At 42.1% G+C, this 71,100-nt stretch overlaps 2 long non-coding RNA genes and 2 pseudogenes across 10 annotated transcripts; 2 read left to right on the plus strand and 2 right to left on the minus strand.

The window, feature by feature from the left end:
• The first annotated feature begins 22,131 nt into the window (after positions 1-22,131).
• On the plus strand, positions 22,132-32,183 carry LOC149911602 (uncharacterized). Of its 4 annotated transcripts, XR_016463113.1 has the most exons (4): positions 22,132-23,496; positions 30,188-30,745; positions 31,066-31,590; positions 32,139-32,183. It is a non-coding gene; the product is annotated as an uncharacterized LOC149911602 (long non-coding RNA). The 4 variants fall into 4 exon arrangements; XR_016463111.1 differs by lacking the exon at positions 32,139-32,183 and having other exon boundaries at positions 22,134-23,496; positions 31,066-31,903; XR_016463114.1 differs by lacking the exon at positions 31,066-31,590 and having other exon boundaries at positions 22,138-23,496; positions 30,188-30,323; positions 32,139-32,182.
• Positions 23,503-26,853, minus strand: LOC149911603 (olfactory receptor 4N2-like; annotated as a pseudogene).
• A 585-nt stretch (positions 32,184-32,768) lies between the features above and the next one.
• Positions 32,769-50,884, minus strand: LOC149911604 (uncharacterized). Of its 6 annotated transcripts, none has more exons than XR_016463108.1 (9): positions 49,629-50,884; positions 47,250-47,546; positions 45,343-45,400; positions 41,531-43,587; positions 34,706-34,841; positions 33,868-33,963; positions 33,313-33,360; positions 33,109-33,198; positions 32,769-32,855 (listed from the first exon to the last, which is right to left on the minus strand). It is a non-coding gene; the product is annotated as an uncharacterized LOC149911604 (long non-coding RNA). The 6 variants fall into 6 exon arrangements; XR_016463107.1 differs by having other exon boundaries at positions 34,284-34,841; XR_016463110.1 differs by having other exon boundaries at positions 33,868-34,841; positions 42,300-43,587.
• LOC116241582 (olfactory receptor 4N2-like) lies at positions 38,184-41,524 on the plus strand (annotated as a pseudogene).
• Positions 50,885-71,100: the final 20,216 nt, after the last annotated feature.

Below are 71,100 nucleotides of genomic sequence, written 5' to 3' on the forward strand. Positions count from 1 at the left end.
CAGCGGCTTCTTCTGCTCACATCGCAAAGGAGCGGTTCTGTCTTCTCCTTGTGTCCATGCATTCTGCACTACGCTTCTCTCTCATTCTTATGCCTTTCCTTTTATTCCTAGCGACATTTCGTTTTCGTGTGTTTATCCGATGCTACACTTCAGCATTCTGTGACGAACAGAGTAGAAGGGAAAAGCCCCTCTAATAAGGCAGCTAGAAGTTCCAGGAGCGACACACGTTGTGCTTTCAGGGAGGACGTTACAGAAAGTCGAGAGATGTGGATTCTTTCCTGCGGAGAAAAAAACCCCTGTTTTCAGGCAATGCATACTGCGGAATTCACACGTTCTCGGCATCACAGTTCCGTTATTTCGCTCACGCACGTCTAAAGCGGCACTCGCGGTGAACCGCTTCCTAGAGTTTGCAGTTGCCGGCCGAGAAATCGCGGTTCTTCCCGAATGCCGCTTGCAGCCTTCAGCAGCGGTCTCGTCTCTCTCGCATGCCGAGAAAGAGCGACTTCAGCCGGATGCTTTTCTCGGACGAGCGGCTTCTTCTGCGCACATCGGAAAGGAGCGGTTCTGTCTTCTCCTTGTGTCCATGCATTCTGCAATACGCTTCTCTCTCATTCTTATGCCTTTCCTTTTATTCCTAGCGACATTTCGTTTTCGTGTGTTTATCCGATGCTACACTTCAGCATTCTGTGACGAACAAAGTAGAAGGGAAAAGCCCCTCTGACAAGGCAGCTAGAAGTTCCAGGAGAGATACATGTTGTGCTTTCAGAGAGGACGTTACAGAAAGTCGAGAGATGTGGATTCTTTCCTGCGGAGAAAAAAACCCCTGTTTTCAGGCAATGCATACTGCGGAATTCACACGTTCTCGGCATCACAGTTCCGTTATTTCGCTCACGCACGTCCAAAGCGGCACTCGCGGTGAACCGCTTCCAAGAGTTTGCAGTTGCTGGCCAGTAAATCGCGGTTCTCCCCGAATGCCGCTTTCTGCCTTCAGCAGCGGTCTCGTCTCTCTCGCATACCGAGAAAGAGCGACTTCAGCCGGTTGCTTTTCTCGGACGAGCGGCTTCTGCGCACATCGCAAAGGAGCGGTTCTGTCTTCTCCTTGTGTCCATGCATTCTGCACTACGCTTCTCTCTCATTCTTATGCCTTTCCTTTTCTTCCTAGCGACATTTCGTTTTCGTGTGTTTATCCGATGCTACACTTCAGCATTCTGTGACGAACAGAGTAGAAGGGAAAAGCCCCTCTAATAAGGCAGCTAGAAGTTCCAGGAGCGACACATGTTGTGCTTTCAGAGAGGATGTTACAGAAAGTCGAGAGCTGTGGATTCTTTCCTGCGGAGAAAAAAACCCCTGTTTTCAGGCAATGCAGTATGCAGAATTCGCACGTTGTCGGCATCGCAATTTCGCTAATTCGCTCTCGTGAGTGGAAAGCGCCACTCTCTGGTAAGCGCTACGGAGAGTTTGCAGTCTGGCCGTGAAATCGCTGTTCTCCCCGAATGCCGCTTGCAGCCTTCAGCAGCGGTCTCGTCTATCTCGCAAGCCGAGAAAGAGCGACTTCAGCCGGATGCTTTTCTCGGACGAGCGGCTTCTTCTGCGCACATCGCAAAGGAGCGGTTCTTGTCTTCTCCTTGTGTCCATGCATTCTGCACTACGCGTCTCTCTCATTCTTATGCCTTTCCTTTTATTCCTAGCGACATTTCGTTTTCGTGTGTTTATCCGATGCTACACTTCAGCATTCTGTGACGAACAGAGTAGAAGGGAAAAGCCCCTCTAACAAGGCAGCTAGAAGTTCCAGGAGCGACACATGTTGTGCTTTCAGAGAGGACGTTACAGAAAGTCGAGAGCTGTGGATTCTTTCCTGCGGAGAAAAAAACCCCTGTTTTCAGGCAATGCAGTATTCTGAATTCGCACGTTCTCGGCATAGCAATTTCGCTGCTTCGCTCTCGTGAGTGGACAGCGCCACTCTCTGGTAAGCGCTACGGAGAGTTTGCTGTTGCTGGCCGTGAAATCGCTGTTCTCCCCGAATGCCGCTTGCAGCCTTCAGCAGCGGTCCCGTCTCCCTCGCATGCCGAGAAAGTGCGACTTCAGCCGGATGCTTTTCTCCGACGAGCGGCTTCTTCTGCGCACATCGGAAAGGAGCGGTTCTGTCTTCTCCTTGTGTCCATGCATTCTGCACTACGCTTCTCTCTCATTCTTATGCCTTTCCTTTTATTCCTAGCGACATTTCGTTTTCGTGTGTTTATCCGATGCTACACTTCAGCACTCTGTGACGAACAGAGTAGAAGGGAAAAGCCCCTGTAACAAGGCAGCTAGAAGTTCCAGGAGCGACACACGTTGTGCTTTCAGGGAGGACGTTACAGAAAGTCGAGAGCTGTGGATTCTTTCCTGCGGAGAAAAAAACCCCTGTTTTCAGGCAATGCATACTGCGGAATTCACACGTTCTCGGAACACAGTTCCGTTATTTCGCTCACGCACGTCTAAAGCGGCACGTGCGAATTCTGCATACTGCTTTGCCTGAAAACAGGGGGTTTTTCTCCGGAGGAAAGAATCCACATCATACATGCTGTATCTTCCGGAGGAAATGGGAAATATTCAGCAGGGTCCTGGTGTTTCTGGGAGAACAGGTCTGATGTGGGGGCGGGGGGGAAGGTGACGTATCTGTGAGAAAGCTGGTGTTTCTGGGAGAAAATGCCAGGTATTGGTGAGGAAACAGATGCTAGAGAGGGAAAAGGCCATCCCTTTGGGAGAGAAGTGGTATTTCTGGGAGAAAATGCCCCAAATCGGGGAGTAAGTGTAATCCTGAGGCGTGTCATGGAGTAGATTTGGGAGGAAATGGAGGTGTTTCAAAGAGTAGCGGCACTTCTGGGAGAAAATGTCCTCAGTGGGAAAGACAATGTCCTCTTGAGGGAAGAAAACAGGTCTTTCTTACAGCAAATGTCATCCAATTGGGAGAAAATCTCCTCTCTTGGGGAGAAAAGTGGTCTTTCTGAGAGAAGGTGTCCTCTTCTTGGCTGCAAGTGTCCCATTTGGCATTGTCATGGAGGCTTTTTGGGGAGAAAGCGTGTGGCAGTTGTAAGAGAAGGGGCATTTCTGGGAGCAAATCTCCTCTTTTTGGAAGAGAAGGTGAAATTTCCAAGGGAAAAGTGGCATTTCTGGGAGGAAATGACATAGCTGGGGGAGAAAAGTGGGAACCGGTGGGAAAGAAGATCTTGTACTGGAGAGCAACGGTGGTCTTTTTGGTGTGCCAAGTGGTCTCTTGGGGAGACAACGTGGTAAATAGGGGAGACAATGTCCTCTGGAGGAGTGTCAAGTAGTATTTGGGAGAGCAAACGTCAGGTATTTCTCGGAAACCGGCTGTTTCTGGGAGATAGTAGCAGACTTGGTTGGAAAATGACAGGTGCACATCATATTTTCACATGAATGTAGTAACACAAAAAAAGTTCAAAGCAATAACTGATACACTCAATTATAAAAGCTGCCCTTCCTGTGCAAGAAATGTAACTCAGCCCTTGGGCTAGATGCCATTCTGTGTCATTGATGTAAACCTGGCGGACAGTACAAATACTCTGAATTTAAAATGGCATGACTAAAAATGGAGTCTTTCCTCTAGCTTTTAAGTTTTAAGAAACATAAAATATGTACTTATGCTTGGCAACTTTTCCTTTCATTATATACAAAAGTGACTCTCTCTAAAATAACTGTCAAACTAAGAGGGACTGTCAGAAACCTATCACAGGAGGTAATCTATTTGCTCAGGTTGCTGAAGAGCAATGAAAAAGTAGATATTGAGTTTCGGTTTTCAGCACATACATTAAAGTCCCGTGCCTGTAATTAGGTCTCCTACCTTCCAAATAGAATTTTAAAAAAGTTTGATACATGATTATTTTAAATTATTTTTCTATAATTGGTTAGTGGTATTGTGGAACACATATTTAAGGATTAATGATGAGTAAGATTAGAAATCCAAAAGGTGTAAAATTCCATGCAAACTCAATTAAGTTTCAAGGACATTTCCATCAGAAAGAATGGAAATGAAGAAAGAACGGAGCCCCCAGGCTGGTTGTTGAGTGAGAATTACTGCTTACCCAGCATCCGTTTGCTTCATCAAATGTCCCCCATCTGCTCACAGAAACCTCTCTGAGATGCTTTTCTGAAGAATATTTGGCAGCATGTTTCCCAGGGCTGATGCCTAGAGGAGAGGGTTACATGGAGACTTGCTGTCTATCTTGATGGCAAACCCCTCCTAAGTAGGAATCCAGAGCTGGTGACTCACTTTGTAGTCTTGTATAGGTCTGGGGCAAGACAACATTATGGCAGTGGGGAGATATTCATGGTCAGGCTGGACAGGCCTCTGAGGTCTCTGACCTCTGTGAGTGTCCCTGTTCATTACTGGGGAACTGGACTCAATGGTCTGTAAGAGTCCCTTCCAACTCAAAAACAAATTCTATGATTCTATGATTCTATGAATATTCCTGGTTTTATTACAAGTACAAATACTGGTAAAGCCTACATTCAAATTGTTTATTCCTTGCTTTTGGAGAAGCTAAAACACTAGCACTAGGAGTTTTAATCAACGTAGATAATAGCTTGTCAGTTGTTATGCACAGTGGTACGTGCACCCAGTTTGAAATTTCAGTGCCATTAATGTTTTTAATTTTTTAAGTGATATGACACAGTACATGCAATCAACAATAATGAACATACCATGGTTCAGGACCCCTGATCTCTCAGCTAGTAATTTAAAATATTTTCATGTGTAGAGACAAGACAAGTATTATGTCCTAAATGGAGCCTAGGTCCCCAGCACTATTTCTCTCTCTATTTGATCCCTAAAAACAACTGTTTTCTTGCCAAAGATTTTGCATCGTTAAATCTCCTTTCTGAAACAATGAATATTGTGTAGTTGCAGGCCACTTTTTCAAACCTGTGGACATTCCCTTTGCTTCTAGTTCTTTAAGCAACCTGCAGTTGCAATACACTTTTGCAGTACAGTCTTGAACCTCTTTATTCCTTGTTTTTCAGTCACCATGGGCTGTGTCTGTGCTGTCTTTGTAACCAGGACCAGGGAATGACCTCTTTTCTCCCAGTCAGTTTTCTCAACACATCTACTGGTGTGGATGAAGCAAGCAAAGGCAACAAGAAAAGCAAATACAATTATACTAGCAAGCAGGAGTATCATTTATTATAGATGATAATCACATGTTGGTTTGTCACTAGGTGTGTTTAATCAACTACTTTCTTTTTGAAATAAGAGTGAAGATAAAAGAAAAGTTCAAATAGGATTCCTACATGTCTCGTTTTCATTAAAGATTAGATCTGCTACAACACGATGAACTGAGGATAATATAATGTAACGTCCAAACACTTTGTTTCAAGTAATGTTAACACTGAATGAAAGGTATACAGGCTTCAATGAAATTAGGAAGTTGAGGCCTAGTTGAATGCTATTTGTTGTTGAATGGTATTTGTGACAGTGTTGAAAGAAATGGCTGATGTTATTGTAAAGTTACTGTCTGTCATCTATGAAAAACGGTGTTCTGCACAGGTCTGTGAGTGTTAGAAATGGGCTTTCTTGAAGAGCTGTCTTTATGGAAAAGGAGGCATTGCTTGCAAACTGGTAAATTGGGAAAAAAAAAAAAAGTAACATTTCTGATTTCCAATTTAGTTATTAGAAAATCCCCATCATCTCTCTTTATATTATATGAATACTCCATGGTGTCCTTGGGATGACAAGATGCCTGTACTGCTATTTAGATATGCACAAATACAACAAATCCATGGGCAGATCTTTCCCCTACTGCATTTTTTTAATGTATTTCTTTATTGCTAAACTAAAAGGAAAATAATAGTAGAAAAAATTCAATCACCTTAATCAGCACATGCAAGTCTTAAAAATCTTTTTCTTGCTCTGACTGGTTTGAGAGCCTATTGTACTGAGAAGCAAAAACAGATTACAAGTAAAACACATAAAACAGAATACAAGCATGTCTATTTCTAAGTTCTCTGGTACTCAAAAATCTAAATACCTATTCATGTAGCTGCATTCATTGCTTTAAGTCATTAGCCAAAAGTAAATACGTAAGGAGAAACAGAGACAAAATTGACTTTATAAGAAGAAAATATATTTTAATATTCAAAATATTCTAAGTCACCATGCTGCCCTTTGAAGACAGCATTCATGTCTCATCTTGATCATGCTGACAAGCATCTCACGGGTATCTGCTTTCACTTACGTTGATTGTACAGTTTAGTATCTGTAATACTGAAAAGACCTGATGGGAAATGTTACCTTCCAAATTTTGCTCTGTGTATATGCATTTCCTATTTAAACCCTCACTCAGCAAGAGAAGGAAAAACACTTCTCAGTTTCAGTGTAAGTGCCCCATGGAATTTTCTACAGGAAAAATATCACTTTAGATCTGTCAGACAATAACATTTTATTACCTCAAGGATGTTATCTGAACCTGAGGTCTAATATCTAAATGAACTGCAGTTCAGATTATTTGAGATTTAGCAGAAAGACAGAGGGATGGAAAGTTTCATAGAAAGATTCTATGGGGAGAAGTCTCATTCATTTATTGTGGATAAATATGATGAAAAGGTATTCATATACCAAGTTTTAATAACTGTATGGTTAACAGGAGGAACAGTAGACAGCTTTGAGCAGTAGCTGACATACAGAACAGGAGAGTTGGAAGAGTAATATTTCCAAGAAGATTAATTTAATTTAAAGGCAGAATGTTTTTTGGCTATTGGAAAGTTCTCTGTTGTGTTGAGCAAAAGGATAGATATACTGGCTGAAAATAAACCTGTAAAAGTGAGGTAATGCATTTACTAAAACAACAATAATTGCTATATCAGGATGGATCGTATATTAAAGGCAATAAAACTCTGATTAATAGCTGTCAGGTTATTTCTTTATTTTTCTCAAATATTTATTTGAGCGCAACATACTATAAATACTTTAAAGAAAATGTTTATCTTATATTTGTACATGATTGCACTCAGTAATACATGGAAGAGCAGCCACTGAAGTGGGAGGATCATAAGCCCAATGTATGTGAAGAGAGAGAGCAATAAATTTGATTCTTCTCAGCATTTTTCTGTTACAGGTTTTGAGAAACTTGTTAGATTTTAGTACCTGTAAATGTAAATGAAACCAACATAAAATACCATACATAACCTTATTACTTTAAATAACATAGAAAATATGGATTGGAAGACTCGTGTGCATGTTCTTTTTTTCTGTCTTAGACCTGAATAAAGCTGTAAAGAAGAAATTAATGCTCTAGTAAGTCACTGTCAACTCTTGCAAGTCCATTTGGGAGAAAATTTGACACTCCATTTTTTTTTTTCTTGTTGTCCTTCTATCTCCTACTCTCCTTTCTGTGTATGTTTATTATTTGCCTCATTTCTGTGAAAACAAATCAGGCTCCATTAATAAAAGCAAAAACTGTTTAAGGCCATCCATCTTACTCATTCTCCTCAAAGGTTTGCTGCCACTTGTTCTATCACAGAGGACTGCAAAACTTTTTTGCTCCACATTGTTACCCTCTAAAGGTAAAATGAATAAATTGCTTAAGAAGGTGTTGAAAGACTCTTAATGGTGCATTTATGATCGTAACATACGTATTTGTGAGACCTAAGGATTTTTATTAATTCTATTTTTGTTCAATGTAAAATCAAGATTAACTTCTTAGATTTTCTGGACATCCTCGTTGTATAAATTTAATTTTTTACTCCTTTTCCTTGTACAACTTCTGAAATCTGACAGTAAGAACATTTTTATTTTTGTCTCAAACCTCTTTTTTATTCTTTGTCCATCTATTTTTTTTTTCCCCCTATGATGCTTCTTATAACTTTACCAATTACTTTGTGTTCCATTTCATTACGTTATTTATTTTTGCTTTTTCTTTAGGGCAGGATATGTCTACTGCTATGCATCTGCACAGTTCCTACAATGGAGCTTTGATCCTGGTTGGATTGCTTAAGTGCCATTAACATAAACGTGGTTAACAAAAATAGTAGTTTCAGCTTAGTATTTTTCATGCTAAATCAGGTTGAAAACTAGAAGAATAAAAGTTTTTTTGTAAGAAACATAAACATCCATGTTGATTTCATAAGTGAAACTGATTCTGTTTTTGAAGAGCGGAAGAAATTTAAATAATTCATCTGAAAGCAAAGTTCACTTCTGTTTTTATGTTCTCAGAAGTGAATCATCAGATTAAACTAGCATGCCACAGTTTAGTGGTAAACCTCTAACACTACCAAATCTACATATGTAGATTTTGCTTTAATGTCACAGGCAACAGAATGTAATCAGCTAACAAACAAAACAAGCAAACAGAAAATTCACATCCAAATAAACCAGAAAGAGGAAAAAGAATTATTGCTTAATTCCTTGCATGGTAACATCTCTATTTTTCTTTTTCAGAAACTTGAAGTAGTGGATTTTTAATTCTTTCAATATAAACATGTTCTTACTTCCTTTCTTCCTTCGTTTTCTCTCTCCTTGTTTTCTTTATTTCTCATGGTACATAGTTGCCCTTTTGGTTCTAATTATATTGAACAACTTGAGAGAATAACTTTATAAAACTATAGCTATAAAAAAGTTCTTTGTTACCTAAAAGATCGCATCCCTGGATGTGTTTAAAAACCATTTGGATGTGCTGCTCAGATACATGATTTAGCAGAGGCTTGTTAGGGTAGTAAGGTTAGGTCGTTGGACTCAATGATCTTTAATGTCTTTTCCAACCTGAGTGATTCTATGATTCTATTTGTTTAGCCACAGCTGGCATTTATGTAGCATGCTTTTATTTACGGATGCTCTTGCTTAGTGATGCATGTATAAGTGTGTCTGTCCCCCCATCACTTTACCCCTGTGTACATTCTCTTCAGGTAGAGAGAAAAGCGGTGATTCTGTTTCCTATGAAGACTGAATTGCAAACAATCATACAGACTGTTACTGAACTAAAGAAAACTGAGTTAGTTGTGTTGTTTTTGGTGACATCAGTGTTGCCATGGTACCAGAGGATCTCAACGCACCCCTTTTGCTTGGGTACTTCTTATATTTTTTTCTATGCCTTGTATAGATGCAGAAAATTGTACCATTGAACTGTCCACTGGACTAATGGGGTAAGTGGGACAGCTGTCCCTTCACTGCTGCTTCATAGCTTCTCTTCTTTGACTCGTTTTCTGAGGAAAGCCTCTGAACGGAATACAACTTGCAAGCATTGGTTGTTGGTTCTTTAGGTTAGATTCAGTGAAGCTTACTTATATCTGGTTAATCTGGGGAGGATTGAGATCCTCTGTATCTCTGTCACCTGTTCCACGTTTGAGCACCCTCACAGTGAGAGCCTTTTCATTCTACTAAGTGTCACCCTGGGTAGGGACACATTTCACTAGATGAGGTAAAAGGAGCAGTCCTTGCGAGCAGCCCTGCAGAGAAGGACCTGGGCGTCCTGATGGATGATAAACTTAACATGAGCCAGCAGTGCTCTTGCAGCTCAGAAAGCAAATGGTATACAGGGCTCCATCAGAAAAGGGGTGGTCAGCAGGGACAGGGAGGTGATTGTCCCTCTCCACTCTGCTCTTGTGGGGACCCATCTGGAGTACTGTGTCCAGATCTGGAGCCTCCAGTACAAGAAAGACAGAACTGATGGAGAGGGTCCAGAGGACGACCACAGAGATGATCATGGGACTGGAGCACCTTCCCTACCAAGATAGTCTGAGGGTAGTCTGAGGCTGGGCTTCTTCAGTCTGGAGAAAAGAAGGCTGCAGGGTGACCTCACTGCAGCCTTTCAGTACCTAAAGGGAGCCTACAAACTGGAGGGGAGTCATTTCTTTGAAAGAGTAGACAACAGCAGGACAAGGGAAAATGGGTTTAAGTTGAGAGAGGGAAGATTTAGGTTGGATGTCAGGGGGAAGTTCTTTACAGAGAGAGTGGTGAGGTGCTGGAACAGCTGCCAAGAGAGGTTGTGGATGCCCCATCCCTGGAGGTGTTCAAGGCCAGATTGGATGGGGCCCTGGGCAGCCTGGTCTAGCATTAAATGTGGAGGTTGGTGGCTGTGCACATGGCAGGGGGGTTGGAGATTCATGATCCTTGAGGTCCCTTCCAACCCTGGCCATCTGTGATTCTGCAATTTTTCTGGGAGGCAATTAAAGTTAACGTAAATACAGTTTTGCAGCTTACTGCTGTGCTTTCTGGAAACTTTTGCCTGTGTAGCTGTGCTCATCAGAGGTCATATTTCACTGCAGTCTGGCTGACATAAATAAGCCAGAAAGGTAGGTAGTATATATCTCAAGTGAAGCAGCAAATGACAAATTCACCAAGAAGTTTAAAAAATCGCTGCACTGCCCAATAACTCAGTGTATTCTTCTATGTTTTAAATACATGAGAAGACAATGCATTCCTGGAGCATGCCTGAAAATCAGTAAAGATGTGCAAGTTGACAACACATTCTAGCAAATCACACTGCCATGGCTTAATACAGTATTTTCCTACAAATGATCTTTACTGCTTTTTTGCTGAAGGTTATTGATCCTTCTGAGAATTTTCACCAGCTTCAGTGGGTCCAGTGCTTCATAGTATAGCTTAAAAAAAAACAAACAGGACCTTCTCCCTGCCTATCTTCAAGCTCTGTTTCTTTGTAGGAAGGTTACTGAACCTCATGTGGCCTGTAGCTTCCCATACAGTAATCTTTTTTTGCTGCAGATTTTTAAGAGTGATCCTTATTCCCCTAGCATTAAAAACAGCATCTTTCTTTCACACAGCCACTTGATTGTGTTCTTAAAATGAGATAATGACAATTTCCACTCTTGAAGATATTCAAAGCTCTGGATACTTGAAGCTCTGGATGTACTTATGGGCAACCTGCTCTAGCTGATTCTGCTTGAGCTGGGGGATGGACGAGATGACCTCTAGAAGTCCTTCCAATCTCAACAATTTTGCAAGTTTCTGAAGATGAAATTATAGCTGAGGCAAATACAGTTCTCCCAATCCCCTACCAATCCTTTCCAACAAGTTTCTAATAATAATATATTGTTGATCTTCATTTTGATTTTACTTTCATGTTATCTCACACAAAGTGGGGGGACATAGGACAGGAAGTAAAAAAGAACAACATAAAAGGAATGATGAATATTTTCACAAAATTAAATTATGTGGCCTGCCATATCTGAAGAAAAAGAAGGATATAAGTTCTTTTGAGAATTGCGGTTTAACTTGTCACGTAGCTAAACATCACACAGCCATTCACTCTCTCCAGACTCCCCCTTTCCATCCCAGATGGAATGAGGGAGAGAATTGGGGAAAAAAAAAAAAAAAAAAAAAACAGGAATTGCAGGTTGAGATAAAAACTATACACTAAGAAAGAAGAGGAAAATGGGAAGAAATGCAACTATAAATATATAAATGCATACTTTATACAGCCACAGTGCAATTACTCTCTACCTACTGACCAATCCACAGCAATAAATACAACTCCCTGCTGACCTGTGGCCTGCCAGCAATGCAAGTTCTTACCCCATACCAACCAATGCCCAGCAACCCTCAAGGGGTGTCTGTCCCATGTCCTGGCCTTCATCAATACTAGAGCACTTCTCCACCAGTCCAAGTCAATCTACATCCCCATCCCCCTTCAAACTTAGTTTACAGGTCTTTGGATGAGCCCTGCTAATTCCTGTTCCAGAACCCTTTTGCTACTGTGAAATAAACCTTTTCCATGTATTACTGTCAGGTCTGGTGTCTTATAAAACCAGCCATGATCAAAGAACTCAAAGCCCTGCCTATAGCATCAGTCTTGTAGCCAGGCATTTATGGACTGGATCCTTCTATTCCATCCCATGTCATCACCTGAAAACGAAGGGAGGGAAGAGAAAATAACTTGTGCCCCAGACCCTTTCACCAACTGTCCCAAGGCCTTGAAGACTTTCTTCATTCCCCTCAGACTATGGGATGCAGTTTCCTCCCCATCTGTGGAAGATCAGCAGAGGGTAGTAGTCATGACCTTCTGCATGTCATATTTTATAGAATAACCCTTGGCCTAATTCTGGCCACCTGTCCTGGCTCCACCCTCCCCTTGCAGTCATGCGTATAGTGGTGACTTCTTTTTCCCACTAAGTGGCCTGTCCTGGCTTGGCCATGGACATGCTCCCATGACTAAGCAAAAGCCAAGACATCTTTATTTCAGCTGAAACCAGAACAAGTGTTAAAAAGGACACAAAAGCATAAAAAAAAAAAAAAAAAAAAAAAATTACCTAAATTTAAATTTAGAAAAAGTTTGGCTTTCTTGAGTTCCAAGGTGATATAGTCTCCTTGTTGTCCTTCTCCATGGAAAATTACACCTTCACTTTCAGAGGTCTTAAATTTCAGAGAGATGACATCTTTCAATGTTTTCATTTTCTTGTTCCTGAATCTGTATGGTAGCACTATGTGGCCATCAAAATTGATAACATCAGCCCCTAATGAAGAAAAAAAAAAACAAAAACATAACATTGTTTATGAGCGATTATATATTCCAGTAGCTATTGGAAAAAACAGATACGTTGTATGTAGATTGTATCTGAACAGAATAAAAACCTGTGCAAGTGCAGTATGCATTGCAAATATATTTTCTATTGACCAAGGATTATTCCTATAAAAAGTAGGAACGAGGAAGGACATAAGTTTAATTCATAGGATGTAAAAAAGCAGCATCAGGAAAACAAATACTGCCACAGTACTAATTTTATTCTGACTTTTCTTAAATGTATTTGTTTTCCTATGCATTTTCTTAACTAGTTGACAACTTCTGAGTTATCATTAATTACTCATATTATGCCTCCTAAAATCAAATATATGCATCTGTGAAGACTGTAATCACTAAGACATGAAACTAAAAAAATTGTGTAGGAGTTTTAAAATATTTTTCCTTGCCATGTTCAGTTGTATATATAGAAATGTTTGATAAAATTTAGCTTCAACTGGTCTTGAGAAGAAAAAATTCTATCATTTGGACCAAGCTTTTATCTAGGTTTGGTTTTATTCAAAATCAGGGAGGAAAACTGAGGGATGCAATGATTATCTTTTAAAGTTAATCCAATATTCATGTAAAAGTTGCATAATATACTACAAAATTTGATATATTCTTATTTTCATTTTTTTAAGAATGAGACAGAATTTTTCACAACTTTTTTTGGATGCACGGTCCAGAAGTAATAGCTACAGAATTTCATTTCAATGAACAGGCATACTTCTAGTGAGTTTTGAATCTTCTCTTTTAAAAACAGTTCAGTAAAAGACTGCAAACATATAGATCTTTAAAATTTTATAGATTTGTTTAATAAAACCCTTTAAAAGCCACTTAACCTGTGACCAGTAACTAGTGCCCTAGCTATTATTTCTATGATTATTTCCTCCTCTCTATTCACAACTAATAATTTAAATTCTTTAAAAATAATTCTTTAAAATGTTGATCTTTTTAAAGAAAAGAGTCTTCCCCACTTATATTCTACGGAAGCGTCCACTGTTATTGGCACAACATATTACTATAATTCATTTCATGTTCTGAATTAAATAAAAAATAAAATTTATCATAAATTCTTCAATTACATCTTCCTTATTTTTGCCTGCTTCTATTGTGTGCCTATTTTCTTGTGTGACTGCTTGTAACTTTCTAAAAATCCTAACTAGTTTTTGTTATCATGGTGGAAAGTAACTTAAATCTTTCAGACCTTCTCAAAAACACACAAACAAAAACATTCCATTGTGCAGTTAGTGCAGCAGAATCTTAAAAAATTCCATTATAGCATTTTGTACATGATTAATATTACATATAAATGATTAATAAATTATATATATTTCAGTTCAAATTTAGGTAGTCAACATTATCCGCTATTATGTTAAAAAAGTTGCCTTTGTTTTTGGCAACATATGTCAGACATGCATTTTAAAAAATGCTTACTTTGAAGTAATTCTTGAAATATTATTTTTCATCCAGATTCAGTGAAGCGCCTAAAGAAATGTCTACAACCATGCCTAAATGTCTGGGAATTTAGGGGATACCAAAATGATCTGCTGAGTCAATTTTTACGAGTTCTGAGTCCTCAACTGCTATCAAGAGGCTGCTTATGTACAGCATCAATGTAGGCTTCTTTTCACATTCTATAATTTCCAGGAACATTTTTGCAGTGATAGAAAAGTTACCTGAGTGTCAGAGAAAAGCAAGCTTCATGATGTTTATTCTTTACTGAAAGTATGTACAAACAGAACCAATGTTTCATTCTATTTCATTGTCCAGTCACAAAATCCACAACACATCTTCTATTCATTAACTAAACAACAGTCAGTTGAGATCAAGGCTCGCAGTTATGTTTATTAAGTGCTTGTCCATACATCCTTTCACCATTAAGCAAAGTGAGTTTTCTGATATACGCACCAACACATTATGTTTCTGTCCTTCAGGATTTTTCCAGCTAGACCAGGCATGTCCAACCCATGGACTGTGGACAACATGCAATCTGGCGCAGCCTGTCAAGAGGCCCAGCCTCTGCCCCTCACCACCATGGTGATTAGTCTTCTTAACCTACCTGCCTGGTCTGGCCCTAGGTGCTCACCTAGAAACAACCACACATAGATCTGCCACTAACATCATGGTGACTGAAACCAGGAGCTCAGTGTACAGGTAAGTCAGGTTATGGCAAATAATTTTATACTATTTGATACTTTAGCCAAAAACAGTACTGCAAACAGTGAAAAACATGCAGCCATGCTTTCTGTTTTGATAAAGGAATTTGAGACTATATTTCAAGACTGATGAAAAGAATCTTTTTTTCTTTTCTTTTCTTTTTTTTCTTTTCTTTTCTTTTCTTTTCTTTTCTTTTCTTTTCTTTTCTTTTCTTTTCTTTTCTTTTCTTTTCTTTTCTTTTCTTTTCTTTTCTTTTCTTTTCTTTTCTTTTCTTTTCTTTTCTTTTCTTTTCTTTTCTTTTCTTTTTTTCTTTTCTTTTCTTTTCTTTTCTTTTTTTCTTTTGTGTACTCATGACCCTATTTTCAGTTCCCATAAATAAATTACCTGCAAATTTTTAAATGTAATGTGTAGAGTTACAATCACATATTTAACTCAAACATTGATCCTGTCTCTTCATCAGACTTCTGTAAGACCTCTCTTAGCAGAGACAAACATTCCTTGCTTCACCATCCCATCTTATTCATGTCATTGCTCTCTGATTGTACATAAATTTGTGAACAACAGTTATCAAGGATGAAGCACAGAATGAATGAAATTTCATCAAAAGTCTCTCACTAACACCTTGAGAACTCACTAGGAATTGCAACCACTACTATAAAAACAGACTTGTGCATTGATTTCACAGAAATGAAATCAAATATCTTACTAGTTTTATGGTTCCCCACCCCCCCGCCCCCTTTTTAAAAATTAAAAATTGAAATGTTTTGTTACTTACATACATAAACTATATTATATATTTTACAAGAGATGCTCCAAAAATAATGCCTCCTGCTTTATTGTGTTGGCCCATGGTGACAGAGACAGATGTTGAAAGTGTGGTGGTAGAGGCTGAAACTTCCTGACCATATTCCATCACATTTTGTGTGTGACAGATGGAAGCAGGATGGTGGTCTGACAAAATAACCTCTGACACAGAAGTGCATAAGAAGCAAAGGTGGATAATTCAATTCCTCCAGGTGGAAAATTGGCTCTCATTGACATTCACTGGTGATGACTCAACACTGATGAACACCAACAGTGGATGTGAATACGAGTTGGTAGGTGGTAGATTTCAGCAATTATGACAGCTAGTCTCCTCCTCTGGTGCAGGTTTTTACAAGAATGGCCTGTGGTTTCTTGTTCATCCCTGGTGAAAATACACAGCTAGTGGTGGTGATTTTCTTGAAAAAATAGTATTATGAGGCTGAGAATTTGCTCTATCAAATAGTGTTATTATGCTCTTTGTATCTGTTGTAGTTTCCATGGAGACATTACTTGCAGTAACCTACGTACATGTAGCCCACAAAAATTCCTCTTTTCTCAGAACATACCAGGCAAACCAAAAGTATGGAAACCCATGCACCAATCACTAATTCATAGGTCACTCTGAAAGTAATGCTTGCTATTTAGTTACACACAAACTATAATAGAGGTTTATCTAGACATGAACCAGCAGTATGCCCAGGTAGCCAAGAAGGCCAATGGCATACTAGCTTGTACCAGAAATAGTGCTGCCAGCAGGAGCAGGGAAATGATCATCCCTCTGTACTAAGTTATAGAGAGGCTGCATCACAAGTACTGTGTTCAGTTTTTAGCCCCTGACTAGAAGAAAGACACTGAAAGCCTGGAGTTTGTCCAGAGAAGGGCAATTAAACTGGTGAGGGGTCTGGAGCACAAGTCTTATGAGGAGCAGCTGACGGAACTGGGATTGTTTAGTCTGCAAAAGAGGAGGCTCAGGCATGACCTTATTGCTCTCTACAACTACCTGAAAGAAAGTTGTGGCAAGGTGAGCGTCAGCCTCTTCTCCTTTGTAACTAGCAATAGGACTAGAGGGAATGGCTACAAGCTGTGACAGAGGAGTTCAGGTTGGATGTTAGGAAAAGTTTTTTTTCCAAAAGATTGGTCAAGCACTGGGATGGACTGCCCTGGGAGTGGCTAGTTAGATCAGAAAAAGGTAATACTTTCTTTCTCTACTTGAAACAGTCATAGGCTCCACAAAATTCTTCCTGTGGAAGTAAAAGAGATTAAGAAGACTGAGGGGATAGATTCTATAGTGCAAGTTTCCTCATGTCTCTCTATGACATTGTTACTCTACATTCTACTGGAGTAAAAGGCACCTACAGAGCATTTTTATTTCATGTTATTTTTGAACACAATTGATGTAATAGCAGCTTAGTATCACCAAAATAGACATGTCACATCACTGGAAGGTTTTCAGGCTCTTTCCAATTGCCTATATATATATGTACAGATATATATTAATATGTAGATATTTTCATGGATCACCTCAACCTATCATGACTTCCACAGCATTGACTTTGCATCCTATGAAGGAGGTCAAAGGAAAGAATTTAATTTTCTGCTGTTTGTAAAGTCCCCTATGTAGAACATATCACCTTTCCCCTAAGATCAGCTGGTATCTCTTTGTAACATCAGCATAAGTTACCTTGACTGTCAAGCATGTGACTCACATCTAATCAAGACTTTGACTAGATTTTTGTGGGTTTGTGGGTTCTCAATATGTAGCTCATGAAATACAAGTATCCTTTTCATACCTGGATCAGTCTTTCAGTCATGCAGTTATGTTCTTTTCATTATCAATTTACATAAATTAATATCACACACTTTAACAGAGTCAAGTAAAAGTATCACATATTTCTAAAACACGGCCCTGAATATTATGCTTTGAAATCATTCAATTAAAAAAGAAACAGGACTAATCTTTGATTGAGTAGCTTTCTTTTATTCCTAGCTAAGCTACCAGCATGTGCACTGGCCTATATAATAATTCACTATAATAATTCACCTAAAGATTACATAGCAATTATGTTTAAGAGTCATTATGTATAGAAAGATGGTAATGACTTATGTTCCTTCTACAATGACTCTCAGCTATTTAATATCACGATAATAACCATGACAAGAAATGGTACTTAGACAGTAAAACATATTGTTCCTATAATTGAAGCGTAAATATATAATATTTTTCATCCTTAGTCACTAAACTAACTACCATTAATAGGAAAGAGACAGTATATAAGTGTATACATATATGTTTATATATTTGTTTATATATTTACTTAGTGCACGAGAGAGACAGGAAAAGAGGAAGAGAGACAAAAATGTGGTAAGATAGGAAAAAAGTAACTGACAATATTGAAAATAAATATATGCATTTAAATAAGAAATATAAATCTAATTACTTTAAACCTGAATTCTCCACTGTTGGATTTCCTGAGATATGGATAAGCACTATTGACATGTTAAAAATACAACACCACTTTCATCTGGCTAGGAAAATGTATTAGCCCTTAATCCAATATATTTCTGTGATGCCACATTTAAGCAGTTTTCCTCTGAAGAACAATAAATCAGAATATCTCGAAGAAGGTGTTAAAAAATCTGGTGACAAAAGTGACCCCAATTCCAAATCTCAAAGGAAAATAAGTCACCACCCACAGTCTTATTACCTTATTAGACTTGGGTAGGCTTGTTCAGATATTTTTTGCCCTATACTTGTGTCTACTTGAAGAATTTTGTAAATTTTGGTCAGTGAACAAAATCTGTAAAAGAGATTCCTTTTTGAATTCCAAAATAATTCATTTAATTAATTACAAACAATTTTGAATTAGACTCAGACTCCAGAACTTCCCTATTTCCTCTTTTTTCTGGTGACGGAAGTGTAACTATATGTCATGGTTTTAGATTTTTGTTCTCAGTATTCCACATCATAACATCATGTAGTACATGTTAAAGCATTAATGCTCCTGTTCCATGCATAGTAGATACTTCAGGGTACCTGTTTTAGAAGAGAAGAAGAACTATATCCCCCGGAGGACTGCTCACTGTTCTGTTACCATTTCTGCTCAGTGGGAAAGATAAAAACCATTCGTAGATCTCTTGACTTCCCTTTTTTGATTTTCTGGCTCATCTCTGCTCCCAGCCATATCACCTCAGCTTAATTAGAGTAAGGCTTCTATTTTTCAGACACTCTCACTTTAGTTATTAGCTTCAATTCTAATTACGTTATATTATATTGCATTATAGTATGTTATCTTGCATTCTGATATCTTATTTAGTAAATTAGTTTGTTTCTCCTCAGATCATTGCCACTGTGCTGTTTTTAGACCCATCTCCCTACCTTTTTCCCTTTTCCTTTTCCCAGGGCTTGGATTCGCAGGTTCCCCTGCCTCATTAGTCTATTACCTATGTTAGTGTCTGAAAAGTGCTAGAATAGAAGTAGAATAGTGCATAGAGGTGCTCATTCACAAAAACTCAACAGTGATTTCATAACAGCTAATTTAGCTACTTTGATAAACGTTACTGCCTTGAATTACTAAAAAATTCCTGCTAAGAGCAGGTGTCAGTGAATTTACATTGGACAGAATAGCAGTGTACTTTCCAGAGAAATGCTTGTGAATATATCTGAAATCAAGCCAACAATATTCATAGGAAATTTACCATTCACACATATTTCAAAATTGCCAATGGCTTCTACACGATCAACTCTGCACACTTCTTACAAAACATTTCACTGGGATTAAAAATATAAAGGTTCTGTACTAATGATTGCTGGCAATCTTAGGTGAAATTTTTCTCACTTTTTTCACTTACACTAACTCTATTTCATCTGACATACTTTTTAGATTAAAACATTTTTAGAGTGAGGATCTTCACTTTCAGCATTCTTTTCTTAACATATTATGTGAGCCTTATGCTGCTGTATGGGCACTAATGCATATACTAATTCTGTATGACTAAAAAGCATTAACCATGAATCTATCCTTTAAAAGCATCTATCTTTCAAAAACGTAAAATGTATCAAAGAGCCTCTCGCTGGGCTACCATATTCCACACATGTATTTTGTTGTTGTTATTAATCACGGGCACCAAAATATCATTATGAAAATTTAAGCACATAAACAATATATTATCAACATACTGCTCTGATGACCAAGAAGGCCAATGAGTTCATTGAAAAGAGCATGGCCAGAAGGTCCAGGGAGGTGATCTTCCCCCTCTGCTCTGCTCTGGTCAGGCCTCACCTGGAGTACTCTATCCAGGTCTGGGCTTCCCAGTACAAAAAATGCAGGGATCTCCTGGAGATAGTCCAGCAGAGGACCACAAGTGACCTGGAGAGTCTCCCCTATGAGGAAAGGCTAGGTAACCTGAATCTTTTCAGCCTTGAGAAAAGAAGACTGAGAGGGGATCTTATTAATGTCTATAAATATCTTAAGTGTGGGAGTCAAAGGGACATGGCCAACCTCTTTTCAGCAGTCCATGGGGACAGAACAAGGGGAAATGGCCATAAAGTTGAGCATAGGAAGTTCCGAACCAATAAGCGAAAGAACTTCTTCACAATGAGGGTTACAGAGTACTGGAACATGTTGCCCAGAGCTTTTCTTCAGAGGAGGGGAGTTACATTCAGCTAGATTGAGTCAAGGTTAGATATCATGGGGAAGACAGAGACCCCCATGCTTTCTGGGAACGCATCCTCATGGGGACAGTCTTTTTCTCCCAGCTGGAAGATGTCCATGCTGCAGCATGTGTCTGGTGCCGCTTGTGCTCCTGTCACTGAGCCCCTCTGAGAAAAGCCAGGCTTCATGATCTTCCACAATCCTAGTAAGCATCTGTAGGTAACACTCACTTTTTTTAATACTGATTGTAGGCAGTTCCCTCAGCCTTTGCTGTGACTGCTGGGTGCCCTGGACTCTCACCAGCCCTGGCTGAGCTCTTGCTCCATGTGGCAATGTCTTTTTCATACCAGGGACACCAGGTAGGGACTTAAGAATCCACATGCAGATTCTCAAGGTCCAAAAGGGGGGAAAAAATAGAGAGAGAAATATGTGTTGTTTTTGTTGTTTTTGTGAGTTCGTTTTCTTAAGTATTACTCATTTTTTATTTATTGAATCAATTGTTCAATATGCCTCATCTTGAAAAGATGACCTTCATGCTGAACTTCAGGCTGCTTCATGTCAGAACCAAAGTCATCTTCTCCACATGAGTAGCCACTTCTGTAACTTGTTTGACACATTCTCAGGGCCCCAGTCAGCTCAGGTCCTTCTGCTGGATTCCTTCTGTTGTCCTGGCACAGCAGCTCAGAGAATGCTGGTCTCTGCCTTCCCCTATTCCTGAGGACTTGGGGAAGAAGAAATGACAGATTTTGGCAAGGGAAAAGGATGGAGATGCGAAGGATGGTCTCACAGGAGCTTTTGTTGTCAAAAGAATTACCAGGAATGGCCATGTGAGCCTGCAAGGTGGTACTGGAGTTGGGACTCCGCCAGCTAGTGGTAAACTTATGGGATGGATAGTTTGGTGCCAAGACAGAGGTGGCCATCTGGAGAGAGGTGGACAGGACCCTGCCTGGCCACCAGAGCACACAGCTAATTTGAGCTGAAGGGGAAATACTTTGTCCAGTAAAGATCCCAGTAAATCCTGGGAAAGCATCCTTCAGGAATAATATTGCAATATTTTTTGGAATTTGGAATACTTCTTTCTTTCCAGACTTTTTCTGATAATTTGAAAATTTTACACCAATCTATATAAGTCGATAATTATTAAACTTGCTTTTAGCTTTTACATTATACAGTTTTTAATTTTTTACTTGTAAATTTACTTTCCCTCTTAAAAGCTCAAAACATATCCTGATTGTGTTTTATCAAAAAACAAATAAGTGAATAAAATATATAAACAGGTAATTTCTCTAAAATTAGAAATCTGTTACTCAATTTTCAGGCACATAAGAAGCTGGCTTATCTACAATGTATCTTTCAATTTTAATGGATGTTTGTGAGTCAAAGAATCAGTGGGATCATATCTAAAGTATGCTTCTGCATAATCTTCACACATTAGCATTAAAAATAATCCTTATACATACCTAGGTGCAATTTTCCTTGATTTTTTTTTTTTTTTTAAGAGAACAACAGTAGTTCACAGCTTGAAGCAAGCACAATATTAAAAATCATAAAATAAAATTACAATAGTTTTTCTTAACATTGTTTCTAATAAGTTGCATAACTCATCAGAAGATATAAAAATCTTCACGTGGAAGATACATTTATTCAGTATATTCTATCATTGCTGTTTCAAAGTGTATTAGTTACTGTAAGCTTTCAGGTATTATTTATTTTTTTCCCTCAAGATTTAGCTTTTTGACCTCAAACATTAGTGAAAGATGCAGTCAGGATTAGCAGGTTCTAAACTGTATTGACTCTCAGGGAAAAAAAAAGCACTGAAGTTTCTGTTCAGATTCTATCTGAAGAGACTGCTGATCAGTTCTTTATTAGAAAAATTTCCATTTTTAGTGAACTTTTGTCATAGGAAATACAGACAAAAATAATAGCTATTTAATAATATATTACAAACTACCAAAATAAAAACATCAGAAGAAAGCTAGAAATTACTTCATCAAAAGTTACTATAGGAAGTAGATTAATTATCTGTTAATATATATTCTGCTGGTCCTATCGTCTGATTTCTTGACTGAACAAGCCTACACATGCACTGTGATGCTGAAAATGCTTATCACTATTTATAGACAAGATTATTCCTTCCCTGTCTGTTGAACACGTGGATCGTACCAGTGCAGCTATTGTGGCTGCAGTAGGGGTGGAAGACAAAGGGAGTTTTCTTCATGACAGCAACACCAGCCACTTGCTTCAAGGTGTATAAATGTTGAGGAGATGGAGAACACTTGCTGTCAGAAATCATGGCAGCTGTACAGAATCTAGTTGTATTTTGGGGATGGTTCTTGTAACCAGTTGATTTTATGACACTGTCCTACTCAAGAGTCTAAAGTGCATGATAGAAGAAAGCTGGGAAAATGCTTCTCCTTACTATTTTTCACTTGCAGATTCTTTCTTTAGGGATTCTTTCCAAAAGGAGATTTTGGGGATTGAGGCAGTTGAAGAAAGAGTGAAGCCAGGGGGCAGTCCCTGTGGAGAGGACCCCAGGAACTGAGCTTCCCCACCACTGTCTCAATGAGAAGACAGACGCAGTTCCCATTCCTGCTCTGCATATGGAAAAGTATGGCTGGATTTATTTGTTTGGGTTTTCTTCCTTTCTCTCATTTTGAAGGGGAAAAGCTGGAGCAGGGGGAGCACTACTGGTCCTTTGTTACCTCCATAACCGGTTGGATTCTGCATGTGCTGCAACAGGACAGCATTGCCAGGCTCCTTAACCTGCTGGGGCAGGGTGGGAGCAAAGAGCGTGAACTGCCCTCCTGCCAGCTGCACCTAGTTATGGTTTGCCAGGTCCCTGCTGCCCTGAATTTCACCTGAAAGGTTTGTTCTAGCTGCTTGCAGTAGTAAAATTTAGGGAAGAAATGGAAGTCAAGAGCTAAGGCTCTGCACAATAACTTTGCGTGGATTGAACTGCGGCACCTGAAGACTGTTTCCTGAATAATGCTGGCATTTTGCAGGTGTGTTGGTTTAACCCACTGAACTGATGTCTGTGAGCGCCAGTCTTCTCCACCTGAACAGTAAGAAAGCTGGGATATGCCCAGAAATTGCAGCAGTTGCTGTGAATACTCTCCCAAATGTTTGTTTCCTTTAGTGGTAGCTAATGACTCAGCACTGTGATATCCTGTCTCTGGCACGATCTGGAACGCTGCATCTCTTTGCAGATGTTGGGTGCCCATTTCCATGGACCCTCCTTTCTTTCTCTCCTCAGAAGCAGCACAGTGCGGTTCCCTGCGTTAGGGAGCAGCAGCCAGCAGGCTGCCAGAATGCCAGCTGGGCCTTGCAGCGCGCAAAGGGACGTGTTGGGGATGGACCATCCTTAGCACCACGCAAAAGTGAGTCTCTTCAGTCCTCTGTCGTGAAGTATGGAAGAATGCATTTTAAGTATTACTTCTGAGCGGGTGCAGGACTGTAGGGATGTCAGGTAACCATGGTGGAAGCACTGGGGAGGCCGACAGCAGCAGCTGATGGCAGCAGTGTGACAGAAGGCCGTGTATAAGTGGTGGTGCTCAGAGCTGAGTGCATTCCTGAGAAAGGCACTCTTGACTTTATGGCGTTTTCTTTCACCTAGTGATATGTAGAAAGTTAGTGAAGAAAGGAACAACAAGAACAAAAATACCCTACTGCAAGGGCAACTGCATTTGGATATTTACAGCATGCTAGAGCGTTATGTGAGAACCAAGAACTCCGTGACCTGTAGGATGCAATGTCTTCTGAGAGATTATTGGAGGACTTTGTGGACGGAGACGTGTTTAGCTCACTCTGCATCATCTACACTGCCTAAGGAAGTTACACTGCAGTAAGAAAACCATGCTCTCTGAAAGCACAGTTTCCCATTGAGAAGAATTATTTGGCTGACCACCTTGGGGTCAAACTATAAAGCGGATTACAGGGCAAGTACAAGGGGCGAGACAAACACGCCTAAGGCATGGTTTATTACTTCTCAAAGTAGAAATTAAGAAAGGATTAGCTGAACTTCTCCCTAGAAATGCCTGTTAGTTTTGCTGGAATCCTTAGTGACTAATTCAGACAGACATCTGTGCTGCAAATGTCTGTAACTGTATGGATGAAGTTTATGATCTGCACGTCCTGTAAAGCTATAGCTACATTGTCTTTGATTTTTACTTAACAGATTGCAATGTCTTGCCTATGCTATATGAATTGCAAAGCTTGCCTGCAAGCTGGATCATCCAGCAGCTTTCACACTCTCCCTTTGTGGAAATGTAATCAACTCATTCAATGGTGGGATCATGAATGAGTCCAACGAGAAGGCAGCATCAACAGTGAAAGTTTGACTATAAACTGAAATAATGAATTACCATGGTTGAAGCTGAACCAGTAGTCCAGTAATAGTTCTATGAAGTCTCAACACCTACCAGATACTTTCTAATGAATTTAAAAGATTCTTAATGATAACTTCATAGTGCATGAATTGGTTCCTTTACACAGGTTGGTTCTTCCTTAACTTATTCCATACAGGTTTTAGTATCACTCTAGGGATTTTTTTTGATAGAAAAGGACTTCTTGAAGGTTATCACTTGTACATTATGCTTTTACATAACGTACAGTGTGGATTTGTTCCTAAGAAAATTGCATGAACAAAACGAGGAACAAATAAACTTTCATTTATTTCTTTCAAATTTTTTTTTTTTAAATATGTATTTGCTGACCAACTTCCACACGGAGCTTTTGATCTCCTTGTTACAGCATGTAGATCATGGGATTAGTCAAGGGAAGACAACCGTATGGAAAAGAAAGGTTTCCCAATGGAAACCTTTTCCATTGGGACAGCCTCAGAGGGTAGGACATATATGTAGACAGCTGGGCCAAGCATGACAAAAACAACGATGATGTGGGAAATGCAGGTGGAGGTTATTTTGTTCTTTGTTTTGGTGTGTCTGGAGCTTCAGCAAGAGGATTATGTAGGAGATGAGGAGAAGTGCAAAGCACATGACAATGACAACTCCATTGTTGAGGAACATCAGAAGTTCCACCGTGTAAGGTCAGCACAGGCCAAGTTCGCCAACTGACGCACATCACAGACAAAGTCGTCCAGGACGTTGGGGCCACAGAAGGGGAGCTTGATGGTGAGAGCAAATAGAATGACGCCATGAATGAAGCCACCGCCCCACAAAGCTCCAGCCAGGGCACAGCATACAGTCCTGTTCACAAGCATGGTGTAGTGGAGAGGTTTGCAAATAGCAACGTAACGGTCACAGGCTATGGCCAACAGCAGGAAAGCTGCTGCTGCTCCCAGGAAGTGAAGAAACAAAGGCTGGGTCAATCAGGCCTTGTAGGAGTTGATCTTAGGATTTGAGAAAAAGTCAGCCAGCATTTTGGGTGGGGTCACAGAACAGTAGCAGATATCCAAGAATGCCAGATTAGCCAGGAAAAAATGCATGGGTGATCCCAGCTGGGAATCCCCCTGAATTGTGAGAATGATAAGGATGTTGCTTGGGAGAATTATGATGTAGAACAGGAGGAAGAAGAAGAAGGGAATTGACTGGACTTTGTGGGATTGAGACAATCCTAGCAGAATAAACTCTCTAACTACAGTTTTCATGCTCCATTTTGACTCTTGCAAGCCCTGAAAAACAGACAGCAATAAACACACAATGCCAATATGTTGCAATATTTAGCAACTTAGGCTACGCTTAGGCTACTGAAAATGCACATCCTGTGACCGTTACCTGGTTTTATGGAGGACCACATCCCTGTATGTAAAGGAATATCAGATTTATTGGGCCATACCATACGGCAGGCCGCCATTAACCATTCTATTATTGAATGGTTTTCATCATTATATTGATTACCTGCATATAATCTCTGTCTAAGAACAGGATGGACGGTCATTGTGGCCAATTTGGCTATTTCCAGGCCATTCACCAGAACACTTTCTGCCCCAGAATCCCATAGTCTTAATAACCAAGCCGGTACACTTTCTCTAGGTTTCTGCCTGAATCGTTGGACTAAGTCCATCAGTTCTGTTGCCGTGTACGGTTGGGCTGTTACGTGCAAGTGGGTTTGAGCGGGGGGCCACTGATCAGGCGGCACCCCTGCTGGTCTGTCCTGTACCTTTTTTGTTTTTTGAGATATAACAGGATGGATTTCTAGTGCGTCCGTCAAAATTGGGGATTCAAGATCCGATTTAGATGGTTTATTTTCCTGATCAACACAGTCCGTTGATTCAGGAGCCTGGTCATTGTTTATTGAAATACTACGAACTTGACCTATTGGAAGACGTAGAATTGGTTTTTTTTCCTGTTAATAGGCCAAGTTCCTGTTCTAATTTTTCAATACGATCTTTTAAAAGTTCATTTTCATTCACTGAAGTATTATTCCTTATTTCGGCATTGTTTAAAGCATTTAATAGTGGCCATGCCACTGTAGAAGCAGCTAATTGTCTTTCTCTAGTGACTAATATATCTTTGCCTAGTCCCTGAAAGTAATCCGCTAGGCAATATGGGGAAACGTTTCCCACAACACTTAGGGGACCCATTTTTCAATGATAGTTGCCAATTCATAATAAGGGGATCCCGCAAATCCTGGGATCTGCCCTGGAATTATCTTATCTAGGGGGGTAGTGTTCTCCCCCTTGAACCATTTACAGAAATTCCAAAGAAAGGACATAGTGTAAGTTTCAGTATATTCGGCTTGCCTGCCTGGCTCGCCAAGTGTATAATCAATGAAAATTATATAAAGGAATATTATATAATTTAATAATATTAAGATGTTATAGTAATGAAATAAGCAAGAGAGTTAGGCACAGCAAGACAAAGAGAATAAATAGAAGGCTCACCCGTGTCGTGGGCTCGCTCAGGAAAGACCAGTGGAGTGGATCTTCCGAAGAGAGAGAGAGAGATCCTTCCCCACTGGTAGTCAGCTCTTGAATGGGTCTAGGAGAGGTGGAGCCAGGCTCCACCCCTTCCTGCAGCACAGCTGAATTGCTTTCACTTGTGCTCCCAGGGCTGCCTCATTGCTCGCCTCAGGTGACTAATCAGAGGTTCAGGCTGTGACTCAGCAGTTCCCATACACTGAAGTAATCTACCTGGACTTGTGCAAGGCTTTGATATGGTCTCACTCCACATCCTTATCTCTGATTTGGAGATACGTGGATTTGAAAAGTGGATTAGTAGCTGGCTGTATGATTGCAGCCTGAGGGTTGTGGTCAGCAGCTCTGTGTCCAGGTGGAGGCTAACAATAAGTGGTTATATTAAGGAATCCCTCAGGGTTCCATCTTGGGACTGCTGTTTTTAATATCTTTGTGGGTGATCAAATAAATTCTTCACTGTGGGGGCTGTCAGGCACAGGAAGAGGTCCCCCAGAAAGGTTTTGGATTGCCCCATCCTATGAGGCATTCAGGGCCAGGGTGGATGTGGCTCTGGGCAACCTGATCTACTGCATGACAACCCTTCCCATGGCAGAGAGGTTGGAACTGTATGATCTTTAATATCGCTCCAACCTAAACCAGTCTATGATTCTCTGAATCTAACTCGGTTCAGTTGGTCAATCTGGGACCCAAATAAATATCTGTATAAACATGCCAAGGCAGCCTAACACAAGTGCACGTGGCTGGCACAGGATGGATCCCCTTCCACCCCAGTGCAAGGAGAAAGGATGAGGAAAAGCAGACAGGTTCTCAATGCCTTTTTTACATCTGTCTTTAATAGTCAGGCCCGTTATTCTCAGGGTACTCAGCCCCCTGAACTGGAAGACAGGGTGGGGAGCAGAATAAACCCTCCACAATTCAGAATAAAACAGCACGTGACCTGCTGCTCCACCCGGGCTGTCACACATCCGTGGGATTGGACTGGATCCACCTGAGGGTACTGAGGGAGTTGGTGGACGTGGCATCCTAGCAGCCCTAATCAATCAGGGAGTTCCCAGGTGACCGAATACTTGCTAATGTGGTGCCCATCTACGAGAAGGATCATCCTGATGTCCTCCTATGACTACATACCCACCTGGTGGATGAGATGCTGTGGGTGGAAGCTACCTGGACTGGAGCAAAGCCTCTGACACCGCCTCCTGTAGCATTCTCCTGGAGAAGCTGGCAGTCCATGGCTGGGATGGGTACACTCTTTGCTGAGTAAAAAACTGCTAGGAGGGCCAGGCCCAGAGAGATCCAGATGGAGTCCAGTTCTGAGAGGCGTTCCTCAGGGGTCGGCGCTGCAGCCTGTCCTGTTCAGTGTATTCACTGACGAGTCGGATGAGGGAATTGGGTGCACCCTCAGTAAGTTTGCAGATGACACCAAGTTAGGAGGAAGCGTCCCACAGACGGACTGAGATAGGCTGAATCACTGGGCTGACTGCAACTGCATGAGCTTTAAGAACGTCAAGAGCTGAGTGCTGCTTTTCGGCTACAGAAACCCCAGGCACCGTCACTACAGGCTTGGGGCAGAGCGGCTGTAAGGCTGCACGGACGAAAAGGGTCTGGGGTGCTGGTGACAGCCGGCAGTGCCCTCCAGTGGCCAAGGAGCCCAATGGCAGCCTGAAATGGGGCAGTCAGGAGCGGGGATGCGATCGTCGCTGTGATTTGCTAGTGGCCCCAGGGGATCTAAATTGCTAGCGGTTGTCCTTGTCCCATCAACTGCAGCCCAGCCCAGCCCAGCCGCTCCCTACAAGAAGACATGGCGGCCCTGGAGTGTATCCACAGAGGGGCACCAAAGCTGGGAGGGGTCTGGAGCGCAAGACTTAACGGGGAGTGGGAGAGGGAGCTGGGATGGTTCCGTGTGGAGAAGAGGAGGCTCAGGGCAGACCTTATCGCTCCGTCCAGCTACCTGGAGGGAGGTTACAGTGAGATGGGACCTCTTCTCCCAGGTAAATAGCAATAGGACTACGGGGAATGGCCTCACATTGCACCATGGGAGGTTCAGATTGGATATTAAGAAAAGTTTCTCCCAGAAGGGGTGGCGAGGCATTGGCACAGGCTGCCCAGGGAAGCGGTGGAGTCTCTGGAGGTGCGTAAGGAAAGGGTAGCTGTGGTGCTTCAGGACAGGGTTTGTTGGGCAGTGTTGGTGGCAGGTGGATGGTTAGACTGGATGAGCTTTCCAACCTTAATGATTCCGTGATTCTCCTCTCAGTACCTTACGTTCGCAGAAGTAGCACTAAATATACCGTGGATCTTTCTAAAGTGCAGAAGGTTACAGTGAGCTGTGTCTGTTCCATAATGTTCTTCCATTGGCTCTGGAGCATCGTTCTCCAATTGATGTGGATCCAGGGTGGATCCAGGGTGTCCCTTAAGGAGACCTGCATAGGCAGGAAGAGCAGTTGCTTAATCTGACACTGCATGGACAACGTGACTGCCCATCTCCCCAGCCCTGTCTGCTTAATGCCACCTGGCACTTGCCTTGCTTTTCCTTACATCAGACTTCTCTTCTAAAGTCTGCACTGAATGTTTCAGATCCTTTGTAGCAGCTGCCACCTGCTCTCCTCAGAGGACACGGGTGCAGAAGGGTTTCTCTTACCTTTAAACAAAGAACAGTAAGCGTAACAAAGCGTAACACAGGTTACCAAGAAATAGAACGTACTCCTCAGCTGTATGCCTCCACTGAAGTTCTCCTTCCCAAAAGATGACTGTACAAGAAATATGTCACGTACATAGATAGGAAATGATAAATATTAATATGAAAGGCATATTAATTAAACAGTTAGCTGGCTAAGGACACAGTGAGACAAACTGCTAAGGAGGGACAAACATTAGCTCCCTGAAACTCAAAGAACTGCACTCATTAAAAGGGCTATAAATGATCAGAGATTAAGGGGAGAGGAAATTGGGATAACAATAGAAACTGCAAAGGTTGAGACAGGCAGCTGGAAAGGTGGCTTCCAACGTGGTCAGCCTAATCAGGGCAGGTGGAAATACCTGTAAAATGAGGGCAGTTACATGCACAGAATGAGAGAGAGTTGTCAGTGCAAGAACAGCGGAAGATTGGTTTTTCTTTCCATACAGTGAATATCCATCCTGAAAGGTCACGTTTTCTCATGATAGAAATTCCACTTATTGTGTGCGTGTTTCACTGACAGGATTGAACCAGGGCAGCTCATGAGGAGGTGCTGAGTGTTTGAAAAACACTGAAGATGACTTCAGGTTTTCAAGCAGAGCTCCACCGTGTGACCACAAGCAGCCGGTGCCATCTCGAGAGGCCCTGGTGTTCCTGAGGTACCTGCCTGGGACTAACAGTTGTCAGAGAGAACCTGCAGGAGACCAGAGCCCTTTGGGACTGCAGATGGAGCCTGGAAGGAGAGCCTCAAGGGATCTGATTGCTAGCAGTTGTCTTTGTCCCTGTACTGCAGCCCAGCCCGGCACTAAATCCCCCCCCCCACAATAAGACAGTGGATCGTTGGGGATGATCCACAGTTGACGTGGCCACTGGAATCCAAGAAACTCTTCCTGGTTCTTAGTAGATATCCAGATATCCACGAAACGTTCTGGATTATCTGTGGCAAACTCAGACTGAAAGAGTTGAGTGCAGGTCACGCCAAGTAACTGTGGTAGAATCCATTATTTGGGAAGAACATCTCCTTCCAGCTAGGGAAGTTAAATGGAACAGTGTGAAAAGATCCATCCGGCCAATCCTCTGAGTAAGGGAAAATCAAATGTTGGTTGGGCTTGATGTTCTTAGAGGTCTTCTCCAACTTCAGTTCTTCTGGGATTCTAGGACAATAGGACTCTGGGATTCGGGCATGATATTAGGATTCCCCCCTTGGGGCTCGGTGCCATTGGGTTCCCAGCACTTAGTGCCCTTCCCCTGATCCCTGGCTCCTTCCCATGCCCTGGAGCCAAGGTAGGGGCTGGCTGCATGCCAGGCTCAGCCTGTGCCAGGGGACTCTGCCAAGCCCAGGGGCATTTGGGAACGTGAGGGGGGTCCCAAGAGAATAAATGCAGCCCTGGCTTCTTGCAGCCTCACCCAGCTCCCAGCGTACAGTGGAAGATGAAAGCAGTTGCTGTCATCGTGCTCCTGCTCCTCGCCTCCATGTGCCTCCAGGCACAGGCTAGGGTGTGCAGACGGCTTCTTGGTAACGGGCTGGCTCGCAACCACTTTCTCCTTGGGTTCCCTTGCTTCCATTTGTTTTTGCTCATGGGTTAAGTGGATTAGACAGCTTTTAGTAAATTGAGGCACAGTCCAATAATGTTTGCCTTCTGCCACTATAGCACAATACATTTGATTTTCCCTTACTCAGAGGATTGTGCTATAGCAAAAACAAATGGTCTAAGCGGAGTGAAGGACACTGATTTGTGACGTAACATGAGGAAGACAGTAGATTGCTGATGTAAGAACTGTCATGCTTGTGCCCTGACCAGTGCTGATTATGCTGGAGTAAAAGCCTCAGGCCAGCACCAGTGTACCGAAGGCCCAGGGGAATGACTGCAGATTGACTTTGCAGGACTCCAGCCCACGACAGCTCAGAGCAACAAATGCATCTTGGTATTAGTAGTTCCTTTTTGCAACGGGGCAGTAGCCATTTATCCCTTCACAAATGCCAGTGCTGAGAAACCAAAGGCTCTACAATATCGTTTGTATAACTCTATGTGTAGAGAAAATGGCTTTGATCCAGAAAGCTAATAGTATAGACAGATAACAGAGAAGGCAGAATACCAGAAGGCATGCCACAACAGCAAAATGACACATCAGTGACAATGAGCTTGTCTTTCTCTGTTTATTTCAAATGTGTTTTTTTCTCTCTTCTGCATTGATTGCCATATTGTAGAAAGGATTGAAGGGAATAAAAAGCTAAATATATTAGAATATATAGAATATAGATAGATAGATAGATAGATAGATAGATAGATAATATATAGATATAGATAGATACTATAGATAATATAGATAATACAGATAATATAGATAGATAATATAGATAATATATAGAATATATATATTAGTCAGGAAGAAAATGAATGTAAGCAACCTCAAAAACACTTCTTTATTTTTTGCATAAGCTTGACTTAGTAAAAGGTGCTCCTTTTCTGTAGGTATGAAACAACGGATACACCAGGAAATTTTGGCTGACCTCCCCAGGTCACAGCCTTTAAAGGGATCATTAATTGCAATGGAGAAAGATTTTGGTGGGCTACATCAAGGGGAAAATGAAAAAGCTTTGTTAGGATTATAAAGCACCAGGACTACAGCACCCTCTTATGGCTTCAATTCAAATGGACTGGGTGCCCTGCCACTGGCTGGGAGGGCGGGTAGAAGGCAAGGCCAAGTGAGGAGGAATTGAAGGAAGAATGGAGGGAGGGATGGAGGGAAGAAGAGATGGAGGGAGAGGGAAGCAGAGGGCAGGGGCTGCAGCTGCCCCACGGGGAGAGTGCAGGAGGGACAGAATGCATCCAAACGGCACCAAAAGGAGTCAGAAATTGTGCTCCAGAGGACACTGGGTGCTACCTCTGGTGGGCTGTCCCCCCCCAGCGTCACTCAGTGCCATCTCCTCGACTTCAGTACTGTGTTCAACCCACTGGATATCACAGAATCGTGGAATAATGGAGTTACTGCAGGGATAATGGGTACACATGGACAAAAGGACAAAGGGACTGATGGATGCAAGAATAGAGGGACACACAGACGCAGGAGCTTTGCTGGGGTGTTTCTTTATGGGAAAACGGACTGTGTTCTTTCAAAGATCTGGTGGCGATATGCAGGGATGATCAAGTCCTTATGGAACATGGTGGGGACAGCACCAGTGTTTCATCCTGAAAGTCAAAGTGCAGGCGGTGACCTTATGGTCACTTTATTTGGTCTGTATGGCACCAGAACCCTTTGTGTTCTTTGGGTGACCTTATGGGGTCCTTATGGTACCACGACGATCACCTGCACCCTACAGGGATGGCACTCTTCTTCTTGGATCCTTTTTGATCTCCTCCACACCTCCCAGTCCAGAGGGATTTGGGGTCCCCCCACAGCCCAGGACCCTGCAGGATACAGGGGTCCCCCAGTGTCACTCACCTTGATAGGAAGATTCACAACCACGGGATCTGGGAGCGCCAGCAGAGGGGGAAGGGAATGGGAGTTCCGCTTTCCTCATAGCAACTTAAGCTGCAGTGGGAGAAATGAGGAGATCCCAGTGGGCACCAGAACCTCCTCAAAAACCACTGAGGACCTGGGGCTCCCCAAATGGGAGGCACCTCCTGAGGGCACCGTAGTACTCACTCCTAAATCAAAAGCTCCGCTTGCTCCCACCTCGAAGTCATCCAGGAGCTGAGGAAGGAGGATGAGGGACAGTTTGGGTTGGCGTTAATAGCAAAGCATATGGCAGCGGGTGATGCCTTCGCAACAACCCCATATGGCCTCCCCTTGGTCTTAAAGTGAAAATCCCTACTGGTTCCCACAGACCCAATTGCTTCCACATGTCATCTGGAGTCCCTGGAATGTGGGGATCGGCTGGGGGTGGAGACCAGAAGGTGGAGATCCAAAGAAGGAAACAAGGGGACCCAAGAAGGGGGGCCGAGAGGATCCAAGGAGAGGGGACAGAGGGGACCTAAAGAGGAAACCCAAAGAGAAGAAACCAAGAAGACCCAAAGAAAGGGAATCAATAGGACTCACAAAGAGGAAACCAAGTGAACCCAGGGACCCAAAGAGAAGGAACCAAAGGAACCCAAAGCGAGGAAACCAAGGGGACAGAGGGGACCCAAAGAGCAGGAAGCAAGGGAACCCAAGGAGAAAGTGGTTGCGAGCCAGCCCGTTACCAAGAAGCCGTCTGCACACCCTAGCCTGTGCCTGGAGGCACATGGAGGCGAGGAGCAGGAGCACGATGACAGCAACTGCTTTCATCTTCCACTGTACGCTGGGAGCTGGGTGAGGCTGCAAGAAGCCAGGGCTGCATTTATTCTCTTGGGACCCCCCTCACGTTCCCAAATGCCCCTGGGCTTGGCAGAGTCCCCTGGCACAGGCTGAGCCTGGCATGCAGCCAGCCCCTACCTTGGCTCCAGGGCATGGGAAGGAGCCAGGGATCAGGGGAAGGGCACTAAGTGCTGGGAACCCAATGGCACCGAGCCCCAAGGGGGGAATCCTAATATCATGCCCGAATCCCAGAGTCCTATTGTCCTAGAATCCCAGAAGAACTGAAGTTGGAGAAGACCTCTAAGAACATCAAGCCCAACCAACATTTGATTTTCCCTTACTCAGAGGATTGGCCGGATGGATCTTTTCACACTGTTCCATTTAACTTCCCTAGCTGGAAGGAGATGTTCTTCCCAAATAATGGATTCTACCACAGTTACTTGGCGTGACCTGCACTCAACTCTTTCAGTCTGAGTTTGCCACAGATAATCCAGAACGTTTCGTGGATATCTGGATATCTACTAAGAACCAGGAAGAGTTTCTTGGATTCCAGTGGCCACGTCAACTGTGGATCATCCCCAACGATCCACTGTCTTATTGTGGGGGGGGGGATTTAGTGCCGGGCTGGGCTGCAGTACAGGGACAAAGACAACTGCTAGCAATCAGATCCCTTGAGGCTCTCCTTCCAGGCTCCATCTGCAGTCCCAAAGGGCTCTGGTCTCCTGCAGGTTCTCTCTGACAACTGTTAGTCCCAGGCAGGTACCTCAGGAACACCAGGGCCTCTCGAGATGGCACCGGCTGCTTGTGGTCACACGGTGGAGCTCTGCTTGAAAACCTGAAGTCATCTTCAGTGTTTTTCAAACACTCAGCACCTCCTCATGAGCTGCCCTGGTTCAATCCTGTCAGTGAAACACGCACACAATAAGTGGAATTTCTATCATGAGAAAACGTGACCTTTCAGGATGGATATTCACTGTATGGAAAGAAAAACCAATCTTCCGCTGTTCTTGCACTGACAACTCTCTCTCATTCTGTGCATGTAACTGCCCTCATTTTACAGGTATTTCCACCTGCCCTGATTAGGCTGACCACGTTGGAAGCCACCTTTCCAGCTGCCTGTCTCAACCTTTGCAGTTTCTATTGTTATCCCAATTTCCTCTCCCCTTAATCTCTGATCATTTATAGCCCTTTTAATGAGTGCAGTTCTTTGAGTTTCAGGGAGCTAATGTTTGTCCCTCCTTAGCAGTTTGTCTCACTGTGTCCTTAGCCAGCTAACTGTTTAATTAATATGCCTTTCATATTAATATTTATCATTTCCTATCTATGTACGTGACATATTTCTTGTACAGTCATCTTTTGGGAAGGAGAACTTCAGTGGAGGCATACAGCTGAGGAGTACGTTCTATTTCTTGGTAACCTGTGTTACGCTTTGTTACGCTTACTGTTCTTTGTTTAAAGGTAAGAGAAACCCTTCTGCACCCGTGTCCTCTGAGGAGAGCAGGTGGCAGCTGCTACAAAGGATCTGAAACATTCAGTGCAGACTTTAGAAGAGAAGTCTGATGTAAGGAAAAGCAAGGCAAGTGCCAGGTGGCATTAAGCAGACAGGGCTGGGGAGATGGGCAGTCACGTTGTCCATGCAGTGTCAGATTAAGCAACTGCTCTTCCTGCCTATGCAGGTCTCCTTAAGGGACACCCTGGATCCACCCTGGATCCACATCAATTGGAGAACGATGCTCCAGAGCCAATGGAAGAACATTATGGAACAGACACAGCTCACTGTAACCTTCTGCACTTTAGAAAGATCCACGGTATATTTAGTGCTACTTCTGCGAACGTAAGGTACTGAGAGGAGAATCACGGAATCATTAAGGTTGGAAAGCTCATCCAGTCTAACCATCCACCTGCCACCAACACTGCCCAACAAACCCTGTCCTGAAGCACCACAGCTACCCTTTCCTTACGCACCTCCAGAGACTCCACCGCTTCCCTGGGCAGCCTGTGCCAATGCCTCGCCACCCCTTCTGGGAGAAACTTTTCTTAATATCCAATCTGAACCTCCCATGGTGCAATGTGAGGCCATTCCCCGTAGTCCTATTGCTATTTACCTGGGAGAAGAGGTCCCATCTCACTGTAACCTCCCTCCAGGTAGCTGGACGGAGCGATAAGGTCTGCCCTGAGCCTCCTCTTCTCCACACGGAACCATCCCAGCTCCCTCTCCCACTCCCCGTTAAGTCTTGCGCTCCAGACCCCTCCCAGCTTTGGTGCCCCTCTGTGGATACACTCCAGGGCCGCCATGTCTTCTTGTAGGGAGCGGCTGGGCTGGGCTGGGCTGCAGTTGATGGGACAAGGACAACCGCTAGCAATTTAGATCCCCTGGGGCCACTAGCAAATCACAGCGACGATCGCATCCCCGCTCCTGACTGCCCCATTTCAGGCTGCCATTGGGCTCCTTGGCCACTGGAGGGCACTGCCGGCTGTCACCAGCACCCCAGACCCTTTTCGTCCGTGCAGCCTTACAGCCGCTCTGCCCCAAGCCTGTAGTGACGGTGCCTGGGGTTTCTGTAGCCGAAAAGCAGCACTCAGCTCTTGACGTTCTTAAAGCTCATGCAGTTGCAGTCAGCCCAGTGATTCAGCCTATCTCAGTCCGTCTGTGGGACGCTTCCTCCTAACTTGGTGTCATCTGCAAACTTACTGAGGGTGCACCCAATTCCCTCATCCGACTCGTCAGTGAATACACTGAACAGGACAGGCTGCAGCGCCGACCCCTGAGGAACGCCTCTCAGAACTGGACTCCATCTGGATCTCTCTGGGCCTGGCCCTCCTAGCAGTTTTTTACTCAGCAAAGAGTGTACCCATCCCAGCCATGGACTGCCAGCTTCTCCAGGAGAATGCTACAGGAGGCGGTGTCAGAGGCTTTGCTCCAGTCCAGGTAGCTTCCACCCACAGCATCTCATCCACCAGGTGGGTATGTAGTCATAGGAGGACATCAGGATGATCCTTCTCGTAGATGGGCACCACATTAGCAAGTATTCGGTCACCTGGGAACTCCCTGATTGATTAGGGCTGCTAGGATGCCACGTCCACCAACTCCCTCAGTACCCTCAGGTGGATCCAGTCCAATCCCACGGATGTGTGACAGCCCGGGTGGAGCAGCAGGTCACGTGCTGTTTTATTCTGAATTGTGGAGGGTTTATTCTGCTCCCCACCCTGTCTTCCAGTTCAGGGGGCTGAGTACCCTGAGAATAACGGGCCTGACTATTAAAGACAGATGTAAAAAAGGCGTTGAGAACCTGTCTGCTTTTCCTCATCCTTTCTCCTTGCACTGGGGTGGAAGGGGATCCATCCTGTGCCAGCCACGTGCACTTGTGTTAGGCTGCCTTGGCATGTTTATACAGATATTTATTTGGGTCCCAGATTGACCAACTGAACCGAGTTAGATTCAGAGAATCATAGACTGGTTTAGGTTGGAGCGATATTAAAGATCATACAGTTCCAACCTCTCTGCCATGGGAAGGGTTGTCATGCAGTAGATCAGGTTGCCCAGAGCCACATCCACCCTGGCCCTGAATGCCTCATAGGATGGGGCAATCCAAAACCTTTCTGGGGGACCTCTTCCTGTGCCTGACAGCCCCCACAGTGAAGAATTTATTTGATCACCCACAAAGATATTAAAAACAGCAGTCCCAAGATGGAACCCTGAGGGATTCCTTAATATAACCACTTATTGTTAGCCTCCACCTGGACACAGAGCTGCTGACCACAACCCTCAGGCTGCAATCATACAGCCAGCTACTAATCCACTTTTCAAATCCACGTATCTCCAAATCAGAGATAAGGATGTGGAGTGAGACCATATCAAAGCCTTGCACAAGTCCAGGTAGATTACTTCAGTGTATGGGAACTGCTGAGTCACAGCCTGAACCTCTGATTAGTCACCTGAGGCGAGCAATGAGGCAGCCCTGGGAGCACAAGTGAAAGCAATTCAGCTGTGCTGCAGGAAGGGGTGGAGCCTGGCTCCACCTCTCCTAGACCCATTCAAGAGCTGACTACCAGTGGGGAAGGATCTCTCTCTCTCTCTTCGGAAGATCCACTCCACTGGTCTTTCCTGAGCGAGCCCACGACACGGGTGAGCCTTCTATTTATTCTCTTTGTCTTGCTGTGCCTAACTCTCTTGCTTATTTCATTACTATAACATCTTAATATTATTAAATTATATAATATTCCTTTATATAATTTTCATTGATTATACACTTGGCGAGCCAGGCAGGCAAGCCGAATATACTGAAACTTACACTATGTCCTTTCTTTGGAATTTCTGTAAATGGTTCAAGGGGGAGAACACTACCCCCCTAGATAAGATAATTCCAGGGCAGATCCCAGGATTTGCGGGATCCCCTTATTATGAATTGGCAACTATCATTGAAAAATGGGTCCCCTAAGTGTTGTGGGAAACGTTTCCCCATATTGCCTAGCGGATTACTTTCAGGGACTAGGCAAAGATATATTAGTCACTAGAGAAAGACAATTAGCTGCTTCTACAGTGGCATGGCCACTATTAAATGCTTTAAACAATGCCGAAATAAGGAATAATACTTCAGTGAATGAAAATGAACTTTTAAAAGATCGTATTGAAAAATTAGAACAGGAACTTGGCCTATTAACAGGAAAAAAAACCAATTCTACGTCTTCCAATAGGTCAAGTTCGTAGTATTTCAATAAACAATGACCAGGCTCCTGAATCAACGGACTGTGTTGATCAGGAAAATAAACCATCTAAATCGGATCTTGAATCCCCAATTTTGACGGACGCACTAGAAATCCATCCTGTTATATCTCAAAAAACAAAAAAGGTACAGGACAGACCAGCAGGGGTGCCGCCTGATCAGTGGCCCCCCGCTCAAACCCACTTGCACGTAACAGCCCAACCGTACACGGCAACAGAACTGATGGACTTAGTCCAACGATTCAGGCAGAAACCTAGAGAAAGTGTACCGGCTTGGTTATTAAGACTATGGGATTCTGGGGCAGAAAGTGTTCTGGTGAATGGCCTGGAAATAGCCAAATTGGCCACAATGACCGTCCATCCTGTTCTTAGACAGAGATTATATGCAGGTAATCAATATAATGATGAAAACCATTCAATAATAGAATGGTTAATGGCGGCCTGCCGTATGGTATGGCCCAATAAATCTGATATTCCTTTACATACAGGGATGTGGTCCTCCATAAAACCAGGTAACGGTCACAGGATGTGCATTTTCAGTAGCCTAAGCGTAGCCTAAGTTGCTAAATATTGCAACATATTGGCATTGTGTGTTTATTGCTGTCTGTTTTTCAGGGCTTGCAAGAGTCAAAATGGAGCATGAAAACTGTAGTTAGAGAGTTTATTCTGCTAGGATTGTCTCAATCCCACAAAGTCCAGTCAATTCCCTTCTTCTTCTTCCTCCTGTTCTACATCATAATTCTCCCAAGCAACATCCTTATCATTCTCACAATTCAGGGGGATTCCCAGCTGGGATCACCCATGCATTTTTTCCTGGCTAATCTGGCATTCTTGGATATCTGCTACTGTTCTGTGACCCCACCCAAAATGCTGGCTGACTTTTTCTCAAATCCTAAGATCAACTCCTACAAGGCCTGATTGACCCAGCCTTTGTTTCTTCACTTCCTGGGAGCAGCAGCAGCTTTCCTGCTGTTGGCCATAGCCTGTGACCGTTACGTTGCTATTTGCAAACCTCTCCACTACACCATGCTTGTGAACAGGACTGTATGCTGTGCCCTGGCTGGAGCTTTGTGGGGCGGTGGCTTCATTCATGGCGTCATTCTATTTGCTCTCACCATCAAGCTCCCCTTCTGTGGCCCCAACGTCCTGGACGACTTTGTCTGTGATGTGCGTCAGTTGGCGAACTTGGCCTGTGCTGACCTTACACGGCGGAACTTCTGATGTTCCTCAACAATGGAGTTGTCATTGTCATGTGCTTTGCACTTCTCCTCATCTCCTACATAATCCTCTTGCTGAAGCTCCAGACACACCAAAACAAAGAACAAAATAACCTCCACCTGCATTTCCCACATCATCGTTGTTTTTGTCATGCTTGGCCCAGCTGTCTACATATATGTCCTACCCTCTGAGGCTGTCCCAATGGAAAAGGTTTCCATTGGGAAACCTTTCTTTTCCATACGGTTGTCTTCCCTTGACTAATCCCATGATCTACATGCTGTAACAAGGAGATCAAAAGCTCCGTGTGGAAGTTGGTCAGCAAATACATATTTAAAAAAAAAAATTTGAAAGAAATAAATGAAAGTTTATTTGTTCCTCGTTTTGTTCATGCAATTTTCTTAGGAACAAATCCACACTGTACGTTATGTAAAAGCATAATGTACAAGTGATAACCTTCAAGAAGTCCTTTTCTATCAAAAAAATCCCTAGAGTGATACTAAAACCTGTATGGAATAAGTTAAGGAAGAACCAACCTGTGTAAAGGAACCAATTCATGCACTATGAAGTTATCATTAAGAATCTTTTAAATTCATTAGAAAGTATCTGGTAGGTGTTGAGACTTCATAGAACTATTACTGGACTACTGGTTCAGCTTCAACCATGGTAATTCATTATTTCAGTTTATAGTCAAACTTTCACTGTTGATGCTGCCTTCTCGTTGGACTCATTCATGATCCCACCATTGAATGAGTTGATTACATTTCCACAAAGGGAGAGTGTGAAAGCTGCTGGATGATCCAGCTTGCAGGCAAGCTTTGCAATTCATATAGCATAGGCAAGACATTGCAATCTGTTAAGTAAAAATCAAAGACAATGTAGCTATAGCTTTACAGGACGTGCAGATCATAAACTTCATCCATACAGTTACAGACATTTGCAGCACAGATGTCTGTCTGAATTAGTCACTAAGGATTCCAGCAAAACTAACAGGCATTTCTAGGGAGAAGTTCAGCTAATCCTTTCTTAATTTCTACTTTGAGAAGTAATAAACCATGCCTTAGGCGTGTTTGTCTCGCCCCTTGTACTTGCCCTGTAATCCGCTTTATAGTTTGACCCCAAGGTGGTCAGCCAAATAATTCTTCTCAATGGGAAACTGTGCTTTCAGAGAGCATGGTTTTCTTACTGCAGTGTAACTTCCTTAGGCAGTGTAGATGATGCAGAGTGAGCTAAACACTTCTCCGTCCACAAAGTCCTCCAATAATCTCTCAGAAGACATTGCATCCTACAGGTCACGGAGTTCTTGGTTCTCACATAACGCTCTAGCATGCTGTAAATATCCAAATGCAGTTGCCCTTGCAGTAGGGTATTTTTGTTCTTGTTGTTCCTTTCTTCACTAACTTTCTACATATCACTAGGTGAAAGAAAACGCCATAAAGTCAAGAGTGCCTTTCTCAGGAATGCACTCAGCTCTGAGCACCACCACTTATACACGGCCTTCTGTCACACTGCTGCCATCAGCTGCTGCTGTCGGCCTCCCCAGTGCTTCCACCATGGTTACCTGACATCCCTACAGTCCTGCACCCGCTCAGAAGTAATACTTAAAATGCATTCTTCCATACTTCACGACAGAGGACTGAAGAGACTCACTTTTGCGTGGTGCTAAGGATGGTCCATCCCCAACACGTCCCTTTGCGCGCTGCAAGGCCCAGCTGGCATTCTGGCAGCCTGCTGGCTGCTGCTCCCTAACGCAGGGAACCGCACTGTGCTGCTTCTGAGGAGAGAAAGAAAGGAGGGTCCATGGAAATGGGCACCCAACATCTGCAAAGAGATGCAGCGTTCCAGATCGTGCCAGAGACAGGATATCACAGTGCTGAGTCATTAGCTACCACTAAAGGAAACAAACATTTGGGAGAGTATTCACAGCAACTGCTGCAATTTCTGGGCATATCCCAGCTTTCTTACTGTTCAGGTGGAGAAGACTGGCGCTCACAGACATCAGTTCAGTGGGTTAAACCAACACACCTGCAAAATGCCAGCATTATTCAGGAAACAGTCTTCAGGTGCCGCAGTTCAATCCACGCAAAGTTATTGTGCAGAGCCTTAGCTCTTGACTTCCATTTCTTCCCTAAATTTTACTACTGCAAGCAGCTAGAACAAACCTTTCAGGTGAAATTCAGGGCAGCAGGGACCTGGCAAACCATAACTAGGTGCAGCTGGCAGGAGGGCAGTTCACGCTCTTTGCTCCCACCCTGCCCCAGCAGGTTAAGGAGCCTGGCAATGCTGTCCTGTTGCAGCACATGCAGAATCCAACCGGTTATGGAGGTAACAAAGGACCAGTAGTGCTCCCCCTGCTCCAGCTTTTCCCCTTCAAAATGAGAGAAAGGAAGAAAACCCAAACAAATAAATCCAGCCATACTTTTCCATATGCAGAGCAGGAATGGGAACTGCGTCTGTCTTCTCATTGAGACAGTGGTGGGGAAGCTCAGTTCCTGGGGTCCTCTCCACAGGGACTGCCCCCTGGCTTCACTCTTTCTTCAACTGCCTCAATCCCCAAAATCTCCTTTTGGAAAGAATCCCTAAAGAAAGAATCTGCAAGTGAAAAATAGTAAGGAGAAGCATTTTCCCAGCTTTCTTCTATCATGCACTTTAGACTCTTGAGTAGGACAGTGTCATAAAATCAACTGGTTACAAGAACCATCCCCAAAATACAACTAGATTCTGTACAGCTGCCATGATTTCTGACAGCAAGTGTTCTCCATCTCCTCAACATTTATACACCTTGAAGCAAGTGGCTGGTGTTGCTGTCATGAAGAAAACTCCCTTTGTCTTCCACCCCTACTGCAGCCACAATAGCTGCACTGGTACGATCCACGTGTTCAACAGACCTCAGCTCTGCCTTAGCCAGGCACAGTGGCTGTCCTCCTCCCTCCGAGCTCACACACCAGAGCACTGCTGTGCCACATGGTAAGAGCAGCAGTGACAGTGGGCAGCACCCATCAGCCTCCACCCTGCTCTCACCACCAGCTGGGACAAGGGCTGACACAGCGGGCCCACCCCAGCCCAGCTTTTCTTCTGAGACACCTCCCAGCAACCACCCAGCACCAAACCCAGTTCACCCACTCGGCCTGCTCAGCCTGAGCTGTGCCCAGCTCATGCACATGCTGCAGCAGTGCTTCTGACGGGTTCTCACAGGGCGATCTCTCTCAAGGAAGGCCCAGAGCCCAGTCTCTGCGTGCAGCACCAGTTCTGCTCACCAGCTGTGGGACAAACGCTCCCACCCCAGCAACAGTTGTGACCTCTGTGAGTGCCTACATCACTTCTGGGCCTCCATCAGACGTAATCCAAATTTTAAGAAACCAACAGCAGGGTCACCCAATGGTGTTATCTGAAGTAAAATAACAAAGAAGTTAAGATGACTCTTGTGTAGCCAGCTCAGGTCACCCTCTTGCTCAGGTGCTGCATGATCGGACAAAGGAGATGTTGCCTCTGAGGTGGAGGCTGGAAGGGTCTGGGCTTTCAAACTGTCAGCAAGCATTTGGATGAGCCACCTTCCTGCTGAGGAGCTCCTTAACAGCATTCCTGCCTCCTCCGGTACCGTACTGGGAGATGCTCCAGAGTTCATTAGCCTGGACTCCCATCAACAGCTGCTCCTGCACTGACCTTCACTCACACTCTGATACCGTCCACTTCCAGCACAAGCTGACCTGCAAGGAAATGTGGGATTAATGCAAATGCAGAAGCCCACGGCTGTGTCACCACCACGTATTGCAGCCTTGGGAAGTCAGCTACAACTACAACCTTGGTCAGAATTAAAACAGGCACAGTACATTAACTGTGACCTCTAAACTGAAGTAATTGTCACGATCAGAAATACATACTGAAATCACTCACTTAACTATTGGTGGTTACCTCCAAACTCTTTTGCTTTTGGGAGAATATGGACTCAGAATTGAAGGATACAAGAAAAATGACATCTGCTTCACTGGAGGTGGTTAAGCTTGGAAGTAGGATTCCAAAATGAAAAGGTTTTCAACTCCTTATAAGGCAGAAAGCGATGGGATGATTGCTGACGCCTGTAGAAAGCCTGATCTGCTCTGCCACAGGTGGCTGAATGACACAAATGCTGTGCTGCTCATTCAGAAGTGCGTGGGGCATGGGGTGGGCATGGGGCACCAACACACGGGATGTCAACACTCCTCGGGCACTTTCCCATCAGAAGGGAATTCCCTTCTCCCTGCCATGCCATGTCCACACCACTCCTAAGGGTGGTACTGACACAGTCAGCACAGAATCCATGCAAACGTTCTTTTCTCATCGTGGTGGTTTTTAACAGACGCAAGCAATGAGACATCAGGTCACTGTGTGGGCTGCTGGGTGACACTGCCATCATTTCCAAGCCATTGCTTCCTAGGGGCAAATAAAGTAAAATACTTTAAGAAAATTTCACACAGAGATTGCATACTATACTATTCTTTTACACAAAGCAGAAGGACAAAACAGGAGATACGTGCAGCTGCGTCAACACCCCAGTTGCTGAAGGAATGGAAAGACAGATCAAATGACAATACATTATTCTCATACAAGGACTGCTCATCAGCACCCACTGCCCAAGGAGCAATGCAGGGAAGACTTGCATTTCTTCTTCTCCTAGCCAGAAACTGTTTTTCCTACCTTAAAAAGGAAAGGAAAAAAAGCCTGACATAGTGCTGACAGGGCAGGCAGATGTGGCACACCAAGGCATACTGAATCTGCAGAACATATGAAACTTTCACCTTTCCTCCAAGAGCAGTCTAAACCTTCCATACCCACTCCTACTTTCACCACTATTCTTACCAAAGCTGCTTTTTCAGCTGGGGCTCCTCTCTGTCCTCAGCAGTATGACTCAGCACACAGATGCACCTCAGCTCCATTTCATTTCCATGCCCACTTTGTGGGACTGTGGGTTTCCCATCAGAAGGCTTCACACACACCGTGCGTTCAGCTCAGTGAAAGGAGACACAACTGATACAGGCTTGTTGTGCAAGAGAAATCCAGGTTCTCTTCTCATTCCCACAATCCTTCCAGTAGTTCAGTCCATTTGGTACATTACCATGTCCCGGATTCTCAGCTGTGTTTTCCACACACTAATCTGTCTACCAACAATGCATACACAGGAACCAAGAAACCAATAGCTACACTCAATCATAACCCAGGGCAAGGAAATCTCAGAGCAATCCTAAGTGAAAGCACCACTTTTCTGAAACTCTGCCTCAAGCTCCTCACGCTCCCCCTCAACTCTTTTCTCAGAAGCCCACTCCTCTGCTTTTTCCTTTTCCTCTGAATGCTTGCATTTTTGTGCAGCCAGGACTTGGGAGAAAGCTGGGATGCAAACTGCAGAGAACTGTCCCAGCAATGAACAAACAGAAAGCCTGGGCAGAAAGACAGTGCATCAAGTCCAGATGCCTGTTGTGTATCTGTACCTCTCTTTGGTGCTTTCTCCAGCTCTGTCTTCTTCCCCAGCCTTTCCGCACGGCCATGCTGCAGTGGAAGGCCACTGGCGTCAGTTTCTCGCAGAGAGAAAGCAGGAAATACTTGAAGAGCAACTCTTTGGAAGAAGATTTTAGCACAGCCAGCCACTAACTTCAAGTTTTCAAGCACAGTTTCTTAAATTTGCCTTTCCACTGCTCTAACATTATGCCTTCCTTACAGTCAACACGAGGCACTTTTCTCTCTCCTCCATCACACACACCCTTTCACACAGTCCTATTTAGATGAAAGTACCCAAACTACAGCTCACAAAACATTCTTACCCACAGAGGCTTTCCATTTCCCCCTTTCTCAATATGAGTCAATAGAATCCCATGCTCCATCCCTAAAATAAAGTACAGCCTTTCCATGTCACAGAAAGCAGTTGCCAATAGAATCCTTGTCCTGTTAGTCCACATCCACCAAAATCCCTCCAATACACCATTTCTACAGCCAAAACAAACTCATTTTTTTCAACTGAAATGCATTTACAGAAAGTATTACTAGTCTCATTCCTGCTGAGTGAGTGGCAAATGAATCCACATCTGTCTGACAGCTCTACAATGCACAAAGCAAAGCTGCACAAGCAAACACAACGCTGTCAGGTGCATGAGCTGAGAAACACTTCATTCCTAAGTCAAACAACTGTGAGTACAAGTACCTCCACACTGTTTGGCCTCTCCAAGGAACAGACACAGCTCTAAGAACCATTTAGACACAGACTCGGATCGCTCTACTGCCACCGACAGCCACTGTCAGCCTCTCTATTGCTTCCAGTACAGCGCTGCCATCAGTCACTCTTTCCTCTCAAGACTCTCTTGTTTTCTCACTTACCTCCTTAGTTGCACTAAGGAAATGGTTTTGCCATTAGCTACGGCATCCACCCCCAACCAAACCAACACATCTATCAGTCAGCAGGGTTGCATCCCATGAGGCCAGGCCTCATGCCATGACAGCAGAGGAGCAAGGTCCAAGGCTGCAGCAAGGGAGAATTTGCTCAAAGGCAACAGCCGTGGGCACAGAAATCAAGGCAAGGAGCTGCTTATCTTCAGAAGGATTCAGGTAGGCAGGGATCTCCTTTGCCTACACTGCCAACCCTTCAATGGAGGGCTGGGAAGGGGTGGATCCTGGCTCCACCCCTTCTGTCATTCTGGAACATTGCATGCTCTGGGTTGGCCCTGCCTTTCTACCAGGTGAAAAATCAGGTTTCAAGCCATGTCTCAGCATTTACACTACAGCATCCCTTAGCATTAACTCCACAGGACAACCCTTAACCCTTTACCTTAACCTAAAAGGCTAATCCTTAACACTCACCCCAAAAGATACTCCTCAGCCCTAATCCAAAATGCTAACGCTTAACCCTCATTCCCATCTCAAAAGTGCTGCTGTTGTCTCTAACAAAAAGGACAAGCCATAAACCCCCAACCAGGTGGGCACACCCCCACCATCACTAACATCAAGTGTTAAGCCTTGACCTTTAAACCTAACAGAAAACAGTAACATGAAACCCTAACCCCAAAGGGTTACCCTCAGCACTTAGCTCTAGCACTAAACACTAACACTTCATAACAATCCACAAGTGTAAACCTTAGGATCATAGGATCACCACGGTTGGAAACAACATCTAAGATCATCTAGTCCAACATTTCCCACTAAATCACATCCCTCGGTACAACATCTAAACACTCCTTGAACACCTCTGGGGATGGTGATTCCACCATTTCCCCTTCCATAAAAACCTAACCCAAAAGGGTATATCCCATCACCATCACCCACAAGGGTAACTGCAGACAAAGGCAACAGCAAATACAGCTGCTTTAAACCAGTCCTAAATTACCCAAGAAAAGTAAAGGACACAAACCTGTAAATACAGAATGAGCCAGCAGGATGAGGAAATGAGCAGAGATTTCAGAAATGCGTCTGCTGTCAGGGAGGGGAGTTCAGGCCTGCCCCAGCACCACAGATCTCCATGACACGACACAACGTAGGGAGGTGGCAAAGGTGACAGGGCTAGGAGGAGAGCTGGCGGAGGAGGAAGGTTGGATGCCTGGCAGTTTGAGAGGGACTGAGGTAGCCTCACCCATCACAGACGTGGTCAGCGCAGACACTTTGGTGTCCGACATGATGTAAAGTGTCTTCGTAGGGCTGGACGTGGTCACTGCATTAGAAGGAAAGAACGTGGTCAGCAGTTGTGGGGACAGGGTGCCTACCCTGGGCTGCAGCCCTGGCAGCAGAGTTCAAAGCAGGTTTCAAACAGGCTTCAAACTGCACAGAAAACCCCCTTGTCTCATTTTGTTTTCAGACTGACTCCAAAATAAACCCCAGCACTGCCACAGCCTGCGCAGAGCACAGCAAGGGAGCCCCAAACCTTTCAGCTCCCTTTCTAGACCCCTCAGAGTCTAAGAATCCTCCCTCCCTTTAGTGATCTCACTCTCTCCCCAGGGGGCTAGGACCATAGGCTTCTTCCTTGGCCATCCCACTCTCAGAGCTGTCACACAGCTTCAACTCTGACCCACCAGCACTGAAGCGCACACACCACCTGACATGGCTTCACAAGCAACCATCTGCCTTCGCATCACATGCCTCTACCTGCCTTTGCTAAGCAAGCACGCACCTACCTGCCTTTGCTTTGGAAGCATGCACACGCTTCCCTTTGCTAAGCAAGACCACAGTCCCTTTTAATCTCAGGAGGGAATAAAACAGCCCAAACAAAAAGGGTACAGCAAGGCTCTCTCTAGGACGCCTGTTGTCTCAGCAGAGTTGACAGTTACTTAAAATGCACAAAGTACCTACAAAACCATCACGCTCAAACAAGGAAAGTAAACAAGTCCAGGATGCCGTGAAGGGTTCCTAGCTCTTTGTAGGTAATACCTGCTCCGTGGGCACAGGATGCGCACAAATTGCCCCTCATCTCTTCCCCATCCCCTTGCCCCCCGCACCCCCCCGTGATTTCCACAGGCATTTAGAGACTGTGGAAAAGCAACATAAGGCCCATGGAGAAGACTGGATGTACATGAGGTTTTTCCCTTCCCTGGTGCTAGAGCACTGCTTGTCTAGATGATGAATGTTTTTCATACAAGCACCAATCAAGCGTGGCAACAAACAGCTGAAATGGCATTTCCGCAGCAAAACAACCAGCCTGTCTAAAGACCTCACCTCAGAGACTTGCCAAAAAGGCCAGAACTCCCTTTTGGCAGGCTTACTCACAGAACAGCAGGCTTCTCTTCACCGTGCATCACATGGACACAAACAGGCTGTTTGTGCAAGGAGGGCAATTTCACCCGAGCACCTCACCATATGTGTTCCCTCCACCCTGCTTTTCTGCAGAGATACAAGGATAAAAACCTCAGTTCCTCTGAGCAACGACTGGAAGGAACTCTGGAAAATTCTCCATTCAAAAGCAGCTCCTTTGTGGTCTTGGTTCCTGAGGGCTCCTTTGGATCACCTTTCAGGCAAAGTGTAGGAGGTTCTACTGTACAAACCTATGTACCTGGGTACCTTTTTCCACCCCAAAACTAATTCTGACAGAGTTGTGATGCAGACATTGGACACGGAGAAGAAGAGAAAAAGAACAGAAGAGAGGATAAAATTAAGGATACCGGTAAGGAAGAAGCGCAGAAGATGAAAAGCACAATAGGATACAGGCAAGACAGCAAAAGAGATGAGCAGTAGCGGAGAGAATAAAGGGAAGAGACGCTGAGAAGGATAAGAGCAGAAGGAGAACAGACAAGAAAGAAAGAAGAGCAGAGAAGAAGAAAAAGGATGTAGGTAAGAAAAACAAGCAGACAAGGAGAAAAGCAAAAGAGGTATTAGCGTATACAGAGCGTATACAGAGCGTATACAGAGAAGACAAAAGCAGAAGTGGAGAGAAACTGAAGAGGAAAAGCGAGAAAGGAAGTCTGGCAGAAGTACAAGAGACAGTAAGAGAGGAAAGTGGCAAATGAGAAGAGCAGAAGAGAAGTGAGTACAGAAGAGCAGAAAACAAAAAGAGCAGTAAAGAAGAGCAGATCGTGCTATGAAGAGAACAGTAAAAGGAGAGCACATGAAAAAAGAGGAGAGAGGACAGTGAAGAAGGAACCGCAGAAGAAGACAGTAGAAGAAGGTGTGACGACTGGAAAGAAACAAAGTGAGTGTAGTAACAGGACACCATTTCCCTTGGGACTCTGCAGTCTCTTTCACTTCTGACAGACGGAGGCGCTGAGAAGAACAAGAGCCATGTCTGTGTTCACCAAGGACTCACCTCTGCACGTGCAGCGGCAGCTCTCAGAGAAGCCTTCTTTAGTCCCACTTTCCTCTCTTCAGGTCCTGGCAGGCATGGGGAGGAGCCTGACCACCAATGAAGACCGAGGCAAGACACTTATTGAGCACCTCAGCTCAGCTTTTTCCATGTCTGAGGAAGCCAGTTCTCTGTCCTCATTTATCAGAGGGGGAACGCTCTCCTTGGCCTGTCTTCTGCCTGCGTACCTGTAGAACCCCTTCTTGTTATTTTTCACATCCCACACCAAGTTCAGCTCCACCTGTGCCTTGGCTTTCCTAATCCTATCCCTGCACACAGACAGCAGCCCTGGCAGGAACGCAGCGCTGTGGCAATGTGCAGAGCTTAACATGCAGTTCCATCAGCGCATTGTGTTTTCGCACTCAGACGTTACTGGCTGCCGAGCAGAGCGGCTGGTAAGGCCATAGTGAGCCACTTTTTCCTAGCAGTGTATGTGGGACCCGAGGAAAATGTCCTCGCGCGTTTTGAGGCAAAAGATAAAAGTATTCTACTGGGACTCTGGTGCTTCTCGTGAGGCACAGTCATGGAGGCAGAAGGTAGAAGTATTCATTTGTGTCCCCATGCAAAGTTATTGAGGAGGAACGAGGCTGTTCTCCCACTAAAGCTGAAATGAAAGTTTGAGAACGATCACTCATGGATTCCTTTTGCTAAACTCATACGCTGGTTCTTAAACTGATCTGCTAATCCCTACTGCTGAACAGAGCACCCCACATCAATCCCCCCTTTTCCTTTGAGGATTATGATGTTCACATCCTAATCCTCACCACCTTTGACCTTTCATACTTAGAGATACATCTCCACAGTCCAATCACACTACAAGGAAGGATGCATACATACAGCGATTACACACACCATCCCCACAAATAACTTCTTTAACCAGTGCAATTTGGGAAGCCAGGAAGTCACGTTGGTTTCAGCTCACATCGTCTTATGTTGTGCAGTATTTCACTTTGGTGCCATATCTTATCTCCATCTGCTTCAATTCTACCACTCTGACCTACATGAACACAACAATATCATTTATTGCTGCATGAACTCCTTCTTGTGCACCTAACAAGATACCTGAAGCCCTTCTACATTGCAATACCACCCAGGCCAAGCTCTGGACTTTTTCCCTTTTCTACTTCCTTTCTGCCCCTCTTCCCCTCTCTCCTTCTTCCTTTCCTTTCCTTCTTTTCCCTTGTCCCCTTTTTTTCCCCTTTTTCCATTTCCCTCCCTCCCTCCCTCCCTCGCTCCCTTTCTTCCCATTCCTCCCTCCCTCGCTCCCTCCCTATCAGCCTGGCTCTCACGCTGTTGTCCAGATGCCCGTCTTCCTTTTCCCACACTTCCATGCTCTGCCCACATCCCCCTGTTTGGCTGCATCTCCCTGCGGATGTCCCACCCCACAGCCCCACTCACAGCCGCCATCCCCGGAGCTCAGCCCTCCCCCAGTCGCTCCCCCACCTCCCCAGGAGATCCCTGAGGGCTCTCCGTTCCCCCCCCCCACCCTTCTTCGCCCCCCGCTGCCCCTCGAGCCCCACTCGGGCTTCAGGCCGTGCGTGCAGGCCGCGCTGCCACGGCGACAGCGCGCCCTCCCTCCTTGCGGCGCGGGAAGCCGTCCCCGCGGCGACAGCGCATGCGCGGCGGCGTCTCCATAGCGACAGCGCCCCGGCGCGGCCGTTGCTCGAGCGACGCGCCGTCCCCGCTCCCCGCGGAGTGACGTCATCACGCGGCGACCCGAGGACGCGGCCATGCGGAAGCGGAGCGGGGCCCCGCGCTGCTCCAGCGCCGCGGCGCAGCCCCGGGACTCCGAGCGCCGCCTCAGCTCCGCCTCAGCTTCTACGAGTGGGTGTTCGGGGGCGGCGGGGGCACCCGGGGCATCGGGGCTGGGGCCGTCCTGTCTTGGCCGCGTGGGTCCTCTGCTGCTCAGGGCCTCTGCTCGGCGGCGGGAGGTGCCCTGTGCCCCCCGCCCTTCCCCCCCACCCACGGTGTTTCACTGCCTTCCCCCCACACCCACCCCCCCCGCCGCGGGTCGCCCACAACCTCCCGAGTCCCTCAGTCTGACCGCTGGGCTTACGCTCTCCCCCCCCGTTCCCCACCTCCACTTCCCCCATTCTCATCGCTGGAGTCCTCTTCTACCCGTCCCCTCAGTTCCTCCGTCACTGTCTGCCCCTGTTCCCCATTCTGACCCCCAGGGTTCCATGTCTGTCTGTCTCCCACTCTGATCCCTTGTGTCCCCAATCTCACCCCCCCACGAGTCTTCTCGTTTTCTCCCCTAGATTTTTCTGCCCCCCGTCCCTTCTATCTGACCCCCAGAATTCCCTGTCCCCTCAAGTTCCCCTGCTCCAATTCCCCCATTCTGATCCATAGAGTCTCCTACCATCCCCCAGTCCCCTCAATTTACCCCGCAGGGTCCCCTGTCTTCCCTTACTCCCCCCGCTCCTCACCCCATTTCTGACCCCTACAGTCCCCTGTACCCCCATGCCCTCCTCCCTGCCCTCTGGAGTCCGTTTCCCCTATGTTGGCCCCCAATTTCCCCCAACTGGACCCCCTTCATGTCCCAAAGAAGCCCCCCCCACAACCTCCAGTTCTCCCCTCCCACCCCTCCATCCCCAGACCCCCTTTCCACTCATGTGGTCAGCCTTGTTCTCCTCTTTTCATTCCCCTCACTCTCTTCCCCCAGACTCCCTTTCCACCCCACAGAAGCTCCACACAACTCTTCAGTTTCCCTCTTCCACCTCTCCCTCCATCCCCAGCCTCACTAGCTCATTTCTTCCCCTCCAACCCCCCGCTGAACCCTCCTTATCCTCCCTTGGAATCATGCAGAAGGATCTGCAGGAGAAGTCCTAGAGAGGTTTGGGTGCATCCAGGGGGTTCAGGACTCAACCAGAAGAGTCTGGAGATGTCCCAGGTGGGTTTTGGGTGTCCAGGGAGACCCCAGGTTGATCCCGTTAGCCCCTGGAAGGATCTGTGAGCTCCCACTATGTGTCCAGGAGCACTGAGAAGTCCCTGGGCTGATCTGAAGATGGTCCCAGTTGAATCTGGTACAGTCCAGAGAGTCCTCATGAGGGTCTGAGTGATCCTGGAGTCATCCAGAAGGTCTGGGGATGTCCCAGAGAGGATTTGGCGGGTCTGGGGAGTTCTCATGTTGATCCATGTGGTCCGTGGGTTCATCCAGAAGGGTCTGGAGATGTCCCAGACGGATCCTGTAGGGTCCAGGGGGTCCCACGTGTGCCCAGGACATCCTCGGAGGCATTCAGAAGCAGCTCGAGGACTTCCCAGGGGAAGTGAGGACACCGCATTGTGGTGTCACATCCCCAAACTTGGGGACACTCCCAGAGCGTGAAGTTGGGGACAGCCCTATGTCATCCCCACAGTGGCACACCCGAAAGCTGCGAACAAACCTGTGTCACCCCAATGGTGTCCCACCCCGAAGTTGAGGACACCCCTACAGTGTCACGCCATGAAGCTGGGGACACCTCTCTGTCACTCGAATGGTGTCACACCCCAGCGTTGGGGCACCCCCACAGAGTCAAACCCCAGGGCCCCATCCAATCTAACCTTGAGCACCTCCAGGGATGCACGGGGCATCCACAAGCTCTCTGGGCAGCTGTTCCAGCACCTCACTACTCTCATAGGAAAGAACTTCCCCCGGACATCCAACCTAAATCTTCCCTGCCTCAACTTCAAACCATTTCCCCTTGTCCTGCTGTTATCTCCCCTTTCAAAGAGTGGACTCCTCCTGTTTGTAGGCTCCCTTTAGGTACTGAAAGGCTGCAATGAGCTCACCTCGCAGCCTTCTTTTCTCCAGGCTGAACAAGCCCAGCTCCCTCAGCCTGTCTTTGCAGCCCCCTGATCATCTTTGTGGCTCTCCTCTGGACCCTCTCCAACAGCTCTGTGTCTTTCTTGTCCTGGGGGCTCCAGGCCTGCACACAGTACTGCAGATGGGGCCTCGCAAGTGCAGAGTAGAGAGGGACAATCACCTCCCTGTCCCTGCTGGCCACCCCTCTTCTGATGGAGCCCAGGATCCCATTTGCTTTCCGAGCTGCAGGAGCAAGCAGCACTTGATGTGGGATTTGGATGTGGGATTGGGATTGAGATTAAGAATGGCACTGGGTTACAGACGTGGGATTGGGAGGTGGGATTGGGATATGGGATCGGGATTGGGATGTGGCTCGGGGTGGAGATTAAGATGTGGGATTGGGATGTGGGATATAGGATTAGTGATACGGGATTGGGATTGGAGATTGAGATTACGATGTGGGATGTAAAGAAATGTGCTCTGTTCACAGATGGATTGTGTCCTGTTGTGGGGAAGCGTTGCAGACGGAAAGCTGCTGTGTGGAGCCCCACACGACGAGCTGCAGAGGCCGCTGAAGGAAAAGGAGAATCAAGGCAATGTGCAGAGGTAAAGGCTGTCCAGCTGGCCTCAGATGCTGCTGAACGGGAGAGGTGGCCAGTGCTCCATCTTTACACGACTCATGGATGGTGGCAAGCGCCTTATGGGGGTGGTTCCAGCAGTGGGAAGAAAACAACTGGCGGCCCAAATAGGGCTAAATCTATTTGGGTTGCTGAGCTGTGGAAAGACATTGCTGCCCAAACAAAGAATACGGGTGTAAAGGTGTGCCATGGCGATGCTCATGTGCTCAGCAGTTGGGCCAATGAAGGACAACAAAACAACCGTCAGGAAGATCAAGCTGCCAAAATTGAGGCTTCGTTTATTTTCCCTTGCTTTGCTTTGCTCTTTTGTTCTTCCTTTTCACCTCTGCTTCACATTGCTTTGCATTGCTTTCTAGTTTTCTTTCTTTGCTTTGCTTTACTTTCTACTCTGCTTGTTCCCGCTTCTTCCCTTTGCTTTTGTTTTATCTTTTTAGTTTTTTAAATTTACTTTATGTTCTGTTGAGTCCTTTTTTCTTTTCTGACTCGTTTAACTCAAGCCTGTTCCCGTGCTCTCCTTCTGTGCTTGGCGCTGTTGCAGTTCTGTCTCAATGTCACGAATACCTTTGCATTCCTTTGCACTGCTTTTTAGTTTTCTTTCTTTGCTTTGTTTTCCTTTCAGCTTTGCTGGTTCTCTTTCCTTTGCTTTTTTATTTTTTTCTCACTGTTTTTTCATTTACTCTTTTTAGCTTTAGTTAGGTTTTTTTTTTTTCTTTCCCTTTCTCTGTTTGAATGCTTTACTTTGCCATGATATTGCATTCTATGGTTTTGATTTTTCTTGGCATGTCTTTTTTTTTTGCTGTGTTTTCTTCTGCTCTTTTTTTATTGCTTTATTTTTCTTTGTTTTTTAACCAAACATTTGTTTTGTTTGTTTCTTTTGCATTGTTTAGCTTTGGATGTTGTTGCTTTGCTTTGCTTTTTTTTCTCTTGTATTTTTACTAAAACATTTTAACATTTCTTTTATGTTGATTTGGATGTTGTTGGTTTTCTTTGCTTTTTTTTCCCGTTATTTTTCCTTACTGCGTTCTTCTCTTTGCTTTCCACTGTTTTCTTCATTTTGTCATTTTTTTTTCTTTGCATTTCTTTCTTCCCATTATTGTTCTTTTTCTATGAGAATTCCTTGTCATCTTCCTTCTTTTCAAAATATTTTTCAGTGCTATCTTTCACTTTGATTACTTTTTTCTTTCTGTTCCTTTTTTTTTGTTTTTCCATTCCCTTGGTTTCCTCTTTTGTTTTTCATTCCAAATTTGCTCATTGTCTTTTAGTTTTCTTTCTTTGCTTTGCTTTCCTTGGCTTTCTTGTTTGCTCCTTCTCTTTTTTTTCCTTTGCTCTGATTTTTTTTTTATATATATATATATATTTTTAACCTTGATTAAATTTTTTAGATTTCTTCCTTTCCTTCTTTCTCCCCTTCCTAGTCCCCATGCCTGCCTGCTTCCTCTTACATTGCCTTTACTTACCTGACATTAGTCCTCTGGATTCTTCATTTTTATCTTTCTTTCTTCTGTTGGTTGGTGTGGGTTCTTTTTGTTTCCGTTTCTTGTCTCTTTTTCCGCTGGGTCGCATTGGTTTGCTCTCGTTTGTTCACTTGATTTCGTTTTCTTTACTGCTTCATTGCTTAGGTTTCCAAAGTTTATTTCATTTTTATTTTTATTTTTTCCTTTGGTTTGCTTTCCGTTTTGTTGTTCTTTCTTTTCCTTGGCTTTTTGGTTTTCTTGTTTTGCTTTGCTTTTCCTACTTTCTACTTTGCTTCTTCCCTTTTATTCTCTTTGCTTCCCTTTTTAATGTATTTGGCTATTTTTTTTTTTTTTTGCGTTCTCATTTAGCTGTTGTTTGCTGGCATTTTTTTTCCCCGTCTTTGTCTGTATAAATCCTTTCATTCGCCATTGTATATTGTTGTCTTTGCTTTTTTTTGTTTTTCCCTTTTTGGGTTTGCTTTGGATATTTTTGTTTCTTTTTTTGTTGTTGGATTTTTCTTTTTTATTATTGTTTTTCCTTTTTATCTTTTTTTCTCTTTACTGTGTCATTTTTGCCCATTTCTTTTTGCTTTCCTTTTTTTTATGCTTAGTTCTTTTTTTTCCTGTTTGTTTTTTCATTTTGTTTTTTTTTTTTCTTCATTTTGTGTGTGTGTTCTATGGTAATTTTTGTATTGTGTGTTTTATTGTAACTTTTGTATTTGTGGTGTGCATTGTTGGTATTTGTATTCTGGTTTTTTTTGTTTTGCTTTTGGTTTTTGATTTGTGATTTGTGCTCATTCTGGTTTCTTATTTTCTGTATTTGTGGTTTTTGTTTCGTTCCTTTTTGCTTTTTTGTTTCTATTTTATGCTTGTTTATTTTTTGCTTTTTTCTTTTTTCATTTTTACATCTTTTTGGTTTTTTGTGCTTGTGTGTTTTTTGTGCTTTTGTTTTTTGCTTTTCTTTTTAATTTTTTTCTGTTTATTTGTGGTTTTTGTTTTATGCTTGTGTGTTTTTGTTGCAATTTTTGTATGTTTGGTGTTTAGTTTGGGGTTTTTTTAATTTATGTTGGTTTTGCTTTTTATTTTCTTGGGTTTTTTTGTTTTTGTGTGTGTTTTTCTTTTTGTGCTTTTGTTGTTGTTGTTGTTGTTGTTTTAATATATCATTGTGTGTGTGTGTGTGTTTTCATTTTTTGTCCTTTTGTTCTTTTACATGTTTTGCCTGTTTTGTCTCTTTTTGTATTCTGGGTTTTTTTTGAACCGTTGTTTGTTCTTTTTTTTTTTAGGTTTTCTGTTTTCTTCCCTTTTTCTTTTTTCTTTGCCTTTTTATTTAGTTTTTACTTTTCTGTTTTGGTTTGCTTTCTTTTGCTGTTGCTTAGTTTTCTTACCTGTTGTTTTTTTTCCTTTGCTTTCCACTGTTCTCTTCACTTGGGTTGGATTTTCATGGCAGTTTCTTTCTTTCCATTTCTTTTCTCTTTTTCCTGAATATTCCTTTTCATTTTATTCTTTTGTCCATTGCTTTGCTCTCCTTTGCTCTTGGTTTTCCTTCCTACCTTTCCTTTGCATGGCCTTTCATTCTGCTTGCTTTACTTAGTTCTCTTTTATTCCCTTTCTTTTTCTTTTCTGTTTCTTTTTCCGTTTACTTCCTCTTGCATTAGTTTGCCTATTTTTTTTTTGTTTGAATCCTTTGCTTTGCCATGATACAGCATTGTATGTCTTTGCCTTTTCTTTCCGTTCCCTTTCGTAGTTTTGCTTTGATTTTTCTTAGTCTTTTTTTTCTCCTGCCTGTTTTTCTTTCGTTTTGTTAGTTATTATTTATTTTCTGTTGGGTATTTTGTCCCCTTGGATGTCATAGGCTTTGTTTGCTTTTTTTTCCACTTAGTTTTCCTACTGCTTTCTACTTTGCTGCTTCTCTTTTATTCCTGTTTGTTTTCTTTTTTTTCTTTTTCTTTTTTTTTCCATGTACTCTCCTTAAATTTGTTAGCTTTTTTATTGTCTCAAGTGTTTCCTTGAATTCTTTACTTTGCCATATTCTTGCAGTCTATGCCTTAGCTTTTTGTTTGTCCTTTTTTCCCTTGGTTTACTTTACTACTTTTCTTTTCCTTTTCACATTTGTTTACTGCTCCTTTGGCTTTGCTTTCTGCTGTTTCTTTTCCTTTGTTGTTGGTTCTTTTTCTTTCCAGACCATGCCTTTGCATTATTTTTTTCTGTTCTAGAAGTATTGCTTTTCTTTTCTCCTCTTTTCAATGTAGTTTTTTTTGCATTCCATGAGCTCCTCTTTTTTTTTTTTTCTCATTACATTCTTCCTCCTTCCTTGTCCCCATGCCTGCCTGCTTCCTCTTACATTGCCTTTACTTACCTGACATTAGTCCTCTGGATTCTTCATTTTTATCTTTCCTTTGCTGACTTGTTTAACTCAAGCCAGCTCCCACGGCTTTCCTCCTCTGCTTGGTGCTTCCTCAGTGGCTCAGCTGGCTTCCCGCCTCCTGGGTGTCCTTGCCTCATGCCTCGACATGGACTGGAGGCTTTCATCAGATGGCCGGCACATCCGTGCCCGGTAGCTACCCTTACCTCCTCCTCGGCATGACCACGAGCGCCTTCCCTTCCTCCAGAGAGATGGTTTGTCCTCATTAGCAGCCGCGGACTCCTGCACGGGCGCTAGCTGAGAAAGTGCATCTCTGGTGGAGGTCGCAGCATGCCCAGTAGCTACCCTTTCCTCCTCCCAGGCACGGATGGTTTGCTTCTGGCTGCACCACAGTCTCTTGTCATCTTTGCTGAGCCATCCAATTGAGGAGCAGATTTCTTTGCTCTTCTGTTGGTTGGTGTGGGTTCTTTTTGTTTCCATTTCTTGTCTCTTTTTCCGCTGGGTCGCATTGGTTTGCTCTCGTTTGTTCACTTGATTTCGTTTTCTTTACTGCTTCTTTGCTTAGGTTTCCAAAGTTTTTTTCATTTTTATTTTTATTTTTATTTTTATTTTTATTTTTATTTTTATTTTTATTTTTATTTTTATTTTTATTTTTATTTTTATTTTTACTTTTATTTTTATTTTTATTTTTTCCTTTGGTTTGCTTTCCGTTTTGTTGTTCTTTCTTTTCCTTGGCTTTTTGGTTTTCTTGTTTTGCTTTGCTTTTCCTACTTTCTACTTTGCTTCTTCCCTTTTATTCTCTTTGCTTCCCTTTTTAATGTATTTGGCTATTTTTTTTTTTTTTGCGTTCTCATTTAGCTGTTGTTTGCTGGCATTTTTTTTCCCCGTCTTTGTCTGTATAAATCCTTTCATTCGCCATTGTATATTGTTGTCTTTGCTTTTTTTTGTTTTTCCCTTTTTGGGTTTGCTTTGGATATTTTTGTTTCTTTTTTTGTTGTTGGATTTTTCTTTTTTATTATTGTTTTTCCTTTTTATCTTTTTTTCTCTTTACTGTGTCATTTTTGCCCATTTCTTTTTGCTTTCCTTTTTTTTATGCTTAGTTCTTTTTTTTCCTGTTTGTTTTTTCATTTTGTTTTTTTTTTCTTCATTTTGTGTGTGTGTTCTATGGTAATTTTTGTATTGTGTGTTTTATTGTAACTTTTGTATTTGTGGTGTGCATTGTTGGTATTTGTATTCTGGTTTTTTTTGTTTTGCTTTTGGTTTTTGATTTGTGATTTGTGCTCATTCTGGTTTCTTATTTTCTGTATTTGTGGTTTTTGTTTCGTTCCTTTTTGCTTTTTTGTTTCTATTTTATGCTTGTTTATTTTTTGCTTTTTTCTTTTTTCATTTTTACATCTTTTTGGTTTTTTGTGCTTGTGTGTTTTTTGTGCTTTTGTTTTTTGCTTTTCTTTTTAATTTTTTTCTGTTTATTTGTGGTTTTTGTTTTATGCTTGTGTGTTTTTGTTGCAATTTTTGTATGTTTGGTGTTTAGTTTGGGGTTTTTTTAATTTATGTTGGTTTTGCTTTTTATTTTCTTGGGTTTTTTTGTTTTTGTGTGTGTTTTTCTTTTTGTGCTTTTGTTGTTGTTGTTGTTGTTGTTTTAATATATCATTGTGTGTGTGTGTGTGTTTTCATTTTTTGTCCTTTTGTTCTTTTACATGTTTTGCCTGTTTTGTCTCTTTTTGTATTCTGGGTTTTTTTTGAACCGTTGTTTGTTCTTTTTTTTTTTAGGTTTTCTGTTTTCTTCCCTTTTTCTTTTTTCTTTGCCTTTTTATTTAGTTTTTACTTTTCTGTTTTGGTTTGCTTTCTTTTGCTGTTGCTTAGTTTTCTTACCTGTTGTTTTTTTTCCTTTGCTTTCCACTGTTCTCTTCACTTGGGTTGGATTTTCATGGCAGTTTCTTTCTTTCCATTTCTTTTCTCTTTTTCCTGAATATTCCTTTTCATTTTATTCTTTTGTCCATTGCTTTGCTCTCCTTTGCTCTTGGTTTTCCTTCCTACCTTTCCTTTGCATGGCCTTTCATTCTGCTTGCTTTACTTAGTTCTCTTTTATTCCCTTTCTTTTTCTTTTCTGTTTCTTTTTCCGTTTACTTCCTCTTGCATTAGTTTGCCTATTTTTTTTTTGTTTGAATCCTTTGCTTTGCCATGATACAGCATTGTATGTCTTTGCCTTTTCTTTCCGTTCCCTTTCGTAGTTTTGCTTTGATTTTTCTTAGTCTTTTTTTTCTCCTGCCTGTTTTTCTTTCGTTTTGTTAGTTATTATTTATTTTCTGTTGGGTATTTTGTCCCCTTGGATGTCATAGGCTTTGTTTGCTTTTTTTTCCACTTAGTTTTCCTACTGCTTTCTACTTTGCTGCTTCTCTTTTATTCCTGTTTGTTTTCTTTTTTTTCTTTTTCTTTTTTTTTCCATGTACTCTCCTTAAATTTGTTAGCTTTTTTATTGTCTCAAGTGTTTCCTTGAATTCTTTACTTTGCCATATTCTTGCAGTCTATGCCTTAGCTTTTTGTTTGTCCTTTTTTCCCTTGGTTTACTTTACTACTTTTCTTTTCCTTTTCACATTTGTTTACTGCTCCTTTGGCTTTGCTTTCTGCTGTTTCTTTTCCTTTGTTGTTGGTTCTTTTTCTTTCCAGACCATGCCTTTGCATTATTTTTTTCTGTTCTAGAAGTATTGCTTTTCTTTTCTCCTCTTTTCAATGTAGTTTTTTTTGCATTCCATGAGCTCCTCTTTTTTTTTTTTTTCCTCATTACATTCTTCCTCCTTCCTTGTCCCCATGCCTGCCTGCTTCCTCTTACATTGCCTTTACTTACCTGACATTAGTCCTCTGGATTCTTCATTTTTATCTTTCCTTTGCTGACTTGTTTAACTCAAGCCAGCTCCCACGGCTTTCCTCCTCTGCTTGGTGCTTCCTCAGTGGCTCAGCTGGCTTCCCGCCTCCTGGGTGTCCTTGCCTCATGCCTCGACATGGACTGGAGGCTTTCATCAGATGGCCGGCACATCCGTGCCCGGTAGCTACCCTTACCTCCTCCTCGGCATGACCACGAGCGCCTTCCCTTCCTCCAGAGAGATGGTTTGTCCTCATTAGCAGCCGCGGACTCCTGCACGGGCGCTAGCTGAGAAAGTGCATCTCTGGTGGAGGTCGCAGCATGCCCAGTAGCTACCCTTTCCTCCTCCCAGGCACGGATGGTTTGCTTCTGGCTGCACCACAGTCTCTTGTCATCTTTGCTGAGCCATCCAATTGAGGAGCAGATTTCTTTGCTCTTCTGTTGGTTGGTGTGGGTTCTTTTTGTTTCCATTTCTTGTCTCTTTTTCCGCTGGGTCGCATTGGTTTGCTCTCGTTTGTTCACTTGATTTCGTTTTCTTTACTGCTTCTTTGCTTAGGTTTCCAAAGTTTTTTTTATTTTTATTTTTATTTTTATTTTTATTTTTATTTTTATTTTTATTTTTATTTTTATTTTTATTTTTATTTTTATTTTTATTTTTATTTTTTCCTTTGGTTTGCTTTCCGTTTTGTTGTTCTTTCTTTTCCTTGGCTTTTTGGTTTTCTTGTTTTGCTTTGCTTTTCCTACTTTCTACTTTGCTTCTTCCCTTTTATTCTCTTTGCTTCCCTTTTTAATGTATTTGGCTATTTTTTTTTTTTTTGCGTTCTCATTTAGCTGTTGTTTGCTGGCATTTTTTTTCCCCGTCTTTGTCTGTATAAATCCTTTCATTCGCCATTGTATATTGTTGTCTTTGCTTTTTTTTGTTTTTCCCTTTTTGGGTTTGCTTTGGATATTTTTGTTTCTTTTTTTGTTGTTGGATTTTTCTTTTTTATTATTGTTTTTCCTTTTTATCTTTTTTTCTCTTTACTGTGTCATTTTTGCCCATTTCTTTTTGCTTTCCTTTTTTTTATGCTTAGTTCTTTTTTTTCCTGTTTGTTTTTTCATTTTGTTTTTTTTTTCTTCATTTTGTGTGTGTGTTCTATGGTAATTTTTGTATTGTGTGTTTTATTGTAACTTTTGTATTTGTGGTGTGCATTGTTGGTATTTGTATTCTGGTTTTTTTTGTTTTGCTTTTGGTTTTTGATTTGTGATTTGTGCTCATTCTGGTTTCTTATTTTCTGTATTTGTGGTTTTTGTTTCGTTCCTTTTTGCTTTTTTGTTTCTATTTTATGCTTGTTTATTTTTTGCTTTTTTCTTTTTTCATTTTTACATCTTTTTGGTTTTTTGTGCTTGTGTGTTTTTTGTGCTTTTGTTTTTTGCTTTTCTTTTTAATTTTTTTCTGTTTATTTGTGGTTTTTGTTTTATGCTTGTGTGTTTTTGTTGCAATTTTTGTATGTTTGGTGTTTAGTTTGGGGTTTTTTTAATTTATGTTGGTTTTGCTTTTTATTTTCTTGGGTTTTTTTGTTTTTGTGTGTGTTTTTCTTTTTGTGCTTTTGTTGTTGTTGTTGTTGTTGTTTTAATATATCATTGTGTGTGTGTGTGTGTTTTCATTTTTTGTCCTTTTGTTCTTTTACATGTTTTGCCTGTTTTGTCTCTTTTTGTATTCTGGGTTTTTTTTGAACCGTTGTTTGTTCTTTTTTTTTTTAGGTTTTCTGTTTTCTTCCCTTTTTCTTTTTTCTTTGCCTTTTTATTTAGTTTTTACTTTTCTGTTTTGGTTTGCTTTCTTTTGCTGTTGCTTAGTTTTCTTACCTGTTGTTTTTTTTCCTTTGCTTTCCACTGTTCTCTTCACTTGGGTTGGATTTTCATGGCAGTTTCTTTCTTTCCATTTCTTTTCTCTTTTTCCTGAATATTCCTTTTCATTTTATTCTTTTGTCCATTGCTTTGCTCTCCTTTGCTCTTGGTTTTCCTTCCTACCTTTCCTTTGCATGGCCTTTCATTCTGCTTGCTTTACTTAGTTCTCTTTTATTCCCTTTCTTTTTCTTTTCTGTTTCTTTTTCCGTTTACTTCCTCTTGCATTAGTTTGCCTATTTTTTTTTTGTTTGAATCCTTTGCTTTGCCATGATACAGCATTGTATGTCTTTGCCTTTTCTTTCCGTTCCCTTTCGTAGTTTTGCTTTGATTTTTCTTAGTCTTTTTTTTCTCCTGCCTGTTTTTCTTTCGTTTTGTTAGTTATTATTTATTTTCTGTTGGGTATTTTGTCCCCTTGGATGTCATAGGCTTTGTTTGCTTTTTTTTCCACTTAGTTTTCCTACTGCTTTCTACTTTGCTGCTTCTCTTTTATTCCTGTTTGTTTTCTTTTTTTTCTTTTTCTTTTTTTTTCCATGTACTCTCCTTAAATTTGTTAGCTTTTTTATTGTCTCAAGTGTTTCCTTGAATTCTTTACTTTGCCATATTCTTGCAGTCTATGCCTTAGCTTTTTGTTTGTCCTTTTTTCCCTTGGTTTACTTTACTACTTTTCTTTTCCTTTTCACATTTGTTTACTGCTCCTTTGGCTTTGCTTTCTGCTGTTTCTTTTCCTTTGTTGTTGGTTCTTTTTCTTTCCAGACCATGCCTTTGCATTATTTTTTTCTGTTCTAGAAGTATTGCTTTTCTTTTCTCCTCTTTTCAATGTAGTTTTTTTTGCATTCCATGAGCTCCTCTTTTTTTTTTTTTTCTCATTACATTCTTCCTCCTTCCTTGTCCCCATGCCTGCCTGCTTCCTCTTACATTGCCTTTACTTACCTGACATTAGTCCTCTGGATTCTTCATTTTTATCTTTCCTTTGCTGACTTGTTTAACTCAAGCCAGCTCCCACGGCTTTCCTCCTCTGCTTGGTGCTTCCTCAGTGGCTCAGCTGGCTTCCCGCCTCCTGGGTGTCCTTGCCTCATGCCTCGACATGGACTGGAGGCTTTCATCAGATGGACGGCACATCCGTGCCCGGTAGCTACCCTTACCTCCTCCTCGGCATGACCACGAGCGCCTTCCCTTCCTCCAGAGAGATGGTTTGTCCTCATTAGCAGCCGCGGACTCCTGCACGGGCGCTAGCTGAGAAAGTGCATCTCTGGTGGAGGTCGCAGCATGCCCAGTAGCTACCCTTTCCTCCTCCCAGGCACGGATGGTTTGCTTCTGGCTGCACCACAGTCTCTTGTCATCTTTGCTGAGCCATCCAATTGAGGAGCAGATTTCTTTGCTCTTCTGTTGGTTGGTGTGGGTTCTTTTTGTTTCCATTTCTTGTCTCTTTTTCCGCTGGGTCGCATTGGTTTGCTCTCGTTTGTTCACTTGATTTCGTTTTCTTTACTGCTTCTTTGCTTAGGTTTCCAAAGTTTTTTTCATTTTTATTTTTATTTTTATTTTTATTTTTATTTTTATTTTTATTTTTATTTTTATTTTTATTTTTTCCTTTGGTTTGCTTTCCGTTTTGTTGTTCTTTCTTTTCCTTGGCTTTTTGGTTTTCTTGTTTTGCTTTGCTTTTCCTACTTTCTACTTTGCTTCTTCCCTTTTATTCTCTTTGCTTCCGTTTTTAATGTATTTGGCTATTTTTTTTTTTTTTGCGTTCTCATTTAGCTGTTGTTTGCTGGCATTTTTTTTCCCCGTCTTTGTCTGTATAAATCCTTTCATTCGCCATTGTATATTGTTGTCTTTGCTTTTTTTTGTTTTTCCCTTTTTGGGTTTGCTTTGGATATTTTTGTTTCTTTTTTTGTTGTTGGATTTTTCTTTTTTATTATTGTTTTTCCTTTTTATCTTTTTTTCTCTTTACTGTGTCATTTTTGCCCATTTCTTTTTGCTTTCCTTTTTTTTATGCTTAGTTCTTTTTTTTCCTGTTTGTTTTTTCATTTTGTTTTTTTTTTCTTCATTTTGTGTGTGTGTTCTATGGTAATTTTTGTATTGTGTGTTTTATTGTAACTTTTGTATTTGTGGTGTGCATTGTTGGTATTTGTATTCTGGTTTTTTTTGTTTTGCTTTTGGTTTTTGATTTGTGATTTGTGCTCATTCTGGTTTCTTATTTTCTGTATTTGTGGTTTTTGTTTCGTTCCTTTTTGCTTTTTTGTTTCTATTTTATGCTTGTTTATTTTTTGCTTTTTTCTTTTTTCATTTTTACATCTTTTTGGTTTTTTGTGCTTGTGTGTTTTTTGTGCTTTTGTTTTTTGCTTTTCTTTTTAATTTTTTTCTGTTTATTTGTGGTTTTTGTTTTATGCTTGTGTGTTTTTGTTGCAATTTTTGTATGTTTGGTGTTTAGTTTGGGGTTTTTTTAATTTATGTTGGTTTTGCTTTTTATTTTCTTGGGTTTTTTTGTTTTTGTGTGTGTTTTTCTTTTTGTGCTTTTGTTGTTGTTGTTGTTGTTGTTTTAATATATCATTGTGTGTGTGTGTGTGTTTTCATTTTTTGTCCTTTTGTTCTTTTACATGTTTTGCCTGTTTTGTCTCTTTTTGTATTCTGGGTTTTTTTTGAACCGTTGTTTGTTCTTTTTTTTTTTTAGGTTTTCTGTTTTCTTCCCTTTTTCTTTTTTCTTTGCCTTTTTATTTAGTTTTTACTTTTCTGTTTTGGTTTGCTTTCTTTTGCTGTTGCTTAGTTTTCTTACCTGTTGTTTTTTTTCCTTTGCTTTCCACTGTTCTCTTCACTTGGGTTGGATTTTCATGGCAGTTTCTTTCTTTCCATTTCTTTTCTCTTTTTCCTGAATATTCCTTTTCATTTTATTCTTTTGTCCATTGCTTTGCTCTCCTTTGCTCTTGGTTTTCCTTCCTACCTTTCCTTTGCATGGCCTTTCATTCTGCTTGCTTTACTTAGTTCTCTTTTATTCCCTTTCTTTTTCTTTTCTGTTTCTTTTTCCGTTTACTTCCTCTTGCATTAGTTTGCCTATTTTTTTTTTGTTTGAATCCTTTGCTTTGCCATGATACAGCATTGTATGTCTTTGCCTTTTCTTTCCGTTCCCTTTCGTAGTTTTGCTTTGATTTTTCTTAGTCTTTTTTTTCTCCTGCCTGTTTTTCTTTCGTTTTGTTAGTTATTATTTATTTTCTGTTGGGTATTTTGTCCCCTTGGATGTCATAGGCTTTGTTTGCTTTTTTTTCCACTTAGTTTTCCTACTGCTTTCTACTTTGCTGCTTCTCTTTTATTCCTGTTTGTTTTCTTTTTTTTCTTTTTCTTTTTTTTTCCATGTACTCTCCTTAAATTTGTTAGCTTTTTTATTGTCTCAAGTGTTTCCTTGAATTCTTTACTTTGCCATATTCTTGCAGTCTATGCCTTAGCTTTTTGTTTGTCCTTTTTTCCCTTGGTTTACTTTACTACTTTTCTTTTCCTTTTCACATTTGTTTACTGCTCCTTTGGCTTTGCTTTCTGCTGTTTCTTTTCCTTTGTTGTTGGTTCTTTTTCTTTCCAGACCATGCCTTTGCATTATTTTTTTCTGTTCTAGAAGTATTGCTTTTCTTTTCTCCTCTTTTCAATGTAGTTTTTTTTGCATTCCATGAGCTCCTCTTTTTTTTTTTTTTTCTCATTACATTCTTCCTCCTTCCTTGTCCCCATGCCTGCCTGCTTCCTCTTACATTGCCTTTACTTACCTGACATTAGTCCTCTGGATTCTTCATTTTTATCTTTCCTTTGCTGACTTGTTTAACTCAAGCCAGCTCCCACGGCTTTCCTCCTCTGCTTGGTGCTTCCTCAGTGGCTCAGCTGGCTTCCCGCCTCCTGGGTGTCCTTGCCTCATGCCTCGACATGGACTGGAGGCTTTCATCAGATGGACGGCACATCCGTGCCCGGTAGCTACCCTTACCTCCTCCTCGGCATGACCACGAGCGCCTTCCCTTCCTCCAGAGAGATGGTTTGTCCTCATTAGCAGCCGCGGACTCCTGCACGGGCGCTAGCTGAGAAAGTGCATCTCTGGTGGAGGTCGCAGCATGCCCAGTAGCTACCCTTTCCTCCTCCCAGGCACGGATGGTTTGCTTCTGGCTGCACCACAGTCTCTTGTCATCTTTGCTGAGCCATCCAATTGAGGAGCAGATTTCTTTGCTCTTCTGTTGGTTGGTGTGGGTTCTTTTTGTTTCCATTTCTTGTCTCTTTTTCCGCTGGGTCGCATTGGTTTGCTCTCGTTTGTTCACTTGATTTCGTTTTCTTTACTGCTTCTTTGCTTAGGTTTCCAAAGTTTTTTTCATTTTTATTTTTATTTTTATTTTTATTTTTATTTTTATTTATTTTTATTTTTATTTTTATTTTTATTTTTATTTTTATTTTTATTTTTATTTTTATTTTTTCCTTTGGTTTGCTTTCCGTTTTGTTGTTCTTTCTTTTCCTTGGCTTTTTGGTTTTCTTGTTTTGCTTTGCTTTTCCTACTTTCTACTTTGCTTCTTCCCTTTTATTCTCTTTGCTTCCCTTTTTAATGTATTTGGCTATTTTTTTTTTTTTTGCGTTCTCATTTAGCTGTTGTTTGCTGGCATTTTTTTTCCCCGTCTTTGTCTGTATAAATCCTTTCATTCGCCATTGTATATTGTTGTCTTTGCTTTTTTTTGTTTTTCCCTTTTTGGGTTTGCTTTGGATATTTTTGTTTCTTTTTTTGTTGTTGGATTTTTCTTTTTTATTATTGTTTTTCCTTTTTATCTTTTTTTCTCTTTACTGTGTCATTTTTGCCCATTTCTTTTTGCTTTCCTTTTTTTTATGCTTAGTTCTTTTTTTTCCTGTTTGTTTTTTCATTTTGTTTTTTTTTTTCTTCATTTTGTGTGTGTGTTCTATGGTAATTTTTGTATTGTGTGTTTTATTGTAACTTTTGTATTTGTGGTGTGCATTGTTGGTATTTGTATTCTGGTTTTTTTTGTTTTGCTTTTGGTTTTTGATTTGTGATTTGTGCTCATTCTGGTTTCTTATTTTCTGTATTTGTGGTTTTTGTTTCGTTCCTTTTTGCTTTTTTGTTTCTATTTTATGCTTGTTTATTTTTTGCTTTTTTCTTTTTTCATTTTTACATCTTTTTGGTTTTTTGTGCTTGTGTGTTTTTTGTGCTTTTGTTTTTTGCTTTTCTTTTTAATTTTTTTCTGTTTATTTGTGGTTTTTGTTTTATGCTTGTGTGTTTTTGTTGCAATTTTTGTATGTTTGGTGTTTAGTTTGGGGTTTTTTTAATTTATGTTGGTTTTGCTTTTTATTTTCTTGGGTTTTTTTGTTTTTGTGTGTGTTTTTCTTTTTGTGCTTTTGTTGTTGTTGTTGTTGTTGTTTTAATATATCATTGTGTGTGTGTGTGTGTTTTCATTTTTTGTCCTTTTGTTCTTTTACATGTTTTGCCTGTTTTGTCTCTTTTTGTATTCTGGGTTTTTTTTGAACCGTTGTTTGTTCTTTTTTTTTTTAGGTTTTCTGTTTTCTTCCCTTTTTCTTTTTTCTTTGCCTTTTTATTTAGTTTTTACTTTTCTGTTTTGGTTTGCTTTCTTTTGCTGTTGCTTAGTTTTCTTACCTGTTGTTTTTTTTCCTTTGCTTTCCACTGTTCTCTTCACTTGGGTTGGATTTTCATGGCAGTTTCTTTCTTTCCATTTCTTTTCTCTTTTTCCTGAATATTCCTTTTCATTTTATTCTTTTGTCCATTGCTTTGCTCTCCTTTGCTCTTGGTTTTCCTTCCTACCTTTCCTTTGCATGGCCTTTCATTCTGCTTGCTTTACTTAGTTCTCTTTTATTCCCTTTCTTTTTCTTTTCTGTTTCTTTTTCCGTTTACTTCCTCTTGCATTAGTTTGCCTATTTTTTTTTTGTTTGAATCCTTTGCTTTGCCATGATACAGCATTGTATGTCTTTGCCTTTTCTTTCCGTTCCCTTTCGTAGTTTTGCTTTGATTTTTCTTAGTCTTTTTTTTCTCCTGCCTGTTTTTCTTTCGTTTTGTTAGTTATTATTTATTTTCTGTTGGGTATTTTGTCCCCTTGGATGTCATAGGCTTTGTTTGCTTTTTTTTCCACTTAGTTTTCCTACTGCTTTCTACTTTGCTGCTTCTCTTTTATTCCTGTTTGTTTTCTTTTTTTTCTTTTTCTTTTTTTTTCCATGTACTCTCCTTAAATTTGTTAGCTTTTTTATTGTCTCAAGTGTTTCCTTGAATTCTTTACTTTGCCATATTCTTGCAGTCTATGCCTTAGCTTTTTGTTTGTCCTTTTTTCCCTTGGTTTACTTTACTACTTTTCTTTTCCTTTTCACATTTGTTTACTGCTCCTTTGGCTTTGCTTTCTGCTGTTTCTTTTCCTTTGTTGTTGGTTCTTTTTCTTTCCAGACCATGCCTTTGCATTATTTTTTTCTGTTCTAGAAGTATTGCTTTTCTTTTCTCCTCTTTTCAATGTAGTTTTTTTTGCATTCCATGAGCTCCTCTTTTTTTTTTTTTCCTCATTACATTCTTCCTCCTTCCTTGTCCCCATGCCTGCCTGCTTCCTCTTACATTGCCTTTACTTACCTGACATTAGTCCTCTGGATTCTTCATTTTTATCTTTCCTTTGCTGACTTGTTTAACTCAAGCCAGCTCCCACGGCTTTCCTCCTCTGCTTGGTGCTTCCTCAGTGGCTCAGCTGGCTTCCCGCCTCCTGGGTGTCCTTGCCTCATGCCTCGACATGGACTGGAGGCTTTCATCAGATGGCCGGCACATCCGTGCCCGGTAGCTACCCTTACCTCCTCCTCGGCATGACCACGAGCGCCTTCCCTTCCTCCAGAGAGATGGTTTGTCCTCATTAGCAGCCGCGGACTCCTGCACGGGCGCTAGCTGAGAAAGTGCATCTCTGGTGGAGGTCGCAGCATGCCCAGTAGCTACCCTTTCCTCCTCCCAGGCACGGATGGTTTGCTTCTGGCTGCACCACAGTCTCTTGTCATCTTTGCTGAGCCATCCAATTGAGGAGCAGATTTCTTTGCTCTTCTGTTGGTTGGTGTGGGTTCTTTTTGTTTCCATTTCTTGTCTCTTTTTCCGCTGGGTCGCATTGGTTTGCTCTCGTTTGTTCACTTGATTTCGTTTTCTTTACTGCTTCTTTGCTTAGGTTTCCAAAGTTTTTTTCATTTTTATTTTTATTTTTATTTTTATTTTTATTTTTATTTTTATTTTTATTTTTATTTTTATTTTTATTTTTATTTTTTCCTTTGGTTTGCTTTCCGTTTTGTTGTTCTTTCTTTTCCTTGGCTTTTTGGTTTTCTTGTTTTGCTTTGCTTTTCCTACTTTCTACTTTGCTTCTTCCCTTTTATTCTCTTTGCTTCCCTTTTTAATGTATTTGGCTATTTTTTTTTTTTTTTGCGTTCTCATTTAGCTGTTGTTTGCTGGCATTTTTTTTCCCCGTCTTTGTCTGTATAAATCCTTTCATTCGCCATTGTATATTGTTGTCTTTGCTTTTTTTTGTTTTTCCCTTTTTGGGTTTGCTTTGGATATTTTTGTTTCTTTTTTTGTTGTTGGATTTTTCTTTTTTATTATTGTTTTTCCTTTTTATCTTTTTTTCTCTTTACTGTGTCATTTTTGCCCATTTCTTTTTGCTTTCCTTTTTTTTATGCTTAGTTCTTTTTTTTCCTGTTTGTTTTTTCATTTTGTTTTTTTTTTTCTTCATTTTGTGTGTGTGTTCTATGGTAATTTTTGTATTGTGTGTTTTATTGTAACTTTTGTATTTGTGGTGTGCATTGTTGGTATTTGTATTCTGGTTTTTTTTGTTTTGCTTTTGGTTTTTGATTTGTGATTTGTGCTCATTCTGGTTTCTTATTTTCTGTATTTGTGGTTTTTGTTTCGTTCCTTTTTGCTTTTTTGTTTCTATTTTATGCTTGTTTATTTTTTGCTTTTTTCTTTTTTCATTTTTACATCTTTTTGGTTTTTTGTGCTTGTGTGTTTTTTGTGCTTTTGTTTTTTGCTTTTCTTTTTAATTTTTTTCTGTTTATTTGTGGTTTTTGTTTTATGCTTGTGTGTTTTTGTTGCAATTTTTGTATGTTTGGTGTTTAGTTTGGGGTTTTTTTAATTTATGTTGGTTTTGCTTTTTATTTTCTTGGGTTTTTTTGTTTTTGTGTGTGTTTTTCTTTTTGTGCTTTTGTTGTTGTTGTTTTTTTAATATATCATTGTGTGTGTGTGTTTTCATTTTTTGTCCTTTTGTTCTTTTACATGTTTTGCCTGTTTTGTCTCTTTTTGTATTCTGGGTTTTTTTTGAACCGTTGTTTGTTCTTTTTTTTTTTTAGGTTTTCTGTTTTCTTCCCTTTTTCTTTTTTCTTTGCCTTTTTATTTAGTTTTTACTTTTCTGTTTTGGTTTGCTTTCTTTTGCTGTTGCTTAGTTTTCTTACCTGTTGTTTTTTTTCCTTTGCTTTCCACTG

The sequence above is a fragment of the Phasianus colchicus genome, unplaced genomic scaffold, assembly GCF_987193195.1.
Source record: "Phasianus colchicus unplaced genomic scaffold, bPhaCol1.hap1.1 HAP1_SCAFFOLD_78, whole genome shotgun sequence".
Classification (NCBI taxonomy): Eukaryota; Metazoa; Chordata; class Aves; order Galliformes; family Phasianidae; genus Phasianus; species Phasianus colchicus.